The sequence below is a fragment of the Elaeis guineensis genome, chromosome 12, assembly GCF_000442705.2.
Source record: "Elaeis guineensis isolate ETL-2024a chromosome 12, EG11, whole genome shotgun sequence".
Lineage (NCBI taxonomy): Eukaryota > Viridiplantae > Streptophyta > Magnoliopsida > Arecales > Arecaceae > Elaeis > Elaeis guineensis.
In genome coordinates this window covers 89,910,033-89,982,121 of record NC_026004.2, presented here as the reverse complement: position 1 = coordinate 89,982,121, position 72,089 = coordinate 89,910,033, and the positions used below count along the sequence as shown (strand labels likewise).

Genomic DNA, 72,089 nt, shown 5'->3' with positions numbered 1-72,089 from the left:
GAGAGTTCACTAAGATTGCTCAGGATCGACAATCCTTGATGAGTTAAGAGTGGAATCGTTCGGATCCATTGAAAAGAGTTTCAATGATACTATGATAGAGATCATGGTATATCTCGCTATTAGATAGAATTACAATCTTAAAAAACGGATTGAATGGTGGAATGTCAAAGTCTGGCAGCTGCCGGATGATTTATAAGGCATTTTAGTGGATTTTAGAGAGCTCAGAGCTTGGTAGGAGAGACGAATTCAGTTTGCATGGAGTCTGTCTACAAGAGATGGTATGCAAAGCAAATATCCACTTACCTAAAGAGTCTCGAAAAATTTGAGATTTATGGACAAAGGTGGGTACTTGTCGTCTAAAGAGCACGAGCTATTTCTTTCCCTAGGGGCCATGGAGGCATGCCTAGGTTGCTAAAGAATAACGACTTGCACGTCCTGAGTTTGTTGGAGTCACGTAGTGGAGCAAAGCTGGCAATTTATTGCCTAGCGGACAGAAGACTCTAAAATTTCTTTAGCACAGTTCACAGAGGTCAAAGTGGCAACAGTTTGTTGGTTGCTCTGGTGCCTCTAAGTAGAAACATATATAGGGTTGTTATTGAAGTATTGGTGCCATGGTGGATGGAGTATTTCAGATGTATCAGTTGCCCTTCACTCTTGAGGTCTAGATGTCCTTTGGCTCGGACAAAGGGAGTAGATGATGCTTTCTGGGTCCACTGTGGCATTGGCAGCCAAAACTTTGGATAGGACTTCTTGTTCTCTAAGGCAGATGACGGTTGGATCTTCCAAATGATGTTGTGTTGGATTTGGCTTTGAATGACCCATCAAGAAAAGTGAAGAGTTTTGACATCGCACATCGTCTGGAGAGCTGATTGGATGCACACATTTATGGAGGACATGCGCTCGCTTCTTCTTTTGAGGAAGAAATCACCACGGTATGCAGATTGTTCAATGTGATGATTGTTTCTATAGTATTGAACTGCACGATGCTTTGTCGTCCAGTGAAGAATTGACATATGGGCATTGATCGGACCATTTAGTTGAATTGCCATCTCAGGACTGTGTCATAAGAGATACAAGGGAGATGGGTGTCAGATATATGTCCTATAAGCTAATACGGCTGACACATTATAATAAATATAGGATATAATTTTATACTTAAAATATTGATTTGATTAATAAAAAGATAAATTTTATTTTTATTCAAATGTGATGTATTCTTGAATCGTCCATAGAATTAATATTTTCGATATATATTCTCAAGATGTTGAGAATTAAAGGCATAATTATAATTCTTAAATGCTCTCGATCATAATATCATCATTAGGACGGTGATCGATCCAGATAGACCAATGCACAAATCGCTTCCTTCGAAGTAGATGAATCTCTGATTTACAGTGTAGAGACATTGAGTGACGAATATGGATAGTTATTAGAGAACAACTAGTATCGAGCGTGACCATACAAGAGATCATTTAGATTTCTATTCGATCATCAGTGATCATCTCGATGCTGTAGTTGTATGAATGATCTTTTGACCTACGATGGTACGGTTGCTCGCAATATGATTGCTGCAGTTTAACTGATACATAAATATGATCTCGATGAGTCCTTATAGAGGATGTTGGTGATAGTTGGTCCATTATAGAAGTAGGGTGCACATCTAGATGAAATTTATCGATCTTGATAAAAAAGATAGTTCTATGAGATTTGAGAGGCTAAGTTCGAAAGTCTATAGCCACAGCAGTATGATTAATAAAAAAAAATTCATGAGGATCACAATTGAATTTAAGCTAATCAAATCTATCATATGATTAATGACGAGATTTGACAATTTATCTATGATCTGTCATCTAGTTGGGACTCATGACAGAGGGACTGAATCACATGTGAGCTACACTTTGAGATTCTATTTCGGTTCTACTAAATTATCACTATATACTGCTAAGTGTCAATGATGGATTGTAAGAGTTTACTAAGATTGCTCAGGATCGACAATCCTTGATGAGTTAAAAATGAAATCGTTCGGATCCATTGAAAAGAGTTTCAATGATACTATGTTAGAGATCATGATATATCTCGCTATCAGATAGAATTGAATCTGTGGGATCACACAACAAAGAGATTAGATCTGGAATAAGCAATTAGACTTATGAAGTCTCAATTAGGTTTAGAAAAATCCTATTGGATTCAGGATAACCTTACTAGCACATGGTTGAACCTAATTTTCTTTTTACACTTGAATTATTTATTTGATAAGATTAATTTGAGTTAATTATCTGCTAATAATCTAAATAAATTAGATTCATTGGGCTCCAATTGTTGGATGTTTAGGATTTTGGATCATATGCATTAAAAGTTCAAACCCTTAATCAAATTTCTGGATTATTTGCATAGGGCGCCACTTGATTTGATCAAGTTGGGCATGCCCACTTGATTGAGGGTGTAGAGGACCAGCTAAGGGGCATCCCAAATCGCCATGTGGCATGTGAGGGAGTGGGCTAAAGGGCACCAAGTGTTGGCATCTCATAGATCTCCTAAAAAGGGTCAAAAATCTAAAGCTACAAAGATTCCTAATGCAAGTAGGACTTGTATTAAGGAGTTATTTGATTTTGAATAGGATTCAAATCTTTTGTTCATTTAAAGGACCCTTCTCTAAAGCTCTTATGATCAAAATCTCAGAAACCCTATGCCTCTTAAGAGCTCCCCACACCTCCCTTTCTTCTCCCTCTTGATTCCAACACCCAAAAGGGGTTGGGCACCATCATCTCCATGCCCAATGAAGCTTGGGCGGCACTTCTTTGGGGCTGATTTTCAGAGTTTGGTTGCTACATAACCAAGGGAAGGAGAGCAAGAAAAGAAAAGAAAAAAAAGATCAAGAAAAGAATCAAAGAGTTGATTACGATCTAATCTTCATTCAGATTCGCAAGGTGATCATTCTTAGAAAAAAAAGATCAACACCAAAAAGGACTGTTTCAGATTGATCCCGAGTAGATACCTATAGAGGACGAGCATTTATGCATATAAGAAAAAATCTATCTTCTTTCAAATCGAGATTCAAAGAAAAAAATTGCATAACAGATATATGATTCTATCACATATTTAATTCCAGCATAAAATTCAGTATGTATTCAATTTCAATGTATAAAGTAGATCCATACGTTCTTTATTTTATACATACATGATTTAGACTAAAAAATATTTTAATCTTCTATTCTACTGCATAATTTAAAAAAAAAAATTTTGAAATACATATGCATGCCCCTACACGAAATTCCAACAATGGTATCAGAGCCTCGGATTTCATATGCATGAAATTAATGTACATATTTTTGAAAAAAATTTTAAAATCTGATTTTACTTGATATATAGGACGCATAAATATTTAATTTAAATTTAAAATTTATTTTAGATCTAATTTTTAGTTCATATATTCGATATGTAAAGGTATGCATAAATCTAAAATTTATTCTAGATCGATTTCTAGTTCGTATATATGTGATATATAGATGCATGCATAAATCTAAAAATTATTTTAACCTGATTTATAATTCATATATGAGATGTATGATTATATATTTAGGTCTGAAAATTAATTTTAATTTGATTCATGATTTGTATATGAGATATATAATATCATGTTATGATCTGAACTTTTGTTTAGATCTAAATTTTACATATATATATATATATATATATATATATATATATATATATATATATATATATATATATATATAAAAGATATATACTTGTATGTTAAATCTGAAAATTAGTTTCATGATTTAAAATTTATCTTTCATGTAAAGAATGTAGATCTAAAATTTAATTTTAGAATCTAAAATTTATGTTTGTGCATGAAGATTTTGGTCATGGATAAATTAAAAATTAGGTAACATAATTAGATTTCATCTAAAATTTTTGATTTGAATATAATGAATCTAATTCGATTAAGTAATTGATCAAATCGAATCAAATATTGATTAGAATTAGATCAATTAAGTTTTAAGATCATATAATTGTTGTTGATCGAATTGATTAAATTTCATATACAGAATTGATTAATCTAAGAATCTAATTCGACTCGACGGCTAGAGTCTGATTCACTTAAGCTAATCTATTTAGATCAATTAACCTATTAATATCTAAGATAGAAAATTGATAGATGATTATTTAATTAATTTTATTCACTTATCTAGCTAATTTATTGGTGTCTAAAGAAAGCAACTAGAAGACCCTCATCGATCTCCACTTACCTGGCCAATTTGAAAAATTGAGTCTTAAATAAAGTTGCTTGATGGTTTAGTTTAGCTTATATCAATTAGATTGGTCATATAATGACTGACTAGATGAGATCTAAACCTAAACCTCTCCATAAATATTAAGTCTATAGATTATCTACCATTGTAGATGTACGGGCATGATACTGGTGTTGATTATTCTCAGCTGGTTACAGTGATTCAATTGCACTAGAAAAATGCAACCACTCTATTAGCAAAGAGTTGCTCTAGGATAAAGATGGGATTGGGCCCAATAACTGTTAGATGAGGGACCCAACGACGGCTTTGCACCTACTTGTGAACAGTGGGCCAGATTTAACTAAGAAATGTGGTCAATAACTGTTAGGTGAGCCCACATAACTTAGAGACCAAGTTGTTGCAATATGCTTAGAGAAGCATCTGGGCAAAGAGTTGTCTACACATCGATATACATGTTACCAATAACTGTTAGGTGAGGTGCATGACATCGGTGGAACCACAGTATCCACTAAAATTCAGTTATCATATTAGGATTTTCGCTTTCCATCCGAGTGTAGGAATTCAAAAAAATAGTGAGTCTTTGTTTGCTTCTTAAAATTTCTAGAGCAAATATAAATTTAAAGTATAAAAGTCTAACTTAAATCTCTACTCTCATAGTTAAACCATGTTAGCTTCAAACTCTCTAGCTCGCATCCTTGAGTCCAATTATTTGATCAGAATCAATTTTAGAGACGGACTTAGAAACCTCAAGATTGTTCTGACTTCTGAAAAATTAAGCTATATACTTGATCAGAAATCTTTAGTATTATCAAACCGTCCTACTGCTGAGCAAAGAACAGTATATGAAAAGTGGATGGATGAAGACAGTCGGGTTAAGTGCTATGTACTGGCTTCTATGTCAAATGAGTTGTAGAACCAGCATGAACATATGCGCACTGTCAGAACTATGATCACTCACCTACAAGAGTTGTATGGTGAGCAGAGCATTATGGCATATTTTGAAGTATTCAAGAGACTCTTCAATCTGAAGATGCGTGAAAGATAGTCAGTCCATGAGTATTGTATGATAGTGATCAAAGATATTGAGGAGCTTGGAAACCTTGGGCTTAATATGCAAAAAAAATTATAGATGGATTTCATCCTTCAATCCTTTACGAGTTCATATAGTCAATTTATTATAAATTTTTATATAAAGAAACTGGACTGCACTGTAGCCGAATTGGTCAACGTGTTGGTCACTACCGAGGAAACCATGAAGAGTTCAAGGGACACTGTTCTCACTGTGGAGCGAATTTCTTTGTCCAAGAGAAAATCTTGTTGAATGAAGAAGAGTATACCTGTGAAGAAGTAAAAGAAAGCGAGCAAGTCAAAAAAAGACATTTTGAAGAAGGTTGAAGCAAAAGAAAAGTGTTTCCACTATGATACTGAAGGCCATTGGAGGAGAAAATGTCCACTCTATCTGAAGAGCATAAAGACCAGGAAGGATGACAAACCTTCAGAAGATATGCTCGTAATTGAATCTAACCTAACGATTTTTTTTACTTCTAGTTGGATATTGGACTCCGGATCGAGTGCTCATATATGTACTTGAATATAAGATCTAATAGAAAGTAGGAGATTGAGGAAAGATGACATGATCCTTCGAATCGGTAATGGAGTAAAAATTACTGCAGAAGCTGTTAGCACTTATCCTCTTCAATTATCGTCAGGATTCAGATTAGATTTAAAAAATTATTATTTTATTTCTGTAGCTAGTCGAAATTTGATTTTCATATCTGTGCTAGCATAGGATGATTTTGATTTTGATTTTAATTTCAATAAAAATTTTTATTTAATTTATTTATAAAATAAATTGATTATATGTGATCTTTTAATTGATAGTCTTTATCACTTGTTGATATGAATGTAAATTTAAACGAGTAAGTAGTGAGTACCATAGGTCAAAAGAGATCTAGAGACGATATTAACCAGAAGTACTTGTGGCATCATAGACTAGGCCATATTGGAGAGGACAGAATAAACAAACTGAAAAAAAATGAGATCTTTGACTCTTTTGATTCAGAGTCGTACCTAACTTATGAATCTTGTCTTTAAGAAAAAATAATCAAGTTATCCTTTGTGGGATATGAAGAAAGCACCACTGAATTACTTATTCTGGTATACACTGACGTGTGTGGGCCATTTAATATGTAGATTAAAGATGGTTATACCAACTTCATCATCTTTATCGATGATCTGTCATGGTATGGATATATGTATCTGATGAAACATAAGTCTGAAATCTTTGAAAAGTTCAAAAAATTCAGAAATGAAGTAGAAAAATAAACAGACAAATCTGTTAAGATTCTTCAATCTAATCGAGGAGGTGAATATCTTAGTCGAAAATTTTTGAAATATCTTAAGGATAATCGTATAGTCTCTCAATGGATTCTTTTAGAATATCTCAGCTCAATAGGATATCTGAAAGGAGGAATAGGATCCTACTAGATATGGTCAGGTCCATGATGAGCTTCACTGATTTATCCTTATATCTTTAGAGACATATCTTATTAACTGCAATTCATTTATTGAATAAGATTCTATTAAAATTCGTTCCTACCACATATATGAGATATGACTCGGTAAGAAATCGAATCTAGGCTATCTTAAGACTTGAGCATGTCTAACCTACGTCAAAAAATAGATGGCTGATAAATTAGAGAATAAATTTGTAATAGCTCATTTTATTGGATATCCAAAAGAATCAATGGGATACTACTACTTTTTACAAGATCACAATGTGATTGTGAATCAAAATACCATATTTTTAGAAAAATAGTTTATCCAAGATGATGACAATTGGAGGTTAGTTGAGCTTGAAGAGAAGGTCTCTGGTGAGTAAAGAGCTATGGATCCTCAAGAACCCATTATTCATGAGTCAGTAGTTGATTTTTCTTCAAAACCTTATAGATCTAGTCGGATCTCTCAACCTCCTGAAAGGTACATAGGTATACTTACGGAGAAAGTAAAAAAAATATTCCTTATGGGAGATAAAGGTCATGATGATGATCCTAATACCTTTAACGAGACAATGTCTAATATCGATTTTCAAAAATGATTAGATACAATGAAGTCAAAAATTGATTCAATACACTTGAACTAAGTATGGACCTTAGTAGATCCACCTAAGAGTATAGTACCCATTGGGTGTAAATAGATCTACAAAAAAAAAATAAGTACCAATGATAAGATAGATACCTATAAAGCTAGGCTCATGATAAAAGATTATAGTCAACACGAAGGCACTGACTATCAAAAAAATCTTCTCATTCGTAGCCATGCTGAAATCCATCCGCATTCTGTTTGCTGTTGCAGCTTATTATGATTATAAAATCTGACAGATGGATGTGAAAATATTTTTCTGAATGGATATCTTGAGGAAGATATCTATATGCAACAATTTTTGAATTTCATATCTGGTGATGGTGATCATCGAGTCTGTAAGCTGCAAAAATTCATATACGGATTAAAGTAAGCTTGTTGGAGTTGGAACCTTCGTTTTGATGAAGCGATCAAATCATTTGATTTTGTCAAAAATAAAGAGGAACCTTATGTGTATAAGAGGGTCAGCGAAAGTACAATAACATTCCTCGTATTGTAAATGGATGATATTCTCTTTATTGAGAATGATATTTTCATGCTGACCTCGGTCAAAAGATGGTTGTCTAAGAAATTCTCCATGAAAGACTTAGGAGAAGCATCCTATATTTTTGAAATAAATATCTATAAGAATAGATCTAAAATGATACTAGGCCTCTCATAAAAGCTGTACATAGAGAAAGTGTTGAAGTGGTCCCATATGAAAAATTCTAAAAGAGAACTTTTATCTTTTAGACATGATATTCGTCTTTCCAAGATGATATGTTCGACTATATTTGAGAAAGTTCTGTACATCAGTAGGATTTTTTATGCCTCGATTATAGGAAGCCTCATGTATGCCATGCTGTATACTCGATCTAATATTGCACTTACTGTGAGTGTCACAAGTAGGTATCAGTCGAATCTAGATAAGGAGCATGGATAGCTGTGAAGAACATCCTTAAATATTTGAGAAGAACTAAAGATTTGTTCTTGATCTTTGAAGAAGATTTTGAGTTGCAAGTCGAGAGGTATACTAATTCAGACTTCATGTCTGATCTTGATGATAGAAACTCTATGTCAGGATATGTGTTTATATGCAATGATGGCGTAGTCAACTGGAAGAGTTTCAAACAATCCATCATAGCGGATTCAATCACAAAAACTGAATATGTCGCTGCTTCGGATGCTGCAAAGGCTTTTTTATTCGAGTAATTTGTCATGGAGCTTAGGAAAATAATATCGGATGCCATACTACTTTATTGTGACAACAATAAAGCTATAGCACTTGTTAAGGAGCTGAGATCTCATCAAAAATTAAAGTACATCGAGCGGCGGTTTCATATCATACGTGACTATCTTGAAAAAAAATATATCGAGGTGCGAAGAGTACTCCACGGATAATATGGTAAATCCACTAACAAAATAATTGAGCCAGCCAAAGATGAAAGTTTATCTTGAGAAGATAGGACTTAGATTAATGGCTAATTGACTTTAATTCAAGTGGAAGATTGTTAGATGTATGTCCTAGATGTCAATACGGCTGATACATTGTAATAAATTTAGAACATAATTTTATACTTAAAATATTGATTTGATCAATAAAAAGATAAATTTTATTTTTATTCAAGTGTGATGTGTCCTTGAATCATTCATGAAATTAATATTTTCAATACATATTCTCAAGGTATTGAGAATTAGAGGCATGTATATAATTCTTCAATACTTTCGATCATAGTATCATTATTAGGATGATGATCGATTCAGATAAATCAGTTCATAGATCATTTTCTTCGAGATAGATGAGTCTCTAGTTAACAGTGTAGAGACACTGACCGATAAGTATGGATAGTTGTTAAAGAATAATTAATACTGAGCATGACCATACGAGAGATCACTTGGATTTCTATTTGATCATCAATGATCATCTCGATACTGTAATTGTATGAATGATCTTTTGATCTATGATGGCAAGGTTGCTCGCAGTGTAGCTGCTGCAGTTTGACTGACACATAAATATAGTCTCGATGAGTCTTTGTAGTAGATGTTGGTGACAGTTGATCCACTATAGGAGTATGATACGTATCTAGATAGAATCTATCGATCTTAATAGAAAGAGATAGTCATATAGGATTTGAGAGATTAAGTTCGAGAATCTATGGCTACAGCAGTATGATTAATGGAAAAAAGTTTTCATGAGGATCACAATTAAATTTAAGCGAATTGAATCTATTATATAACTGATGATGAGATTTGATGATTTATCGATGACCTGCCATCTAGTCGGGACTCACGATAGAGTGACTGAATTATATGTGAGATATATCTTAAGGTTCTATTTTGGTTTCACTAGGTTGTCACTGTATACTGCTAAGTGTCACTGATGGATTGTGAAAGCTCAATAGGGTTGCTCGGATCGATAATTCTTGATGAGTTAGAGTGAAATTATTCTGATCCATTGAAAAGAGTTTCAATGATACTATGATAGAGATCATATATATCTCACTACTAGATAGAATTGAACCTATGAAATCACACAACAAAAGGATTAGATCTAGAATAAATAATTGTGCTTATGAAGTCTCAATTGGATTTAGAAAAATCTTATTGGATTCAGGATCACCTTGTTAGCACATAGTTGAACTCAATTTTTTCTTTATACTAAAATTATTTATTTGATAAAATTAATTTGAGTTAATTTCTTGCTAATAACCCAATGAATTAGATTTATTGAGCTTCAATTGTTGGGTGCTTATAGTTTTGGATCATATGCATCAAGGGTTCAAATCTTTAATCAAATTCTTTGATTGTTTGCATGGGGCATCACTTGAATTGATCAAGTTTGACAAGCCCACTTGATTGAGGGAGTGGAGGATCAGCTAGGGGGCATCCCAAATCCCCATGTGGCATGTGAGGGAGTGGGCTAAAAGGCGCCAAGCGTTGGCGCCTCATGGATCTTCTATAGGAGGTCAAAAATTTAAAGCTATAAGGATTCCTAATGCAAGTAAGACTTGTATTAAGGAGCTATTTGGTTTTGAATAGGATTCAAATCTTTTACCTATTTAAAGGACTCTTCTCTAAGGCTCTTATGATTAGAATTTTAGAAGTCCCCATACCTCCTAAGAGCTCCCCATGCCTCCCTATCTTCTCTCTCTTGATTCCAATGCCCAAAAAGGATTGGGCATCCATCATCTCCATGCCCCAGGAAGCTTGGGCGACACTTCTTTTGGGCTGATTTTCTGAGCTTGGTTGCTGTATAACCAAGGGAAGAAGGGCAAAAAAAGAAGAAAAGAAAAAGATTAAGAAAAAGATCAAGAAGTTGATCGCGATCCAAGCTTCGTTCAAATTCATAGGATGATCGTTCTTGGAGAAGAAAGATCTACACCAAAAAAGATTATTTCAGACTGATCCTGAGTGGATACTTATAAATATCAGACACTTACGTGGCTAAGAAAGAACCTACCTCCTTTCAGATTTAGATTCGAAGAAAGAAGTTGTGAAACAGATATATGATTCGATCACATATTTAATTTCAGCATAAAATTCAGCATGTGTTCAATTTCAGCATATGAAGTAGATCAATGTGTTTTTTATTTTATGCATGCATGATTTAGATTAAAAGATATTTTAATCTTTTATTCTAAAATTTTTTTTTTAAACATACATGCATGTCCCTACATGAAATTCCAACAAGGGGTGCCGCTTATCGATTCTTGTTTGCAGAGCTAGGGCGAAAGGAAAGCGGGTACTATTGCTATTGTTTTCTTCTTATCCAAGGTTGGTGGTGGGTTGGCATCTTTTTCATCCCTTCTTTCTTTCTATTTTTTGTTTTATTTCCATGGCTTCTCCCCCATAAAAACCAATGGAACAGGGATCTGCAAACTCAGACTCACCTGTTCGAGCTTCCAAGGGTTCCTCTATGGAGGTGCTCGAGAATCTGCAGGCTATAGATATGGTTAGGTCTATTCTAAAGGTTAAGGATCTCAAGCGAATCCGAAGGTAATACGGGATTCCTAAAGGCATAATGCATGAAGCGCCTAATCCTTCTGGTAGAATTGCCTCTTCTTCAGAAGGTAGAGTGGCTCTATATAAGGAGGCCTTCACGGCTGGCCTCAAGCTATCGATTCCTAACATTTTTGCTGAACTATTGAGATGGTATCAGCTTTGTCCTACCTAACTCATCCCCAATGCCTGACGAATGATAGTCGGATTCTTTTGTTTCCTTCTGCACCGAGATGTTTTACTTTAGAAAAAGCATTTCAGATACTTTTTTAAGTGAAAATGCATCCTCGAAGTAGCGGCTGGTGGTACATCTCTCCCCGAAAGGGTGTGATCAATTTTTCTTATCAGCCTTCTTCCATCCACAACTAGAAGGGTTAGTTTTTCTTTACATATTCTTCGGCTCCATGGAGATTTACGACAGCATGGGGGTTCACCAATGAAGTCAGCACTGTTTGAGCTTTCAAGGCTATTCGAAGCAAAGGAGGTGGTGGAGAGGAGTTTGAAATAGATTAAGGTATCCCCATATGCTAAACTCCTTCGTGAGGATCTCTTCCAAAGCTGTATTCTGATGGGCCAGCCCTCGAAAGTGAGTGCCAATGTCTCAAACCCTTTGATTGCAAGGTTGACCAAGCTAACCTTAGCAGTGGCGCAGATGTAATATTTTCTTTAAGGGAGCTATCTGGCCATCCCACAAAGGAGGAGAAAAAGAGGAAGAAGGATGTCCTATCCTCCTCTCCCGAAGCTGCAAAAGCCAAAGTTTCTATCGCCGAGGCTTGGGCCACTATGGCTATGGCTATTGAGCCTGAAGTGACAGAAACCGTAGAACAATTGAGAGAGAAATGATCGAAGTGGGAAGCGGCTTATTCCTTGTTAGTCCCCTCGAGGCCATAGGGGAAGGTGCTTCGACTTATCTAGGCATTTTTCCATCCTCAACTGATTGTTCCACGACACTGATTGAGGTTTATGCAAAGTTGCTGGGAGAGCTAATGTCCCCTATTGAAATGTCAAAAATATGGGTGTAGTCCTCTGGGGAATGTCTTCGATATGTTGTTGAGGTAAGGTTTCAGCTATGTGCCTCCCCTCAGCACGTCTAGTTTTAATCTAGTGTTAGTCTTCCAGGAAGCTTTTATGGTGTGGGACCTGCTTCAGTGGGTTCAGTGTTTGGATGAAAAGGCTCATCAGCTTCGCTCCCACCTTCAAGTGGTTGAGGGGGAGGGAGAGGGGGAGTGAGACAAGGTCAAAGAGGGGTTCGTCATAGAGACGTCCCAAGCCAATACTGCGAAGGCGATTCTAAGAGAGAACAAGGTTTCTTTGGAAGAAGTTGAGAACAATCTTAGAATAAAGATGACCCAACTCCAAGAAAGTGAGGCCAAAGCTGCTCGAGCATGGGACCACACTGGACGGGTCGAGAAAACTGTTGCCCAAGCTAAGCAGGAGGTGATCTAGATGAGGGTGGCTCAATCTCGATTAGTGGATCAGGCTGCATCCATCGAGCATCGTCTCACTGAGGCTACAGTCAAAGGTATAAAGGACTTTAGAAGAAGTGAAGCCTTTCATAAGGAGCTCCTGGTGTCGTGCTAGAAAGCCTTCTTTGCCGATTTTGACCATTACAAAAAGAAGATCGAAGCATGATTTTCAGAGCTTGATCTAGATCTTGCATCAGCTTTAGCTTCCAATTCTTCAAGCAGAAGCTCTGCTGATGCTGGGAATGATGAGGGTGTGAGGGAAGGTGCTGAGTCACATTCTCGATGAATTTTTCTTTCATTTTCATGGTAACTTTCAATGGGATCCATTGTAATCTTGGAAGAAGCCTTTGGAAATAAAATTTTTTTCAGTTTCCTCTCTTTTCCTTCTTGTGGATGCACCCTTGATCCTGAGATTTTCTTGTGTTGAATAGAAATGGAGTTCTATGGAGGAATTTTTGGCTGGCATGCCAAAGGTGAAGAGAGGAAAAACTAAACATGCTAGAATGAGACAAGGAATGGAAGGACAGGGTCCAACTGCTCTTATGCCCTCAGGCAACATTTCTTCGATTGAGCCTTCTTTAGGTATCGTTGGGAATGTGTCGAAGCTGGAGATATAGATGGGCATTCGATCTATTAGGGCTGAAGGATCATCAAATGAAAGGATTGCCACAAATGTTGATCTGGGCCAAGGTGTGAGAGGTTAAATTTTAGTTGCTCCTGATACTCTCAATGGAACTACTTCGACCAAACCTTCTCCATGTGTGATTGGTGGTTCCTTTCTCATTGAGGCAAGGGCTGCTGCTCAGCTTGCTAAAGCGAAGGGGAGAATGCCTGACATATAGCCGCTTTCGGGTGCATCAGGGATGCAGCTTGTTGATGTTGGAGCTCGAGACGAGGCTACTAGGTCGATCACCAAGCTAAGGTCGGGCATGGTTGATGTCGAGGCTGCTTCCTCAAGTAGAGTGGAGGCTGCAATTTAGGGCACCATAGTTGAGCCTTTGGAGGAGGTCAAGGAGGAAATAGATGAGGGAGAGGCAGTTCTTGCGGCGGTTGGGATTGCAGAGGTGACCATGGGTCCCTTCTGCAGGTGGAGAGGGGATCGCTTCCTTGCCCCTTGGCTGCACCTTCTCCTTGGGTGCTTCCTCTCCTAGCTTCCAGGCAGACAGATGGAGAGGAAGAAATAATGATCTTCGATTATTGTTGGTCCTAGAGGATGATCAAAGATCTAATTTCTCCTTGGGATGAAGAGTATCTTATTGGTATGACCGATGAAGAGGTGCTTCTAAGTACGTATCATAGCACCATGATGGTAAGCTTCACCACCTTCGCTTGATGCCTATTTTTGTGCTTGAAGCTGAGCATCTAGTATCTCATAGTAGCATCGACTAGCTAGTCTATCCTAGGCAAAGAAAAACTATCATTTGGATAGACTTTATTTAAATTGATAAAATCAACACATATCGACCATTTGCTGTTTGTCTTTTTGACGAGGACCACATTTGCCAGCCACTCGAGGTAATTCACTTCTTGAATGAAATCGGCTACTAGGAGCTTGTCCACCTCCTATTTCATTGCTTGTTGGCACTCAAGGGTGAAGCTTTGCTTCTTTTGCTACACCGATCGATGTAATGGATCAACGTGCAGATGGTGTACCATAACTTCTGGATCGACTCTCAGCATGCCTTTGGCTAACCAGATGAAGACATCCGCATTGGCCCATAAGAGTCTAGGAGCTTGACATGAGAAGCTTCATCCTATGCAATCCAACCTGCATAATCCTTCTTAGTTTTGACTCATGCAGGGGGATCGAGATGAACCGCTCGGCCAATTCTCCAAACTGCCACCTTCCTCCATCACCAGCACCGAACCTTTCAATTGACAATGCTTCTCTAAGCTTCTTGATTTTGAGAGAGGCAATATAGCAGTGTCTGGCTAGGACTTGATCACCCCAAAGCTTGCCCATACCTTGGGCGGTAGAAAACTTGACCAGCAAGTGGTAAGTTGAGACAATGGCTCGAAGGATATTTAGATCGGGCCTTCCAAGGATAGTGTTGTATGCCAAGGCAACTTTTACAACCAGAAAGTTAAGTATGATCACAGTTTACCTCGAGGTGCCAATCCTAATGTCACGGGCAAGGCCATGACTCCTTCAACAAAGATAAAATTTCTCGAAGAGCCGACCAAAGGAGAGTTGGTCTTTCAAAGTTGGTTAGCAGGTAATTTCATCTTACAAAAAGCATCATAAAATAAGATGTCTGTAGAGCTTCCATTATCTATTAGAATTTTTTTTTACATCATAATTCGTAATAGTCATGAAAATAAATACAGTATCATCATGAGGGATCTGGATGCCTTCAGCATCAACGTTCAAGAAGGAGAGGACATCATCCAACCTTTACCGCTTTTGTGCAAGGGTTCTAACTTGGGCTGCACAGCTATAGGCCTTTCTTGCAAACGAGCTCTCACCTCCAACTATTGGTCCGCCAGTAACTGTATGGATAACTCTGATGATAGGTCTACCTTCCATCGAAGGCTCAGGCATAGGCTGAAGGCCCTGGCTTGAGAGCTTAGCATCCTTCTGGTGGCTGATGAAATTCTACAAGTCTCATCAGATGAGGGCCTCTATCTCCCTCTTGAGCTAAAAATAGTCTTCAATGTTGTGATCGTGATTTTTATGGATATGGCAGCACTTTGACCAATCACACCAAGATTGGGTCTGCTCATTCATCTTACCAAGCCATCGGAGGATGTCCTGGTTCTTTATCTCCATCAAGATCTGCCTTCCAGATGTGTTCAGAGGCATGAAGTCCTCGAACCACTGAGGACTCCAAGGGCAATGGGGAGGACTCTTGTTGGACTTCTGCTTCTTCGGCTGGGGGGCTGCATGGTCCTCCCTAGCCCTTTTTTAATCTGACTTCTCTCTCCGTTTCTCTGTCATCCCTTCCTCATTGGTGATGTACTTATCGACTCGGGTGAAATGCTTGGATAAATCATGGGAAAACTTCTTCAAGAGAGAAAAGTAGAAATTGCCTGCCTTCAACCCTTTCTTAAGGGTCACATCATGACTGAATGGTCCAGATTACAGACTTCCAATATGACCACTTTGAAGTGACTCATGTAACTTCAAAGGAACTCTCTGTCTTCCTGCTTGATTGATAAGAGGGCATCATGCCCTTTCTTGGCTTCTAGCTACTTTGAAACTGAGCAGTGAACTAGTGACCAAACTTCTCAAAAGAATGGATGGAGTTGGGTTGGAGCTGGTGTACCAAACTCAAGCAGCATCCTAGAGAGTGACGGGGAAGGACTTGCACAGCAGCACATCCGAGGTACCTTGCAGCATCATAAGAGCGTTGAAGCTCTCTAGGTGGTCCTAAGGGTCGGTCGTGCCGTCATAGACCCCCATGGATAGTACCTTGAAGCAATGACGGATTGGATCCTCCATGATCCACTTTAAGAAGGGAGGATGAGTGGTGAACAGGGACTCTCCTCCTGGAGCGAGTTGGTGCTATTTGAGGATCTCCAAAAATGATCCACCTCCAGGATCTTCTGATCCAGCTCCTCATGCCGACCAGCCCTCCTACGGGGTCGACGACCTACAAATCCAAATTCTACGAGGGCGAAGAAGGTGAAAGAGAAAAGAAAGGAGCAGATTTGTACTCCTTACCTTGCTTGCCGCCTAAGGAGCAAGGTCGACAATGGCGTGAAGCTCACTCGAGGTTCCGATGGGTAGATTGGATGGCCTGAGGCATTCCTTCCATGCTGATGGGATGAGACTGATCACTCCACTGCAAACTCTTTGAGAGAGGAGTAGGATCTTGATGTACTAGCACCAGATGATCGCTTAGCGCAGGGGCATGTGGATGAGTTGATTGCTGTAAACCTTGCACCGAGGTAGTAAGTACTTGGATCTATAGCAGGAGCTATTGGAATTGTTCAACGATGATGGCTAGGGTGGTCGATGCCTCCAAGATACTGAGATCTAGATGACCTTGATCAGAGTCAGCGAGTTCTACCAGTATGTTTGGAAGAGTGATGGATGTGGTTGCTATGGCCTTCTTGTTGAAGAAAATCCATCACATGGCTTCCATTATGCATGCAAAAATTTTAAAAAATTAATTACACAGTAGAAGAGAAATTTCAAAAACTATTTTTAATATCATTCTAGAACAATTATACAACATAACATTTCATTATTATGCTAGGACAATCTAATGTCAGAACGATATTAAAATTAATCTTTAACTAGATTTAATCTAATCTAGCATGCATAAAGATCATATCTTAATATAAAATCAGATATCATCATATGTATAAGTTTAAGATCTATGCAGAAATAAAAAATCTAATTTTTATCTTTATGAGGATAGATCTTCACCACGATGCAATGATCCGTGGATGTCTTCAAGATCCATTGTGTTAGATGTATGCCCTTGAAGCCAATATGACAGACACATTATAATAATTCTAGAACATATATTTATACTTAAACTATTAAAATAGTCAATTTCTATCCATTCTTATATTATATGTCCAAAAATCATCCAAAGAACTAATAATTTAAAGATACATATTCTAAAGAGTTTAGATTTGAGACATGTATAATTAATTCTTAAATTATTTTTGATCGATGGATCATCATGGAGATGGTGATTGATCAGATTAGATCGATGCACGGATCGCTTTCTTCGGGATAGATGAGTCTCAAGTCTATAGTGTAAAAATACTGAGCGAGAGTGCGGATGGTTGTTAGAGAACATCAACACTGAGTGTGATCATATAAGAGATCACATAGATGTCTACTCACTCGTCAGTGATCTTCTCGATGCTGTAGTAGTATGAATGATTTCTTAACCTGTGATGTCTCGACTGCTCATAGTAAGATTGCTATAGTTTGACTACATATAAATATGACCCCTAACCATATGGGTCCTTGTAGAGGACGTTGGCTGCAATAGGTTCATTGTATGAGTAAAATGCATACTTATAAAGGATCTATCGATCTAATTAAATAAGTAGTCGTCCTATGAGATTTATGAAGCTAAATCAAAATAAGTTTGTGGCTACAGCAAGGTGATTAATGAAAAGAAGTTTTAATAAATTTCACATTTGGACTTGAGCTAATCGAATTTTTAATATGATATATGAACGGATTTGATGAGTTTTCATGATCTCCATTTTATCAGAACTCACAATAGAGGAACTAAATCACACGATAATTATATTTAGAGATTCATTTTTTATTCTACTAAATTGCCACCACATGCTGCTAGGCATCATTAATAGATTGTGAGAACTCACTAGGATCATTTCGGATCAATAATCCTTATTGAGAGTGAGTTAAAATTATTCTAGCCCATTGAAAGATATTTCGATGATACTATGATGGAGATTATGATATATCTCACTACTAGACAGAACAAGAACTCATAGGGTCACACACAAAAAAGATTCTTGACTGATTAGATGAATGAGTTACGATTATAAATCATAATAAAAATTAATTATCAATATGATTGATAATACAAAAATTATAATTAACTAATTCGTTAAGTGTTAGTGAATTATAAGATGATCAATTGACAATTAAATTACTGTTTAGCTCAATTTGATTGAGCTATGTGGATCAAAATAGATCCAATTGAATTAGATTTAATGTGGTTTGATTTGGATTTGATTAGATCAAGCCTAATTAGATTATGAGATAATCCAATTACATAAGGAGATTAATTTCTAGTTTGGCTAAAACTTGTTTGAATCAATTTTCTAATTAGATTAAGATATAATTCAGATTTAATTAAGTTCCTAATTGGACTAAAAATTAGCTTGATTTGAGTGCTACCTAATCCTAAATTGGTTAGGATTAAAAGATATTTAAATCAAATTTAAAATTAGCACCTAAAAGAAATCCTAATTGAATTGGGATTCTCCCTCCATGCACCACCCTTCTTCACACCAAAGAAGGGAATGCCTCCCTTGGACTTTGCACATCCAAAGAGCCACGCAACAGCTTTCACACATCCCTATTTTCCCCATTTCAGATCTGATTTAGTTTGGGTTTGAATCAGTTTGAAATTGATTCAAAACTAAAGTCCTAGTTTGGTTACTTTGGGTCCTTCAATCCTTGCCTTCAACTAACTTATTGGATGCCTACTAAAAGGGTGGATCAAGGGGCATGTAAACAGATAATAGATTAGTTTTTAACGTGAAAACCAGGGAGAGGGTGGGGGCTATTGTTCCTCTTGGGCATTGCATTTCAACAAGTGGGGAAAGAAAGAGAAGGGTTCTTGATTTCTTCCTCATCTTCTCATCTTTTTCCTCCTAGTCTTCTTCTTCCTTGAGAGAGTCTTAAAGATCGTAGAAGATCCTAATCAATCATCAAGAAAGCGATCTCTGCAAGAGAGCTAGCACCCCAAAAAGATCAAAAAATCTTCAATCAAATTAGATCTCATATGGATATCTATAGAGATCGGACACGTGTGTAGCTATATCAAAATCTGAGACATCTTCAGATCCAGATCTGAAGAAAGAGTTCAGCGATTCAGGTATATAATTCAATCACAAAATTATTTTATTCTCTAAAATCAGATACTTTTAATCTTATTTATTATCATATGAACTAGATCTATAAGCATAAGATTTAGATCTATGCATACGTAGGATTAAATCTGATTTAATCTAGTCTTTCGCGGTTTATATTTCAAAATTATTTTGAAATATGCATGCAAAATATCTAAAATCTAATACATTGAAGTTGCACAAGTGTCCGACCTCTATAGATATCCACTCGAGGTTGATCTGATCAAGAGATCCTGATCTCGAGGTGCTAGCTCTTTTACAGAAATCGCTTCTTTGATTATTAAGTTATTTCTCTCTTTTGATTCTCTTCTCAAGAAAATCAAAGAAATATATAGAAGGATCAAAAAATCAGATCTAATATTTTTTTTTTCTTTTTTCTTCTTCAGAAAAAAAAAGATCTAGAGAAAGAGATAAGAGATCAAATCTCTTTTTCTTTCCTTTCGTCTAACTCTTAAACTGAATCTAGAGGTGAAGGAGATAAAGACGACCAACCCTTGGACATCCCACACAAGAAAGAGAGAAGATGGCATGGAATAAGGAGAAAGGGGAGAAGAAATAGGCATCCAACACTTGAACATGTGGAAGAGAAAGAGGGAGAGCATGTGGCATCTAACAACCAAAACCCCATGCGCTATTTCTCTTGTGCATTAAAACATCTATCACGCCCATCTCTCTTTTCATTCTTATACGCTGATCTCTATCTCTTCTTAAGAGGTGCACCCCATCTTATTCCTCTTTTAAAACCAACGCCTATGGTTTGTTAAGAGTCCAAGAGGGCTAGGTCTCTAGAAGATAAGGTGCCGCCCCATTCCTTTGTGCGCCCTCCTTTCTCCATGCCAAAACCCTTTTAGCATGAATATCCTAGGCATGGATCCTAAGGGAAGAGTCCTTCTATGGCTTAAACACCTTTTGTAGATAAAGTCCAAGATGGTTTGTGTTTCTTTTTAAATCAAATACTGATTGAGTCTAAATCTTTTAGACTAATGAAACTCAATCTGAATCAAACTCAGACTAAATTCGATCAAATTAAATCCAAATTTAATTTGACTATGACTCAATCCTAATTATTTGATCAAATCAAATAATTAACAATAATTATACATTAGTCCTCCTTTAACTTACTAACTCTTAGCAAGTCTTTCATTTAACTTTTACAAATTAGTCAAATCATCAATCATATTGATAATTAAATCTTTTTATGATTTGAAATCATGATTCAACTATCCGACTAGTTAGGACGTTTTTTTAGTGTGACCCTATAGATTCTATTCTGTCTGGTAGTGAGATATATTTGGATCTCCATCAAAATATTATTGAAACTTCTTTCAATAGATTGAAACAATTCTAACTCACCAATTGAGAATTATAGATTATCAAAATAATTCTCGATAGTTTCACAATCTACCAATAACATCTAGCAGTACGTAGTGACAATTCAACAGAACAGATAAATCTCTAGATGTAGTTACCGCATGATATAGTTCTTCTATCGTGAGTTCCGACAAGATGGAGGTTATGAAAAACTCGTCAAACCCCATCATCTGTCATATATAAGATTTATTCGACTTGAATTCTTATATAAAAATTATGAAAATATTTTTCTATCATTCACTCTGTCTTGACTAAAGTCTTCTAAATTTAATCTTATAAATCACATAGGACTTCTCTTTATCTACTAAGATTGATCGATTCTATTTAAGTATATACCCTACTCATACAACGAACCTACTGCAGCCAACATACACCTCAAGATTTCGTATAGCTAAGAGACCAAGTTATAGTGCAGTCAAATTATAGCAATCTCATTGTGAATAGCTGAGGTACCGCAGGTCAAAGAACTAATCACACCACTATAACATCGAGAAAATTACTAACGAGTGAGTAGACATCCAAGTAACTTCTCATATGGATCGTGTAGGCTCGAGTGTGGTGCTTCGAAGCCTTGAAAGGTCAAGTGAGGAGCCATGATGTTGGCTCTATGAGTTTAGAATTGGTTTGGATCCTAGGACTAGAACTAATTTGATTCTAGAGTGGAGGTTCGGCCCTCCACAGTCTTAAGACCCAGGGATTGGGGCCTTGAGGGTCTTGAGGCCCAATAGATTTAGGTCTTAAGTGGACTAATCCATGTTTGAACTAGATTTGGATCCAAAAGGGTGAGAGCATGTCAAGTCATGGGTGCACATGAGTTTGGGTTGAGTGCAATCACATTAGGTTAGCCATGAAAATTTTTGCACTAGAATTTGATCTATTTGTATAGATGTACATATATACATGTAATTAGGTCAAATGATGAGGGAATGAAAAGAGCTTTTCTCCCTAACTCTCTCATCTCTGTCCCTCTCTCATGCCCTAACTATCTATCTCCCAAGCCTTAGCCGCCAACTCTAAGGAAGAAGAAGAAACCCTAGATGCCCTAGAGTTTCAAGCTTGGAGTGCCTCCATCAAACTCTAGCCGCCTGCCTTATTTGTCTCCCCTCACTTGTCACCCCCTTCTTAAGTGATTTGCCACTAGTTTCAGATCTCCATGACCCTAAGAAGGATCTTAACAATTGATATCAGAGCCTGATTGAGTATGGAAGGGAAGGAGAAGCCTATGGAGCACAAGATGCTGCACAAGAAAGCTAACAAGAGAAGTCCTAGTCATGCTAGGAATCCCTATTTGCACCCTTCTTGGATCCTTTTCTTGTTGATTCCAGATTTTTCAAACCTTGGTGAGGGCCTCTACATGTGGTAGGAGTTAAGAAAAGGAGCCCCTCAATATCTGATTGCATGGGAAGGAAGAAGAAAGAAAATTCTCTAAGAAAAAAAAAATCTGTACACCCTCTTTTAAGGCATACCTTCTCAAATCTGATCTATTTTTGTTATGATTGTGGTTGGTACCAACTATAAGCAACGGGTTGAAGATGGAGTTTAAGAAGTTTGATGGAAAGCAAAGCTTCTTGGTGTGAAAGGTTAGGGTGGAGGATTTGTTGATCCAACTCGGGTTGAATCTAGTGTTGGAGGAAAGTCCAGAGAAAATGATGGATGGACAGTGGAGTTCCTCGAAAAAGAGGGCATGTTTGACGATTAGGAGCTATTTGGCTGACTCAATTTTGTATGGCACGTTAGAGGAGAGGTCATCCAAGGGTTATGATCGAGGTTGTACACTATATATGTGGAAAAGAACATGTGCAATAAGTTGATGTTGAAGAAGCAATTGTACAGTCTTCGAATGTATGAAGGTGGAGACATTGTGAGTCATATTCAACGGTTTGACCATATGAGCATGAATTTGTTGAACCTTGAGGTGAAGATGAAAGAAGAGGACAAAAGCTTGCTCTTGTTATGCTCGATAGTTTTGTTCCGTTGGTGATGACCCTACTATATAGTAAGGACACGCATTATTATAAATATATAATCTCAGTTCTTAAGACCAATGAGTAGAAGGAACGGATGACAAAGGAGGATGTTTTCCAAGAGGGCCTCATCATAGGAGAGAGGCTCAGATAGGAGCAAGCATAGAGGGTGGTACAAGTTTTGAAAAAGCAGCAAAGAGATAAGGTGCTTCAAGTGTAATGAAACAGGGCACTTTAAGCGGGATTGTCCGCTTTGGAACAAGTGCAAGGGAGAAAGGAAAGGGACTGATTCCTGAGTATCGTTGCTGATTCAGAGGAGGAGGATTTCTTCTTGATGATTTTAGAAGGATACACGATGTGTGGAGGATCCGAAATGGCAACAACAGCGGTGGAGGAGCAGCAAGAGGCCCAATAGAGCAGCATTAGGTAGCTGACCTCATTTTCAGTTTTGCCTTTTGTAGGTGCACCAAAAGGACTCAATCTTCAGCTGGAATGCCATCCAAAGGTGCCTCCACATATGGAGCAAAGTTTGACGTAAGTTCAGGGCCGAAGAGTGCAAGAGAAGGAAAAAAATTTCGGTACCAGTGGTGGTGTCGCACTACATAAATCGATGAGAAATGTGTGACAACCAGAAAGGAATGGCTCTGAGGAGACGGTGTCATATGCATTGATTGCAACGAAAGGGGATCCTAAAACCTATAAGGAGGTTGAGACAAGCTAAGGAGAAGATATGTGGATTCAGAGCATACCAGAAAAAATATAGTCCCTTTACGAAAGCCTAAAGCGGCGGTTAGTGTAGCTATCCAACAGAAGGAAGCCTTCAGCCCAAGGGGAGGTGGATGTCTCAGAGGCCTCCAAGGGAGCTCCAAGACTGAAGGGTTTGGCATTGACGATGGTAAAAGAAAAATGCCCTACAAGCCAATCACATATATGATGCGATAGAATTTTTCTTTGTAAACTTTCAACTCATGTAGTGACATTTTTTATTTGATAATAAAATGAGATACTTTATTTATCATTTTAGCTACATCTTACTGTGTTTAAGATTATAATGAACTCCAAAGATTAGGACAATAATTTTAAAGATATGAATGGGTCATGTGAAATCTAAAATCTTAAAATCTTAATCTTAAATATTTTTGATCGTGGGAGTGTTGAGTCGGAGATCAATATTTCAGAAAGACTAACACATCCTATGTATGCACCATGGAGAGGATGGCGATCTCACTAGCCACTTGTATGGAGACACTAATACAAAGATGTGGATGCTCATTAGGGAATGAGTTCGCTGAATTGACTCACCAACAGAGAACATCTAATGAAAGCCCCTTACTTGCATATTAAAAGATGATTCTCTAAGTAGGATTGTGTAAGTGATCCTTAGATCTGAGATCACTATGAAAACTTATACACATGAACCCATATTTTGTTTTATATCCAGGCATGGCATTAAGATATTTATGCGATGTTCTAGATATGGTGGAGTGTGTATGAAAGTTGTGAGTCGATTAACATGAAATCGATTCTCCTAGCAAGAGGAGATTGCATCCTGTGAATTCTCATCTCTATATAACTTTAAAAAAATCTTTTGGCCAAAAGCAAGATAAAGATTAAGAGTTTTTAATATTTCATCATTAGAGTCATCATTAGTCGATAGAAAATCAATAAGAATATGTGTTTGAGTTTGACATGATTCTATAATCATAAACATATTCAAGATGCAGAGATGATCAAAGGATTGAATTGTACGAAAACTTACTACTGAAGGATATATTTGGTATTTTCATCAAATTTCACATCTTTTGAATAGTCATGATACGTTCTTAGACATCAATTAGAAAGAGTGCTAATTATTGAATTTGGATTAGCTTATTTTGGATCTTAATCAATTAGAAAGAATCTAATCAAATTAAATCAACTTGCATCCAGACCTACTACTGGCTAGATGTGGAACCTAATGGGTCACATACATAAAAAAATTGGCCAAAAACCCTTTTGATATGCTTTTCCAGTAGGGATGTGGCTCCTCTGTTGGCGCTCCCTTTGTTGCTATAAATAGGGGGCGGCAAATGAATTGATCATTCAATTCTTACACCCTTATCCACTCCCTCTCTCCCTCTTTTACAACTTTAGGGTTTAAGACAAATGCTTATTCTTTTAAGACAAGTTGATTCCTAATAGCTCTAAGGGTTTAAGAGGTCCAGAAGAAGATGGTCAGGTCTAGTGAGAGATTTTGAAAGGTCCAAACTCATATCTAGAGGAGGGTCTGATCGACTGATGGCTAATCGAGTTATAGGGGCTAGAACTTTTGAAGCAAGATAAAAGAGCTTTGTCTTTAATCTGATTTTCGTGTGGATCACCATTAGAGGACGGACACTTGGATGCCTCGTAAAAATTGAGATTAGCACTATAAGTATTTTTGTTATCCAAGTTTAATTTAATTATACTTTGATTGTTATAGTCAAGATATTTTGGATTCTAGGGTTTCGATGCACTAGGATATTTTGAATAAAAATTTTAAACACCCAGTACTTCTGCTGTGCCACCGCAACCCAACAGTAGTATCAAAGCCTATCTTGATTTATACAATCAAAACTTGAAATGTTGTCTTGATCATGATCAAACTTGAATTTTTGGTTTGGTTCAAGTCGGATCAATAGTTGAACCCAATTGAACATCCAAACCCTGATATATCTTAGAAACATATTTAGATCCTTGAAGTTATAATCTTGATCATATTAATATATTTTAGAGATATGATTAGTTGTATGATATCATGATTATGATCATAAGATATGATTAGATGCATTGATTTAATGATTTGTTATCATGATTATTATGATACAAGTATAATGGTGCATCGTTATGATTGGATCAATTAGGATGTGCATGAGACCATTAAAGTTCTCATAAAAATCATATTAAGTCATAGTGTTATGAACTAATAGCTGACCAATTTCTTGAATCGATTAATTAATTAGTGTCTAAGAAGTGTTTCAAGTATGGTGGTTCTTTAATTAGTTCCATTCGCTGACATGGCCAATTTATTAGTGTCTAAGAAAAACAACGGAGGGATCCCACCAATCTTAATACTTTTCTGATTAATTAGATTAGTTCGATTTTTGAACGAAGGTTGCTCGGTATTTTTGATCACTACATATGCCTTCATGTCTAGTCAATATCTTATCAAAAATCATAATAGGTTTATTGTAATATCCATAAGACTTGCTATGAAGATTGATGTGGAGTTATCTTGATGTATATTACATGTTTTATGACATATTTGGATATGTTATTTTGTTGTGATATCCACAAAGATAATATTTTTCAGATATGACTGTATGAAAATAAAAGATCTTTAACTAGAAAATACTATAGTTTGTTGTGATATTCACAAGACTATGAGTATTTTTAGAGACAAAAATTATGTTGAGAATTGCATGAGATGTAATTGAGATGTAATTGGATATATTTTTTTATCTTTGAACTCATTGATATTTTTTATGATATCCACAAGGCTTCATTAAGGGATTAGGATCTTAAGCCCACCAAAAAATCAGTTTAGAGTTTTCTCATCTACCATAAAAAGGGCTATGGTATATGATAAAATAGTGAGAGTACTAACTAAAAAAAAAGACTTCATCTAGTTATACAAGTCATCATGAGTGATCTGCTTATACTATTATTCTTAATTTATGTAGATTCAATTCTGTATTATGACTTCTTCATTTTTACTGCATGAAACTATAAATGAAAATAGTTTAACCGATTCGTATAATGTGGACTGGTTGAGGGACTTACGAATTAAATTTACACAAGAGAAATTCTTCGATGATTTGGAATATCTTGACCTCAATTCGATCGATGATGAAAAGAAGGCAAGGATGTCCCCATAGATATTATCTATTATCTTTGTGGTAATTTAGAACATAGGAAGAATAATTATAAGAATTACCTTGCAAGCTTGAAGCAGAGTGCAAGTATTATACCGAAAGGTGTGTATATGATACAGATCTATTTTTTATTGAGTGCATGAGATTCTGATACTTAGATATTGGATATCGTCTGTAGATCGCATATATGTAATTTATTGCAGTGATTACAGAATATTAGAGGTCTGAAAAGAGATGATCTTGAGCTTTATAGCACAAGTAGAGAGTCCATTAGCGTCGAGGTTGTGAAAATCTGTATACTTAATTTGTCTTTGGACGAGATCTTAAAATTAAAAGATTGTTATTACATGCCTAAGATTATTAGAAATATTATTTTTATATCTTTGTTATTAAAATAAGATTATAAAATAAAATTAATAGATAATGGTTGCTCCATTTTTTTTTAATGAATATGATGGCAGTAATTATATTAATAATAATCTTTTAATTCTAGCACTTATTGAAAATATTTTTTATATTGATAAAAATATGAAAAGAAAAAGAGAAGATGTGAATATCATATATCTCTAATATTGCCATCTTGGTCATATTAATGCATAAAAAATAAATAAGTTATACAAAGAAGAATTTTTTGACCCATATAATTATGAATCGTTGAAAACTTATAAATCTTGTCTCATGGGTAAGATTATCAGAGTCCATTCTTTAGACATGGAGATAAGGCAAAAGAGCTGTTAGCCCTAGTATATTCAGATATACGTGGGCCAATGACAACTCAGATCAGAGGAGGATACTTCTATTTCATCACTTTTATGGATGATGTATCAAGGTTCGGATGTATTTATCTTATGAAACATAAATCTGAAACTTTCTATAAGTTCAAGGAGTATCAAAGTATTATTAAGAAACAAACTGAAAAAAGTATTAAGATTCTTCAATCTGATCGAGGAGAAGAATACTTATCTAATGAATTTTCTGATCATCTTAAGGATAAAGGTATTCTCTCTGAATGGATCCCTCTTTATACACCACAGTTAAATGATGTAGCAGAAAAGAGGAATCGCACTTTGATGGATATGGTGTGGTTCATAATGTGCTTCACTGATCTTTCAGTATTATTCTGGAGATATATCCCAGAGACTGCTGCATACATATTGAACAGGATATCTTTAAAGTATATTACTAAGACTCCATATGAGATATAGAAGGAAAGAAAGTCTAATTTTAAATATCTTAAGATTGGGGCTGTTATTCAAGCTAAGAAATCTAGGTCTCATAAAAAACTCAAGCACATCCTCATATGCTTCCATCTCGTTCGAAAAATTATAGAGTGACAAGATATTGTCTTTGAACGAGTAGACACTAAGAACAATATAGCAGATCCATTCACTAAGACCATATCATAACAGCTATTTGATCGTCATCTAGATTGTATAGGATTGAAATACAAAGACGATTGGTTTTAGTGCAAGTAGGAGATTGAAAGAAGAATGCCCTATAAGTCAATCGCATATATGATGCGATGGAACTTTTCTTTATAAACTTTTCACTCATGTAGTGATATTTTTTATTTGATAATAAAATAAGGTACTTGATTCATCATTTTAGCTGCATCTCACTGTGTTTAAGATTATGATAAACTCCAAAGATTAGGACAATGATTTTGGGGATATGAATGGTCATGCCTGTGTGATCTAGAATTCTAAAATCTTAATCTTAAACATTTCTGATCGTGGGAGCGTTGAGTCAGAGATCAATATTCTGGAAAGACTGGCACATCCTATGTATGCTTGATGGAGAGGGTGACTGATCTCACTAGCCACTTGTGTAGAGACACTAATACAAAGATGTGGAAACTCATTAAAAAATGAGTTCACTAAATTGAATCATCGACAGAAAATATCTTATGGAAGCTTTATTTGCATATCAAAAGATAGTTCTCTACGTAAAAGTTATGCAAGTAATCCTTAGATCTGAGATCACCATGGAATCTTGTGCACATGAACCCATATTTTGGTTCATATCCAAGCATGACATTAAGATCTTTACGGAACATGCTGGCTATGGAGTGTGTATGAAGATTGTAAATCGATCAATATAGAATCGATCACTCCTAGTAAGAGGAGATCGCATCCTGTGAAATCTTATCTCTAGATGACTCAAGAAAAATCTTTTAGCCAAAAATAGGATGAAGATTAGGAGTTTCTAATGCTTTATCATTGGAGTCATCATTGGTCGATGAAGAATTAATATGAATATACATTTGAGTTTGACATGATTCCATACTCATAAACATCTTCGGGATGCAGGGATGATCGAAAGATTGAATTACATAGTAATTTACCACTAAAGAATATATTTGATATTTCTATCAAATTTCATATCTTCTAAGTGGTCATGATACGTTTCTAGATGTCAATCTTGACTTGTAGGTTTGATCGAATTAAAGAGTTTAATTCGATTGCCAATTAGAAAGAGTTCTAATTGTTGAACTCAGATTAGCTCATTTTGGACCTTAATCGATTAAAAAGAGTCTAATCAAATTAGGTTAACTTGCATCCAGATCCACTGCTAGCTAGATGTGAAACCCAATGGATCACACACATAAAAAAATTGACCAAGGATCCTTTTGATATACCTTTCCAGTAGGGATGCGGCTCCTCTATTGGCACCCTCTCTGTTGTTATAAATAGGAGTGGCAGATAAATTGATCATTCAATTCTTACATCCCTTATCCACTCCCTCTCTTACAACTCTAGGATTTAGGAAAAAGACTTATTTTTTAAGACAAGCCTATTCCTAATAGCTCTAAGGATTTAAGAGATCAAGAAGAAGATGGTCAGGTCCAGTGAGAGGTTTTGAAAAGTCTAGACTCGAATCTGGAGGAGGGTCTGATCGACTGTGGCTAATCGAGTTCTAGAGACTTGAACTTTTGAAGCAAGGTAAAAAAAAGCACTGTCTTTGATCCGATTTTTATGTAGATCACTATTGAAGGATGGACACTTGGATACCTCATGAAAATTAAAATTAACACTATAGATATTCTTCTTATCCAAATTTAATTTAATTATGCTTTGATTGTTATAGTCAAGAGATTCTAGATTCTAAGGTTTCGATGTGCTAGGATATTTTGAATGAAAATTTTAAACATCCAGTACTTCCGCTGCACCACTGGAACCCAATAAATGGGGTTTGTACTGTGTTGTCAGGGTGCAAGATGATAACAGCTTGGTGCAGATGGACTACATGAAGTTTGCCAAGACTTTAAGACATCAAGATGGAGATTGCAGGCTCAAGTATGGTACTCCCAAGTCTTGGGAGGCCAGATGAGGAGCCATGGTGCTGGCTCCATGAGTCTAGATCTGATTTGGATCCTAGGATGGAGGTTCAAATGCTCCACAATCTTGAGGCTTAGGGATTAGGGCCTTGAGGATCTTGAGGCCCAATAGATTTAGGTGTTGAGTGAGTTACTCCATGTTTGGGCTAGATTTGGATCCAAGAGGGTGAGAGCATGTCAAGTCATGGGTGTACATGGGCTTGGATTGAGTGCAATTATATTAGGTTAGCTATGAGAGTTTTAGGACTAAAATTTGATTTATTTGTATAGGTATATATACATGTAATTAGATCAAATGATGAGAAAATGAAAAGAGCTTTTCTCTCTAACCTCTTCTCTCTCTCTCTCATGCCCTAACTATCCTTCTCACAAACCCTAGCCACCAACTCCAAGGAAGAAGAAGAAACCCTAGATGCCCTAAGGTTTCAAGCTTGGAGCACCTCCATCAAACTCTAGCCACCTACCTTATTTGTCTCCTCTCTCTTACCATCCCCTTCTTGGGTGATTTGCTATTGGTTTCAGGTCTCCACGCCTCTAGGAAGGATCCTAACAAGTCATGTTCGATACTTTTGTTCTCTAACAAACATCTACACTCTCGCTTTAGTATCCCCATACTACAGACTCAAGGCTCGTTTATCCAAAGAAAAACGATCCGTGCACCAATCTAATCAGATCAATCACCATTTCCGTGACGATCCATTGATCGAGAGTAATTTAGAAATTAACCATCAGTGACACATGTCTCAAATTCTCAACTCTTGAGAATATGTATTATCATCTTATTAATTTTCTGGACGACTTATGAACACATACACTATATGAATGAAAATTAACTATCCTAATTAATTAGGTTAAGTATGAAATTATGTCCTAGAAAGAATTAATGTGTCCGTCCTATTGGGTTCTAGAGCATACATCTAATATTCTTCCACTTACATTAAAGCAAATCTGCCATATATCTAGCCCCATCTTCTCAAGATGTGCTTTGATCCTTTACTCGCAAGATAGTTTAATGGGTGGATCCGCCACATTTTTGTTGAGTCTATTCTCTGATTCTCGAAGTCTTATTTCTCAAAATAGTCACGAATAATTAAAAATTATCACTTTTATGTGCTAAAAATTCTGATGAGATCTAGGCTTCTTAGCTAGAGCTATGGCACCTATGTTGTCATAGTACAGTATTGTACTATCTAATGACATTACATCCAGTTCTATAATAAATTTTTTTTAACTAGAAGGCTTCTCTAGTTATCTCATAAACAGCAATATATACGATTTCTAAAATTTATAATAATCGATTATTTGAAACTCTTCCAATTATCGAATCTTTATTGCATAAGAAGACGCATCCTGATGTAGCTCTCTACCATCAACATCAGACATAAAGTCTGAATCCATGAATCCTACTATCCTCAACTTTTCTTTTCTAAAGACCATGAACATATGCTAAGTACTTCTCAAGTACTTAGAAATATTTTCACAACTATCCAGTGCTTTTAGTCTAGATTTAATCGATATTTGCTCGTGACACTCATAGCGATAGTTATATCAGTCTGTATATGTAGTATGACATATACGAGGCTCCCTATAGCTAAAGCATAAGGGATCTAGCTTATGTACTGTATCTCCACAAATGTATTGGAATGCATCTTTTGGAGATATCAATCTCATGCCTAAAGGGTAGAAACCCCTCTTGGAGTTTTCATGTTGAATCCTTTTAGCTCCTCTTCTATGTGCATCGTCTATGAAAAGTCTAGAATCCTCTTAGATCTATCTCATAGACCCTTATAGGATGTTTCCCAAAGGTCTCTTATAGAGAATATATTTAGACAATCAAATTTTTAACCAAAGTCAGTTCAAGAATAAAATTCTAATCAGGAGGATGTCATTCATATATAATACAAGGAACATGACAATACTTTCACTGATCTTCTTATTAACATATGTTTCCTTCTCGTTCTTGATGAGATTAAATAATTTGATACATTGAGTGTTCCAATTCTAAGATGCTTGCTTTAAAAATCTCTACTTTTACATCTCTTCCTTTTGTAGATCTATTTGAAGCCAATAGATACTATACCTGCTGGTGGATCTACTAAGATTCCGATTTGGTTGGAATGCATCGAGTAAACTTTTGACTTCATTGCATTTAACTACTTCTCAAAATTGATGTCTGACTTTGCCTTATAGTAATATTTTGAGATCATCTCCATATTCCCTACCTTCCATGAAGAATATTTTCTCTACATCCTCTATTATAATACTTAAGTATCTTTCAATAGGATAAGAGATTTTATTCGACCTATGAGATGGAGGAGGTACTATATGTACTAGCTCAATATGAATAGGTTCTATAGGTTCTATGGCTCATTACTCTTTAAAGACTTTCTCTTTGAGCTCAATTTTTCTCCTACTATCTTCATCTTGGATAAACTATGTTGCCCAGTTAGACAACTCAATAGGGGGTGAATTGGGTTTTCAAAGATTTCAATCAAGTATGTACTATTTTACAAAACAAACTATGTGAAGTGCTGTGTATGTGCAGTAAATGTAGTGAATGGCAGCGAAAATAAATCAATAAAAGCTAAACAATAATGTAAGGTAAGAAAAAACAAACACACCATACAAATACAAAAGATTTTATAGTGATTCGGTGCAAATCCAGCATCTACGTTCACTCCTCAAGCTTAACTTGAAAACTTTCATTTTAATCCACTAATTATAGTGCGTTTATTTTAATCAGGATCACAAACTAATCCAGTTAATTTTTCGAAATGTTGATCCTATGATTGATTTTAATGATCATAAAATATTGACTAAAAATATTACTAATCATGTTTTCAAGATTGGATACAGTATTTTCTAGATATTCAAATTGAAGAAATTATCCATGGAAGAAATCCTCTCAACATGCCAAGCCAAATCACTTCAAGAAAAAAATTTTCATAAGTTTGGATGGCTCATTATGAAGAAAATAAAATTGAAAGAAGCAAATATCATTTGGAAGCATTAGAGCCAAGAAATTCAAGTTGTAGAGGGCAAAATATGAAAAAAAATGAAGTTGAAAGATTTTAAGTCGACTCCGGGATGTTTCGAGTTGACTCCGACACATTCGTATCAAGTGGCACAGAGCTCGAGTTGACTCTCTCAGAAAAAATAGAGAATAAAATTTTTGAGTGCAGAAATCGAGCTGACTCCTGTAGAAATCGAGCTGACTCCTGTAGAAATCGAGTCGACTCGAGGTCATTTGAAGTCAACTCCAACTCCAATAGTTAGTTTTTTTGAAGTTGTAGATTTATACAAAAACCTTCCAATGGCTAGTTTTCAGTCTCCAATAGCTAGAAACGGCTAATTTGCCCTTTTAAAGAATTTAAAGGCTTCTAAACTCAAGGAAGAGAAAAGATAAAAGGATTAAAAGTAAGAAACTTTTAGATTAGAGTGAGGTCTATTGAATATCCAAAAGAAAGGGAAAAGATAAGGATTAAGCATTGATTTCCAAGGGCTTTCAAAAGCAATCTTCACCATCATTTCCAGCAACCTCTCATGCTTCAAAGAAGAGTGTTCAAGCTTCAAAAAAGCAAATCATTCAGCCACTTCTTCATGTTCAAAAAAGTTTTATTTTTTTATTTTACTTTAAGCTGAAATTTATATCTTGTATTTTATTTTCTTTATAATTTTTTTTGGAAGAAAGAAACTTGAGAATTAGATCCGTCCAAATCTGAAATTGGACTTGTTAGGTTTTGATTGATGAGTCTGTAAAACCAATTGAGTTGATTGTGAATCTGAAAAATAATCTATATAAGATTTTGATTGACGATATTGAAAAAGTAACTGAATTTGTTTGTGAGCCCAAATAAAACAAACACACTATAATCAAGAAGATTATAGTAAAATTTTTAAAGAAAACTTGAGAAATGAACGTAGGTGCGGATGGCATTGAACTACTATAAACCTTTGTATTTTTGTGTTGTGGATGTGCTTTTTGCTTTACTTGTTTTATTACTTATTTAGCTTAGCTTTAAGTCCTTGTAAAGCATCATACATATATCTTAAAGCTGCTGCTATTTGAATCATACACATTACATCTATTTAGATTAGTTTAACTAGAAGTACATAATTGCTTTAGAGTTTAATTTGGTTAAAATTTTAAAAAACTCAATTCATCCTTCCTCTTGGATTGCTATCTTCTGGATAACAATTGGTATCAAAGTAAGTACCCTAATACTTAATTGTTGATCTAACATCTAGAGTGAAAGACAATAGCAACCCAAATAGAATCCTTTTTTAATGAAAGCCATTTTATTGATCGACCTCCATTATTTAATGGATTAAATTATACTTATTGAAAAATATGCATGCATATTTTCATACAAGCATATGATTATAAGTTATGAAAGATTATAATCGATGCCTCACACACCCATGATGCATTGATTGAGCATGATAAAAAAATGATCCAACTAAATGCTAAGGCTATAAATATATTTTATTATTCTTTAGATATTAATGAATTTAATATAATTTCTTTATATATTTTAGCAAAATAATTATAAAAAAATTAGAAACTACTTTTGAGGGAGCAAATCAAAGAGAAACATCAAGCTTCCAAGAAGATAAAGAAGCTCGCTCAACCTATGCCTCATGGCTCATGAGAATGAAAAGAAGAAAAAGAAAAAACAAAAGAAAAAAAAAGCATTGATTAAGGAGAGCAATGCAAAGTAAAGAGAAATGAAGAAGAGGAAGAAAAAATTATAAATCCTTACTTCATGGCCAATGATGATGAGATAAATCTTGAAAATTCTTTTGATTTTACTTTTGATGAATTATTCGAAGCCTTCAATGATTTAATAGATGAATTTAAAAAGTCATGACTAAAAAATAAAGAACTTAAAAAGTCTAATCTATTTTTGACCAAAGAGAAGAATAAAATTTTATTAGAAAAAAAAGATCTTTTAAAAGTAAAAAATTTTTTGATTGAAGATAAAAAAATATTTTTTAAATCTGAAAAATCTTTAATTGAACAAAACAACAAGTTAAAGGAAGAATCTGAAAAATCCAAATTTTCTATTGAAAAAAATTATCGAAAAAAATTTTTTTTGAAAAAAATATGAAATTAAGAAAAAAAATTAAAATATTGAAGCTTATGTACAACTGACTCTCAAAAGCTTCAATCTATTTAAATCAATCAAAAAATTATTTTTAATAAAATTAAAATTAATTACAATTTATAAAAAAACAAAAATTTATTAAAAAAATATTTACTAACACCTTATTTGAAAAACATTCTATCACATGTTTCAAATGCAATAAAGTTGATCACAAAATTTCAGAATGTAATATTCAGACAAAGCAACCAAGTTATGGTCCCAACTTCAAGTAGGGTATGATAACAGAGTTATCCTAAGGATGTCTCTGGGACTTCAGCCTAATGCAGTGAGAGTTTCTAGAGTTACAGGGATCAGCTTGTGTGGCATGACACTACAGATCTGCTGCTCAGATATGTTAAAGCAGGACAAAAAAGAAGGTAGCTGGAGGTAGTCAAGTCCACTATTTTGTATACGGAAAAAAAAAATGATAGGATAAATTCCGTATTGATTTCTAATAATGGATTAGATCGCACCAATATCAATTTTTTTTATTCCAAAGTGAAGATTCGATCACTTACCCAACAACAAGGAACTATTGGTTTTGGTACATTGTTGAATCAAAATAATGAATGTCAATTTTTGATAATTTTGTCAAGCCCTCTTTTGAGCTTTTTACGAGGATTATCCTCCTGGCATGCCTCCTGTAGACCCTCACAAGTATCTTCCATTCAAACAGCAAACCATCTAGAACTTTTGGCATTATTTTGACCCCCCAAAAGGCTGCTTGTTAGTCCATCTGTACTGGTGACTGCACTAGAAACATCTAGCCAACCATATATTCACGATTCAGCAACAGCATGCCTCAATTTTCTCTTTTTTGTTTAACGATACAATTTAATACAACACATTAATAAAGAGCACTAGCTGAAAAACACTGAATAAATAAATTGTACAACTATCTCATGATTTCTGATGGATCATAATGAAGAAAACTGAGTAGCAACCAATGGAAAGCAACTATTACAGCAACGGCAGCAACAGTGGCAGCACATGTACAAAAACAAGGACATCATATATGAAATCAGTGCCAGAGACTTTAGAATATATAAGTCCATGAAATTTAACCTCAGGTACAATTAGCAAAGAATAAAGTGAAGCAAAACTACCTCGAATTGCTCGTTGCACTTCTGAAGACGAGAGAACAACTTTTCAGCAAAACCCTACAGACAAGAAGTGGGAAGCAAAAACAAAAAAAATCACTTATCATGGAATCAACCAAAATCAAATCCGTGAAAAGCAGTATAAGTGATATCCAACCTGTGCATCTTTTAGATAGGTAAGCGGAGAATAGTAACTGGATTTGTTATTTTCTGATGCTATACGCCGTTGCCTTTTCATGCTGCGAATAACACGCTGCAAGTTAGCTTTCTTCTTTTTCTTGCTAGCGGTAGTACCTTTATGATGTGCCTGAAAGGAAGAAAAAAAAGAATGATGGCGACCAGAGATCATTTGTGAAATCATTTGCTGCTTGCAGTTAGTAGTATCATAGTCCCCTAGAACACAAGCTGCTGCGACCATTTTGTAAAAAACTATAATGTGTATATTTCATGTCATGGAAATCAAATCCCAGAAAAAACATGCAAAACCAACATGATTGTAAGTAGCTGTTGGATTGATCTCTACTGTACACAGTTACATGTTTATCTGCATCACTAGGTCAGTGCACCAACTAAATTTCTTTCATGCTTAGCCATGACATAATAATTGTACAACACTGACCTTTGTCAGCTTCACAATTCACAAGGTCATCATCAAGCCGACAACATATAAAAATTAAAACTACTTATGATGACTTAAGAATGAGGGAGACTTTCAAAAAGATGAATGCAACAAAGGACATAATCGTAAAGAACAAATAAGGGCAGCTTGTAAAGAGATGAACGCAACAAAGGACATAATTGTAAAGGACAACATACAAGACCTTGTAAACAGCCTCCTTGCTTATAACAATTTGTGGCTGTTGACTGGTTTCATCATCACTGCTGGAGGCTTCACTATCATCCTCTTCTTCAACCCGTTCATAACCAAGAAGGAATGCAAGAGCAGCTATCATAATCCTGAAGTTACAAAAACTATTAGAAATTGTTGATCAACAATAAATTTGCAAAAGTGAAACTATATACCTTGAAGATGTGTGAAAACATGCATTGCAAATGGCATTGGCTGTCTGATCATCAAACCACACTCTTCGTCTATGAAGATCACAAAGGATAACAAGAGATCTTTTGGCCCTTAATTCTTCCTCTCCCTAAAAAAGGAACACAAACTTGCAGTTGTTAGTCAAGAAGCAGCATCATGAGATTCATAATTGTTGATATGAAATAGCATTTATCAATACCAGATATTACAAGGATTAGCAAAATTTGGGAAAATGAAAGAAATCGTATATCAGGAACATCACATATTGGACAATAATGGACAAGATATGAACAAGAAATATTTCAGACCTGTAGCATTAGAAAAAGTATATTTTGCAATTTGTGATTCTTGGCTTCATTTTTGCGCTTCTGGTTCATTCACCAAATGGTGTGTACGACATGCGAATAGGTTAGTTTTCTTAATGTCCGGTCCCCAAGAATTTGAAGATCCATGAACAATTCAAGAGTTTCCTCAATATCAATGATCCGAATATAAGAACAGAAGACTGCACATGAGTACTATGAAATTCAATAAGCATACTAAACCTCAACTGACTTGAAACAAATCAAGGGACTTGAGAGTGTGGAAGCCGAAACAAAGTCATGCTGGAAAGTCTTAGCCCTTTTTTTTTAACACACTAAACTTTGAACATCAGAATAATGAGAAATCAGAAAAGTTCCCCAATATTTCTACCTATGAAGGCCTTCTATGGTGGCAGTTTCTCCATCTAGAAATTCTTATTAGATTATCTTAGCATCAAGAAAGTCATATAATCAAGGGCTTATCTGTTATTATATTAAACACAGCCCGTGGCATTGCAAGCTCAAATGGAAAAGGTGAGGATAAACATTAGGTTAACAACCATCTTGAAAAGCATTTCAAACTCATGCATAGCAAATGAAGAGATGATATCCCAAATAGTTGAGATAAGCCTATTATCTACTATAATATATGACGCACAAACATTTGAGGCCTAGTTAAGTGTAGGGTTTAATGTTTCATCTAAAACAATATAACCAAAATCAAAATGTTTCAGTTCAACTACAACTGATCCAAAATTGAGGTCCCTTCAAAGTTTCAGGAAAAATTAACATATGGAGTGAAAATCATTCTTCATAAGGGGCAAAAGTGGATGCAAAACTCCTTATTTTGAACTTCCGTCTTAGTTTTGGATTTTGATGGAGCATACCATTTGTCCCTTTTGCCAGACAATTGAAGCTCCCTATTAGTAAGATTTTTCGAAACCCACACCCCCTAGCATTAGCCCCTACATAGTTCCATAACTCAATGTAAGAATAAGTTGTCCACATTGTCTATTAAAAACAGCCCTTTTTTTTTAACAAAGTTCACATTAAAACAGAAAGGAAGAAAGGGAAAAATTAACTTCTTGTACCTTTCTATTGATGAGAAGGATCAGGGCCTGGGCGAGATCGCATCGGAGCGAGGAGGGGAGGGATCAGGCATCGGAGCGGAGCAACTCGGCGATTTGGCGAGGGAAATTGGCGAGCTTGTCCAGGTAGAAGGAGGTGACGTGGGCGAGGAACATGGCGAGGTCACCGAGGTCCTTGGCGACAGTGGGGTCAGAGGAGGGGTTGAGGGAGGACTGATGGCAGAAGAGGTGAAGGGATGACTCGAAGTGGTGGTAGAGGAGGAGGAGCTCCGCCTCGTAGACCTCCGGATCACACTTCATCTTCGACGGCAGCGTCAGGAGGCTTAGCCTCTCCACCGCCCTCCCAACGGTCGAGAGGGACTCTGGGGACAGCAAATGAGCGCTAATTGTCGACATCTCAGAAACCCTATTAATCTCTGAAAAAAGAGAATGAAAAGAAAAGAAAAAGAAGCGAAAAGAAAAAAAAATGATCAATCTATATGGGAAAAGGTCTCACCTTTTACGTCTTTCCTTTGTCTTCGTTGACCTAAAAAAACTGCCAAATCTTTCTTATTTGTACTATACAATATCTTCAAACACAGATCGAACCAAGATTTTTGGAACCAGTACCGACGATCGTATCGACCAGCCGGCAGTACGGTACGTATGATTCCGTACCATATCGGACCGACGCGAATCGACGAAGGCAAAGGACCCAAATCGGGAGAAGAAAAAGAGAGAAAGAGAGAGAGAGAGAGGAAGAAAGAAAAGGAGAGAGGGGAAGGAGTCGAAAGGGCTGCCGGAAGGCCTCCGGCTAGCCGCCATGGCCGCTGGACGGCGCAGTCCATGCGCGCGGCGCCGCGGGCGTGATACAAGGGCGACGCCCCTATTTCACGACTGTTTTTTTTTAAAAAGCTGAAATAGTTGAAGCCAGCAATTGGTTTGCCGGCTTCACTATCCGATTATCGGCTTCACAGTTGCCTTTTAAAAGAAAATTCTAAAGTGAAGCCAGCAAACCGATTGTTGGCTTCTCTGTTCACCTTCATTTTTAAAAAAGGCGACGGACTGGGACTGTCACCCCTGTTCAGCAGCCGCGGCTCCGCACGTCCGTTTCCACCATCCGGTGCCCACAGCGGCTACCGGGCAAACACCGACGACCCTTCTGCCGGCCTCTGATACGTCACTCCCCCCTGAGATCTCTCTCTCTCGCTCTTGTAAAAGTCCTATTGAGCGATAACAGGGTGCGGAAGCGCCTTCCGACGGCTGTAACGGGCCACCACCGGCCTCCGATGGCTGGGGTTTCCCTCCCTCTCTTCCTCTCTCTCTCTCTTTCTCACTTTCTCTCTTTCCCTCTCCCTCCTCCGGTATACCGATTTCACCGACCGAACCGTGACGGTTCCCCGCCAGTCCGATACAGTACAGGGTATACCAGCTAGTTCAGCACGGTATAGAAAACCTTGGTTCAAACACATGGTATCAAAATGTAAAAAGAAGATAAAGAGCCAAACTATTTTAGCTAAAAAAATAAGTATCCTATTACATCAAATGAATGATGATGGTAGTCGCACACAATTCTAAGAAGACAAAAATGAGAAAATCATAATCATTTTGATAAGTTAAAAGAAGTTAAATAAGCCTAATCATCTCAGAAACCTAAAGAAAAAGTAATTATACAAAATAGAGAAACGTGGCCATGTATCAGTAAGTAAATAAATAAATTAATGCATGATGAGTGTTCAAAGCTTTCAACAGAATGCATTTTAAGCCATGAAAAGCATCAAGGAAAAATTACCTAGAAATTTGTAGAATTGGTTAACTTTTGATACACAAGTGATATATGATGCACTCTCCAATCTAGTGATCTTGTTCCCACAGTAGCAAATCAGACATTTCAAGGTTCAGATATTTGCTTTGTACTTTCATTTAATAAACATCAGAACTCATCCTAAATAGATTTGAAGCTAAAATAGAAGCCGGATTAGAAATGTGAAATTACACCCTTCTGAAAATTAATCGATATATCAAAGATAAACATGGTCAAATAAAAAATAAAAGACATTTGAAATAAAAGCACAGATATCTTTAAAAGGGTAAGAACATTCATAAGAGATGATAATTCACTGATTTCCTTAGAGAAAATGACCTACATAATATATTTATTTGGTCCACCACCGCCAAAGTGCTAAATTTCAGACCACCAAGAGAGGCATGTCAAACATGCAAAATAAATGATCTAAAAAGATACTATTTTATGATGATGAGAAAAAACAGCTTCGAACACAATCAGATGTTTAAAAAAAGGAAATAGGAAAAGAAAGGTAACTAGAAGGACACAAATTACAGATATCAATGCAATCAAACAATGTGGTGGGTCAGTCCGTAACATCAAGATGCTATTCAATAACAGAACACTTCAGGACAGTGAAATTTGTTATTCACTGTTCTGAAGGTCTGTCTTTCAAGGATAATAATGATGAACTAATGTCTGGGTTTGCAATGCTGAAGTAATTAGACATTGTATATCAATTGCCAACCACACTTGGTTATCCACTTACCAAGATGAAACCACAAAACTGCCAGCCAACCCCACTTCAGGAAGATCTCTAGTATTTTACTATGTCAATAGTCATTATTGAATCCACAGATGCATATTGTTCACTCGATGGGTTATCACAATCCGAAAAACGTTGGAGCACATACTACAAATCACATATGCTGTGGCTAATATTAACTATTAACAACATCAACCACATGCTTGATGAGTTTTCTACACATCAAAACACCACCATAGCATAAATCTTCTGGAACATAATTGAAATGAGGCGGGAAGTGCAATTTTAGTTCAACAGATGGAGTAGATGCAAAAAGAAAAATATGGGACCAAACTATTTGTTATCCCAGTCCTTCAACTTCTTGCTTCCTTTAGGTTTTGCAATAGACGCATTCATGCCTGCCATTTTAGCATTGTACTTCGCTCGAAGAGGACCATTAGTGGCCCACCTATAATAACAAAGGAAAAGAACATTAGTAGAAAGTCCAGATACTTGTCAAGTATTTCTGAATGAAAGAAGCAATCAACGCCATTAGCTAGGTTTGCAGATGAATTTCACCCCCAAAATGATAGATAATATTGTTTGACGTATGATGTATTAGTGGGATCCACGAAAATGTAGCACATAGAGAAATGATATTTGTTAGTATAGTGTTGCAGAAAGTTGAGATACTTGTCAAGTATTTCTGAATGAAACAAGCAATCAAGGCCATTAACTAAGCTTTGCAATGAATTTCACCCCCAAAATGATAGATAATATTGTTTGACAAAAAATGTATTAGCGGGATCTACAAAAAATGTAGCACATAGAGAAATGATATTTGCTAGTATTGCTTTAGCGATGATTTGTTGACATGAACATGGTGTGCCTATGATTCCATATGGGAATTTTTTTCTGTGTTGTAATCTTATTTCTGCTTTTCTCCTGATATTTGGGCATGAACATTAAGAACGCTACTACTATATGAAAGAAAGGGGGGAACATAGAACTAAGGGACTGATGGCACAATATAAGTCAATAATCTCAAAGAGCCAAAGTGAACTTACGGAGTGTTCCAATCAGTTGTATCCTCACTAACAAGATGAGTCCATTTGGTCCTTCCACTGCGTCCAAAGTGCTTGACTTGCATGACCTTGGGCAGTATGGTCTTGTCCATCTTATCTTCTCCTGTTGGTGCCGAGAAATCACGTTCGTAGATATTATCTGTACCTGCAGTAGCTGCACGTTCATCAGCATCCGACTGGAAGAAGGCACCCTTATGGTAGTACTTCTGCATAAACTTCCACTTCTGCTTGGGTTGGGGGAGTGGTTTCGGATTCCTCCTCTCCCATTCCCGCCGCTCCTCCTCCGTCATGTTCCTCACCTTCTCAATATCCTCCTTCTCCTTCAATCTTGCCTCTCTGTCCTCCCTGTCCCTCTTAATCCTTGCGATCTCTCTAGCCTTCCATGCCTCATACTCCTCAGCCTCATTTACCTCATCATCCGTGTCAACATCAGCAATGTTTGCCTCTGCCTCCAAATTCTTCTGAATTTCTTCATCCTTCCTTATCTCCTCCACCACAATCTGCTTTGTCTCAACCTTTCTTTCCTGTAATTTCCTCTTCTCCAGCTCTTCAAGACGTCTCTCCTCCTCTTCAAGCCTCTCCCTCTCTGCAATGGTATCCCGCTGCGATTTCGGAATAAAGACAGGTTTCACCATGGCAATACCCATTTGCTCCTCCTCTGAGTCTGTTTCATACTCCGATTCCTCCTCCTCCTCCTCTTCAGCTTCTTCCTCCTCTTCTTCTGGGGGAAGGGCGGCCTCTTCCTGCTCCCTCTGAAGTAGCTTCTCTCTTAGTCTCCTTCTCCTCTCCTCGAATGCCTCGTCATCCTCCTCCTCTAACTCCTCCTGCCGGTCCTTCTCCTCTTCAATGGTGGATACTATCTCTGCTTGCCGGATCCGCCTATGATCAGCCCTCACTTCTTCCTTGTTCTCTACCCTGTTCTCCGCCAGACGACGCAGCCTTCGGTCGTCTTTCTGGGCAACATCAGAATCATCGCGAGTCGGAAAGGCCTTCTCAAGGGCAGCCAACCTCGCGGTCCGGATATCGGCATCCTCGTCAGCTTCATCGGCCCATTCTGGGGGCTTTCCAGGCCAGTACCTCTTTACCTTGGTCTGACCAATCTTGCCTCTGAGCTTATCACGGACGGCAATCGCCGCATCACTGATACCCGCCGTCACAGACATGATTGCAAATTATTTTTCCTGCCGCTAACTGTTGCCTATCAATTGCTCTTCAATTGATCAACTAAAACCTCAACTTGATGAACCCTAATATACCAGAATCTATCAAAAATTTCTCCGACCTAAAACAAAGATAAGGTTACACAACTTGCGCGAATAAGAAGTAGAGATTCTTTTTAGATGATGGAACTCATCGAGAGATGTGGAAATTTTTTTGACGGGCGACGAGGGAAGCCGCCGCCCTCCGCCAAACCCTATTAATCTCCGAAAAAAGAGAATGAAAAAGAAAAGAAAAAGAAGCGAAAAGAAGAAAAAAAAATGATCAATCTATGTGGGAAAACGTCTCACCTTTTCCGCCTTTCCTTTGTCTTCGTTGATCTTTACTATGTTTTCCCCGTTTTTTCCTCTGTTCCTACGTCCTCAGGAGTCTCAGTCGGGTGGGCGGCTTGGAGCGGCCGAGAATAGGGAAGCTTAGACGATGGCTAGGGTTCTGAGTTTGGTATTTATATATACTATTTAAATAGAATAAATATAGCATCAATTTGTCCGAACATTGAGCTGTCGTTCCTGGTTAAACATGTGGTACGACCATCCAAAGAAATTCAAATCTCCATCTCCTCTCATTATATGTATATATATGCAATTTTTTGTAAAAAATAAATATTTTTTATAAAATTTTATTGGGTACACGAGAGAAAAGTTCCAAATCCATTTTAAATCAACGGATTTTAATTTTAAATTTCAAAAATATACAAAAATATATTAACTTTTTATTGATATAAATTATTTTATAATTATATGATTAATATAATATTTTGAAAATGATAAATTTATTATTTTATATACACACATACTATACTTGTTGGTTTTGTTAGAGTGTTCGATACAGGTACTTTTCCATCATTTCTGTGAAATAAGAAGCGGCAGCCTCATCGTTTTCCTTGGTGGAAAAATAGAATAACAATGATGACAAAAGCCAGGATTAGAATTATATAATTGAAAGTTATTTTAGTTTCATGCAACCACATCAAAAATGAACAGCTCCGCATCATTCAGAAGGCACAAACAAATCAAGGACCGGATACTTGGCCCTGTTATCTAGTAACTCCAATCCAAAGCCAGGAAATGTTAAATTTCCTAGAACAATCTATAAATACCAAAATATGCACCGGATTCCTGGCTATCTTAGATATTAAGAGGACCTGTACAGCAGGAAAACAAATGATCAATTCTGCCATTCTCTTTTTGCTGACTGGTTACAAAATTTTTAAGAAGATAATATGACACCCAACTAGCTCAGCCAACCCAACTCAAATTGGGGCCATCTATTAGGCATTTTTGGGGCATGTGATATGCAAAATTAAAGAAATATGAATTTTGGTTAAATAGGATGGCATTTTTGGGGCATATGATATAAAAGGATGTCATTTCAATTGATCCAAATAAGATAGAAGTCATCGTTAAGTCGAGTCATTCAATCAATATTTTGAAGATCCGCAGTTTTTTAGAGTTGGCTAATTATTACATAGCTTCCCCCTAGTCAAGGGGAACTTTGGGCAAGATTATGAGAGTTAGGTGTAATACAGTCCATCGGAGATACATTGATCCTTCAGCACCAACATTGCAATCAAGAGCTCATGGCTCGGACAGATCGATCTTCACTTCTATGTATATAAAGTATTGTCCGCTTCAGCCTCTAACACTATGGCACGGGGCTTAATGATTTTATCTTTCAAAAGATGCTTCATAAAAGAGACAAGATAAGGTCCCATCCTATAGCCATATATGTCAAAGTCCTTCTTGACTTATAATCAATATAGGACTAATGATATTCTCCCTTCTACACCACAATAATTTTGTTCAATTAGTCTCCAAAAAGATAAATGAGAATGAATTGATCTGCTATTCACAACTTACAAGCTCATTTGAATTGCTTAGGGGTTTGACTCATCTACATGATGGAGGATTGATTCTCTAAGATGACATCTTCTTTTCCATTCTTTAAGAAAGTTGATGCAGTAGATGATGCTTACAACCTTTTTAGATATGTAAGATTGATGCTTACAACCTTTTTAGATATGTAAGATTTCATGAGATTTCATCGACACTTGAATCAGAGGAGATTAATTTTGTAAATCATTTTAGCTAGACTTGTGAAAGAAGATGGACAGCAAGCTGAAATTCATAAATGACCACTACCACCAAATGAAAGAGTAGATTGAAGTCATTTACGAGTCCACGGAACTTGTTTCAGTGCATAAGAGAAGATTGTGTGGAAGCATGAGATATAACCTTAGCCCATGTAAGATATGTATTGAACAAAGTTGATCAAGTTTTGGAAGTGGCATGTAGAAAACAATGGTGGTGCCATGGGCGAGGACAAGGAAGAAAACATTATAATTATAATTGCCTGGAGGGCGAGGATGATGATGAGAGTAAAGCCTCAAGGATGAGAATGATGTGGACTTGAGCAACGAGAGCTAGGTGATGAGGGCAATGGCAAGCATCCGTGGAGAAAAATGGATATAAGCCGCAAGCTACAAGGAGAAGGCAAGGTGCGGGAGGAGGCATATGCAAGGTAGGAAAGAGTGATGTTAAGCGGAAGGGTTTTTTCACTATAATAAAAGGTCAAAAATTAAAAAATCCAATCGTTAAACAACTTTCTCCAATCTTTAAAGGACTCTAGTCTATATCAGCAACTCTTTGGTTGCAAAATTTGTTTTCCAACTTCAATGTCCCATTTGAGACATGCATCACTCATTATTCACAACTCCAATCTTCTACTCATTATTATCTATTATTTTCTTTTTGCACAATATGACCTCAGCAAAAAAATTTATCGAAAGGTATCATTTAAGTTCTTTGACTCTATATAAATATCTAAGATCTATCTAATACATAGTTGATATGAGGCTAAATATATTCTTGCACAAATCTTTACATACGCCAATATTTAAGTCCTAGCTTTTTATCGGACTAAGATTCTAAATCCATTTAAATCCAATCATAAGTACTGTTGATGCTGAAATCTATCCGTCGGTCGGAGTCTACTGGAGTGGTGTGGCCTCTTCGAAACGAACCTACAATAAAAGTCCTGGCCAGAGCTGACTCCGATAGGGATCTTTCGATGCTCAAGTCAATTTGTAGGCCACAGATGGAAAAGAGCGAGTGTAGGAAAGAATGTCATAACTTGGGGTTCTCCTTTGGGTCCTCTTTTGTAAGTGAGGATGGCGGGCCGTTTTTAAGATATTCGCTGGCTGCTTCTGATGTATCGTGATGAGATTGTCGGCTGTGATCCTTACGATTAAGTGGTTGCACCTGCCTTATCTATTTCAGAGCCAGCTAGAATGTTTTTGAATTTGAGATGGATGCATAGGTAGGATTTGGCTAACTTTGGCAACTTCGGCCCAAAGTATCTCAGAGTGATCCCATGAATGAAGATGCTAGAGCTGGGAGGCAGTTTGGGTTGGTCATGCTATTGCGGGGCTTAATACCAGTTGACGAAGTGTGGATCAAGGACTGAAGTAAAGGTCAGTTGAGGTCGAAGATTAAATTGAGCTGCACATTGAATGGCTTCTTCCTTGCGGCTCTCTGCTGGTTTTGAGGTGATTTGTTTTTCTTCTGGGATCAGGTATGTCTGTCATCTATGGTGTTTCCGCACCAATCTGTCATACTTCACCATAGACTAACTATGTTTTCGCACCAATCTGTCATACTCCTCCATAGGATCTCTGATTAGTCTATGGCGATATATGTTATGAAGGCTAGAGATCGAAGTTCCTTAGAGTCTGATGCTCTACTTGAGTACCCAATGGACTTCAGCATCTGTCTTTCAGTGGCACCTGTCTACCGACTCATGTCTTCAGCTTGAAGTACAGATCAACCTCCAACACATGCCCCTTACTCCTGATTTCAGTATGGGCGAAGGAAGTATATGAGTTCTAAATAATAGAAGATACGGTGTCGCTATAACCGAAGTAACATTTGGAACCTTTGGATGAGTTGAGGAGTCGCATCCATAGATAATCATGAGTGCAAAAGATGGAGTGGCAAGCAATAATCAAGGCGATGTTGTGCTTCATTTTTGACACTGATCATTTATGGGACAATTGACTGTTTCTGCTGACCAATCAGAGTATGCTAGATTTTACTCATCGGACGGCTGGACGGGATTCCATATCCGAGCAGTTTTATTTTTTTATCCATAAATGGGGGTTGGCCTCCCTTATCTTCTCTTTCACACTTTCGGATTCCCTCTAGCCAATTTTTTTTCTTTGAAAGTTCCTCTGATTGTCCTCTTCAGTCTTCCCAGGCCACCGACGACTCTTCTACAGCCTATCGTCCCTACTTGCATAATCACAGATTGGTCCTCTTTTCTTCCTTTGGTTTCCTATCTTTTCAATTTTATAGAACTTTTTCGATGATCGATTCCAGGAGTATTAATGAGAGCTGATCTTCTAAATCATCTTCTTCGGAAGGAACTCCCATCGGTTTGGATGCAGGATGTGACATGGCATCATCCTTTGCACCAGATACCATTGGATCTAGGCTGGGCTCGGAAGACCTAGTTCGTATCCGTGCCTGATACAGAATCTCAATTTCTTTTGAACTTGAGTCTCCTGGGTATGGTGGTAGGACTAGTAATCTCCCTCCCAGTATGATTGATCTATATGAAGAAGCCCTCAAGGTAGAGGTTATGTTACCTTTGCATTCATTTGTTATTGAACTTTTTTGCTTCTTCAATATTTTTCTCTGTTTGGTCATTCCTAATTCCTTTCATTTTATCATTGGCTTCGTCAATTTTTGTTTTTTGATCAGATTTCAACCCACTATTCCACTTTTTCGATATTTTTATATCCTTAAGAGATGTACCGATGATTGGTAGTATGTCTCCCCTCCAAGAAGGCCAAGGTCCTATGGAAAAGGAGCTCCATCCTCGATCTACAACTGGAAAGACCGCTTCTTTTTCATTTCGAGACCCTTTATTAAGAAATGGAGGCCCCCTTACTGGGGTCAGCCGAGGGACTCTTCTCTTCAGGTTTCGAAGCTTCGGGATGAGGACCAAAAATGCTTCGCAACTTTGAAGAAATACTAAATTCCTTCGCTAAAGGAGTTGTTATCGGAGTGAGCTTTTTTTGATGCTGGTCTCAGCCCGTCCAACCCTAAAGGTGATTTACCCATCCTTTTTAGGACGTTAGATGTTTCCTTTCTCCTCCTTTTTCATAAGCATTAATTTGTCTTTCATTGTAGAAATGATATCTGAGGAATTAAAGAAATTGAAGAAGGGTTCCGTAAAGAAGAAGGAGGCACCACTCTCGTCTACCATTGGGATCCAGAAAAAGCCAAAGATTTTGAGTGAGGGGCACAAGAAGAAGGTGTTCGCTCCAACTCCTACTCAGTTGGGAGTTATTTTGGCTCTTTCGATTCAGTCTTGACCCTCGAAACTAACTGCACCTCTTACTTCCCAGGTCAATTCTGTCCTAGTAGGATCGGACTCTGTGGGGGCATCTGTGGAGTGGAGGCAAGGTTCGACGTTGCCATCTTCAGAAAAATTTTTTGATGATTGGAAGACTGCCCACGATGCCTTCTGAAGGATGCTATCTGACTCCGACTTGAAAAAAATTGATGAGGAGAGCCCCGCACGACAGTAAAAGCAGCTAGTTACTTATTTGATCCAGGTGTGTCTCTTCTTTATCTTATTTTTTCTCATCATTTTTTTCTTTTTGAATTGACTTCTTCTCTCTTTGGATGCAGACGGGTCTTTATGCTGCTGCTATTATCAACCAGATAAAGGATCTTGAGGATGAGTTGGCAGAGGCATACAAGAAGCATGAGAGGGCTGAAATTTCTGAGACTCAAGCAAGGACTGGAGTTGCTGAAGCTAGGTCTAAGGCGAAAGCTGTTGAGACTGAAGCCGCTCGCCTACGAGAGGCACTGAAGGAAGCCAAAGCTTCAAAGGTGAAGATGGAGAGCGCCTTGGTTTTCAAGAAGGAAAAATGGTGGGAGGCCTAATCCAAAGCTATCGAGATAGAGAGAAAGGTGGCAGATCAGGCTGCCGAAACAAAGAAAATGGAGGATTGGATTACCGAGGCCGATCGGGTGGTGGTGGCAACCTTCCGAGCTTCTGAAGCTTTTTTTCAGGAGAAGGTCGACTTCGGCCAGAAAACCTTTAATGCTGATCGTGACATCTACTGTCAGAGGATAGTGGCACACTTCTCGAGGTTGGATTTAAGCTTTTTGAAAGATTGAAGAGGACGATCGGAGGAACTTTTGAAGAAAGAAAATTGGCCAAAGAAGGAGGGGAGCTAAGGGGAATCTGGAAGTGTGAAAGAGAAGATAAGAGAGGCCAGCCCCCATTTATGGATGGAAAAATAAAATTGCTCAGATACAAAATCTTATCCGACTATCCGATGAGTGACATCTAGCATACTTTGATAAGTCAGCAAAAACAATCAGTCAACCCATTAATGATCAGTGTCAGAAATAAAGTGCAATACCACCTCGATTATTGCTTGCCGCTTGTTGCCCAGCTATGCAACCCAAGAGGAGAGGATGAATTGGGTTTCTTAAAAAAAAAAATTAAACTTAATTTACAACTATGAAGATTATTTAACAATGAGCAAGATAAGTATGAAGAGTGTAATTTATGCAAGGTGTAGAAGTTGGATGCAAGAATGCAAGAGGATAAAGAAATTTAAAACGAGAGCAAGTAAGTACAACACAAACAAGAAGATTTATAGTGATTCGATGCCAACCTTGCACCTACATCCACTTTCCAAGCTTCTACTTGAGAATTTAAATCCACTAGACTATATTCAACCCGAATATAACGTCGGAACCTCCGACTCTAGCTATCCCAAGCTAGAACACTTATTTTTCAGATACAAGCCAATCCAATACAATCTGATTCAAGGTTCGGATCAATCTTTCTATATTTTGGATTCCTTCCAAAACAAAATAAACAACTCAAAAATAGAGTATAGGAGTTAATCACATAAAAGTATAGATGTAGCTCCTTTAATTAGTAAATAATACTTTAAATATACTTTACACAATTAGAAGAAAGCTTCTTCTGATTTTCTCAAGATAGTTAGAGACTTGAATGAGCTCTTGAGGAGTTGGTGAATTTGAAATAAAAGCTTCTTGACCTTTTTAAGTGGGCTCTTGCTTAGGGTTGAAATGAATGCTTGAAGAACCTTTTTCAAATCTCTCCTTCTCTTTGATTCCCTCCTTTAAGTACCTTTTATAACTTCAAATAATGATGGAAAGTAATCTGGACTGAAATAGAACCGTTAGAGTATATTAAATGAGTATTAAATACAATCGAAACGGATTAAAAACTAGCCGTTACGAAAATTTTTCATCACAAGGGTCGACTCATAGGGTCGACTCATACTCATAGATCGACTCATGGGATCGACCTCTGTGGAAAAGAGCAGAAAATGACTGTTCTGTAATTTTGGCCTGCAGAGCAGCAGAGATCGACTCATGCCAAGGGATCGACTCATGGGGTCGACTCACAAAGTGTGCCAGTCCAAAAATTTTGCGTGCCGTTCAGCTCTTTTAGCCATGAGTCGACTCATGGGGTCGGCTCAAAAATATAAACCTGGTTTTCTTATAAAATATACTTCCAAAAATATGAAAATTATCTCCAATAGATTACACATCTTTTGTTCTTGCTCTTGAAGCTTCCGAATTAGGTCTGATAAAATTATGATTTTGCCTCTGAAATATAATAAATCTTTTTTCAAGTCAAAATCATTAGTAATCCCCTCAAATACTTTATAATCATCAAAATCAATTCAAGGAGCAACAATCTTATCTTTTTTTATGATAACAAAACACTTGAGCAAAAGCATATACAAAGTATTGAACATGAATTTCAAATTTATGAAGATACATTACTTAAATATTATAGTCAAGTATTTGAATGAAATACATCATAAGTAGTTTGAAGATAAATTTGAAATTTGCTAAAAATTTAAAATTTGCTTATAAGTTCATTTGCTTGGAAAAAAAAAGGTGATGATTTTGATTCTTTGACACGTGTCCGTTTGCTTAACAATTTACTTATTACTCATTCTTTATTGCTTATTGCTCAATCTTGATTTATTGCTTATTGCTCAATCTTGATTTTGATTCTCTACTCTTCCTTTTTGACAGCATCAATTAAGATTCTCTACTCTCCTTTTTAAGGACATATTTTCTCTATTTCTCCTTTTTGATGGGATCAATTTTACTTCTTTAGCCCCCTTCTTTGATTGCTTATTTCTCTATTGCTTATTATTTTACTCCCCCTCAATATAGCAAACATTAAAGATATACCAATTTGCTCATTTAGAAGATATTGCAATTAATAGTATTTCACAACATAAATATAAGTTATTTTTTATATCTCATAATTAAAAGCAATTCAATTTGATCACATTCATAAACATTTATTGAAGGTCAAAGTATCTATATATATATTCAAAAAGTGACTAAATACATAGGTGTTTCAATACATATGAGTCAACTTAGAATACAAAATTCATAAATAGAAACTATCCAAGAGTCAATCAGTCAACACATTACATAGCCCACAAGATAGATCCTAGATAAAAATAAAAGAAAGGACATATTACACTGGATCTAATAGATGTCATCGCTGGAAGGATCAGAGTCTGATGAATCAGAGATAGGGTGAGGAGATGTAGGATCATGTCCACGAGCTCGACCTCGACCGCATTTGCCTCGGCCACGGGTAGAGGTGCCAGCACAAGTAGAGGGGTGAGAAGATCTTGAAGCTTGAGAAGCTATGGACTGAGCTACAAGTGAGAGTCTGATGGTGTCCAGAAGATTCAAATCTCTCGAGACAGACTGCATCAGGGCACTGAACTGAGTAGAAGCATGTTCACTAGAGTCCTTGATCTCTCTCCTCAAGAAGTCAAAACCACTCTCTAAAATTTCTCGAAGTCTGGCCGCCTCTGCAGATAGGTCTGAGATCTCTATGATGCTCTCATGCGGCTGTGGATGGGCTAGAGCTAACACTTGTCCCTGCAAGTCAAGTACTCTACCAGTCAGTCTCAATATACAACCCTCAAGCTGCTCAATGCGTACCGACTAATCAGTAATCATCTGAAAAATAGTGAAAATATGAGGGATCAGTGTCTGATTAGATACATCCTGAGATATCGATCTCTATGCAAAGACTGAAGTGGCAAACTACTGAGATAAAATGGAGGCTACACGTTGGGACATCATCTCAATCTGATCATCTACCAATCAGAGCTCTGAAGGATGTGCCCTGCTCTCTGACTGTGGAGCTGAAGTATACCTCCTCACAGACTCTGAAGGGCCAGTCTCATGATCAGATACAAATTGAATATCTGAAGATACTGCTCTGTGATCACGAAGGGGTGAGGATGGTCCTTCCTCCTCTGCTCTATCCTCAGCTCTCTCTTCCACACCTTTTATCCAACCACCATCAGTTTTAGAAAATCTCATACGGTGCAATGTGTGACGGTTGATAGTGTCGGAGTGGGATAGTCTCGCTACAGCCTCCCCCTCAAAACTAACTCCAAACCTCCTAAAAACTAAGGTGAGAGCCATACCAAAAGGCAAGTGTGCCTTGGACCTGTTCAAGGTCTCTCTCATGGCTTCAAACATCAATGTAGGGAGGTTCAGGGGGGTTTGTGTGATCACATGGTACATAATACAGATGTCCCTACTAGAAAGAAGATCGTATCTACCATTTCTAGAAAAAAATAATTTGGTTACCATGTGGTGTAGCAGTCTCATCTCAATAGAAAGAATCTTTGTCTCTAATTTGTTCAGACTTTCAGTGAAGGTTCTCCCTAGAATAATATTTATTCCTTCCTCTTTAATTGGGAGCTCCATGTTGGTATACCCCTCACATGGTAAATGAAGTATCTACCCCAAAAGCACAAGATCTAGGCTAATGTCTACACCCTTCACTGTGGATTTCACTGTTTCATTACTGTACCCCAAATTTAGGTAAAATTCTCTGACAAGATTGATATATGTATTTTCTTTTAAGGAGCAGTAAAATTTCCATCTTTGGTCCTTAATCTTTGATCCAATGGTGAACCTTTCTTTTTCAAAAAATCTGAAATCAATATTTTTTTTGGATTCTACTTTCCTATCAGAGAGGGGTACCTTACTAGGGCTGATTGGTGATCGGGTTGAAGCTGAAGCTGAACCAGGAGCAGGGTTTGAAGCAGAAGTAGTCTCGGTTGCTAGTCTCTTTCGACGCACACTTTCCTCCAACCCGCGAATGGATTTTCTCCTCTGTGGAAGCTTCATCTTGGGAGCCATTTGCACAGGCAGGACTAGCACGGAACTTAGGAGAGCAAATATGAGGAAGAGATGAAGGGTTTTTAGTGGAAAAATAAAGATTTTGGAGAAGTGATGTGCCGATTTGGAGAAGACGGGTAGAGTCTAGGGTAAGCTCGATTCACTCCAAATGAAGAAGGAGAAGGGAAGGAACTTGGTTCCTAAGTGGGCGATTTGGAGTGTGAGAGTCGGTGGGAGAGGAATTTTGAGGGAAATCTTGGATTTGAGGAAGAAGAGAGGGAGACCTTTGGTTCGGTGGAAGGAAGAAGGCGGAGAGTTGGGTCGGCTCAAGGAGAATTTTCAACAAAAAGAGAGCGTCCGAAGGATTTTGTCATAATTACAAGTTTATCCTAGGATCGATTCTAGGGGTCGACTCATGGCACAGAGAAATTCAGAAAAATGATGAAATAATTTTGAAAAAATTTGAAATATTAGGAGAAAGATGTTTATCCAAAAAAAATTGATCATGTGAATGATAGTTTTGAGCTTTTGAGCTCTTAAGAAAAGATGAGAATTGAGCTAAATGAATTTTTGACATTGAGACCTTGAAATCAGAGAGATACTTAAGCTGATGGATCAAGAATTTCTAGTTCTCTCCTAATTTCACAAAATTTATCTTCACTTAAGACCTTGATAAAGATGTCAGCTAATTATTTTTCAGTACAAACATAGTCAAAAATTATGTCTTTATTTTGGACATGTTCTCTTATGAAATGATGTCCGATTTCAATATGTTTTGATCTAGAATGCTGAATTGGATTTTTAGTGAGATTTATTGCACTAATGTTATCACATCTTATGGGGGTTTCATTGAGTTTGATACCAAAATCTTTGAGTTATTGCTTAATCCACAAGATTTGAGCACAACAACTTTCGGCTGCAATGTATTCGACCTCGATCGTAGACAGTGCTACCGAATTTTGTTTCTTGCTAAACTAAGAGATTAGGTTAACTCCAAGAAATTGATAAGTTCTATTAGTATTTTTTCTATCTAATCTACATCCAGCAAAATCGACATCTGAATATCCTATTAAGTCAATTAATGAGTCCTTAGAATACCATAATCCTAGAGTTTGTGTACCATTTAAATATCTAAGGATTCTTTTAACTACATTCAAGTGTGATTCTTTTGGATTTGATTGAAAGCGAGCACATAAACAAACACTAAATATAATATCAGGTCTACTAGCAGTTAAATATAATAGAGAACCAATCATGTCTCTATAAAATTTTAAGTCTACACTTTTACCTTCTTCGTCCTTGTCAAGCTTACATGATGGGCTCATGGATGTGCCAATTGCTTTGGAGTTCTCTATTCCAAATCTTTTGAGTAATTCTTTTGTGTACTTGCTTTGGATGATGGAGATTCTTTCCTTTATTTATTTGATTTGGAGTCCGAGGAAGAATGTAAGTTCTTCCATCATGCTCATCTCGAACTCTCCCTGCATAAGCTTTGCAAAATCTTGACAAAGAGTTTCATTAGTAGACCCAAAAATAATGTCATCAACATATATTTATATAACTAATATATCATCTTGATTTTTTTTAATGAAAAGGATTGTGTCTACATTTTCTCTTAAAAAATTATTATTAAGTAAAAATTTACTTAGCCTTTCATACCAAGCCCTGGGTGCTTGTTTTAAACCATATAGAGCTTTATTTAATTTAAAAATATGATTAGAAAAAGTATGATTTTTAAAATCTGGGGGTTGTTCTATATAAACTTCTTCAGCAATATATCCATTTATAAAAGCACTTTTGACATCCATTTGAAATAACTTAAAATTCATAAAGCAAACATATGCAAGTAGAAGTCTAATTGCTTCTAATCTAGCAACAGGTGCAAAGGTCTTATCAAAATCAATTTCTTCTTCTTGATTATAACCTTTTGCAACCAATCTTGCTTTATTTCTTATTACATTTCTATGTTCATTCAATTTATTCCTATATATCCATTTTATGCCAATTATTGAATAATTTTTAGGTCTTGATACTAAAGTTCATATATTATTTCTTTCAAATTGATTAAGTTCTTCTTGCATTGTATTAATCCAATTATAATCTTTTTCAGCTTTGTCTATGATTTTAGGTTCAAGATGAGAGACAAAAGCAAAATGATTGAATGCATCTCTAAGTGAGGAACGAGTTCTTACATTATGTGTAGGATCACCAATGATTAGTTTCTTGGGATGATTGTGATCATACCTCCATTCTTTGGGTAGATCATTTATATCTTGAGATTATTCTTGTTGTTCTTCACCTTCTTCATCCTATTTATCTTCATGTTCTTCATCATCTTGAATGGTTGAATCTTTTAGAGTGATCTCCTTCATCTCTTCTATAAGAGGATCTGCATCATCAATACCTTCATTCTTTCTTGAAGGAAGATCGTTAGTTTCATCAAAGACAACATGTATTGACTCCTCTACTACTAAGGTTCTTTTGTTGAAAACTCTAAAGGCTTTACTAGAAGAGAATAACCAAGAAAAATTACTTCATCGAATTTTGCATCAAAATTTTCTAGTCTTTTTTTACCATTGTTTAACACAAAATATCGACAACCAAAAATATGAAAATATGCAATGTTTGATTTTCTTCCTTTCCAAAGCTCATAGGAAATTTTTTTTAAAATTTATCTAATTAAAGCATAGTTTAATATGTAACATGCCGTGTTAATTGCTTTCGTCCAAAAGTATCTTGGAAGGATGCTTTCACATAGCATGGTACGGGCCATTTCTTCAAGAGTTCTATTTTTTCTTTATGCTATCCCATTTTGTTGGGATGTCCTAGGTGCCGAAAAGTTGTGGCCAATTCTTTTTTCATCACAAAACTTTTCAAAATCCTGATTTTTAAATTTGGTTCCATGATCACTTTGAATATTTTGAATTGAAAAATTTTTCTTATTTGTGACTTTTCGATAAAATTTAGAGAAAATATGAAAAGTTTCATCCTTATGTGCCAAAAAGAAGACCCATGTAAAATGAGAGAAATCATCAATAATTATAAAACCATATCATTTTCTACCTAGACTAGTAGTTCTAGTAGGTCCAAATAAATTTATGTGCAATAGTTCTAATGGCCTAGAAGTTGAAACAATATTTTTAGATTTGAATAAAACTCTTATTTATTTACCTAGTTGACATGCATCACAAATTCTATCCTTTTCAAAGTTCAATTTGGGTAAACCGATAATCAATTCTTTCTTAATGAGTTTTGAAAGTGAATGTATGCTAATATGTACAAGTCTACGATGCCAAAGCCAACTAGTCTCATTAATCTGGACATTCAAGGCTACTAGGCATTGCATGTTTATTTTGGATAGATCATTCAAATCTATTATATAAATATTACCATGTCTATGCCCAACAAATTTAATGCCTTCATTAATAGGACTAGTTACTATGCAAACAGAAGATTCAAAAATAACTTTGTATCCTTTATCACAAAATTGACTGATACTTAATAAATTATATTTTAAATCATCTACTAATAAAATATTTTCAATATACTTAGAGGGAGTGATACCAATATTACCTATACCGATGATCTTTCCTTTGCCATTGTCTCCAAAGGTGACCATCATTCTATTCTTAGCATCAAGTGTGAAGAATTAGGATTCATCACTAGTCATGTATCTCGAGCATCCACTATCAAGATATCATTTTTGGTTTGCTCCTTGGGATGCTAGACACACCTACAGGCAAAAGTCAAGTTTTTACTTTAGGTACCCAAGCTTTCTTGGATCCTTTTTGGTTAGTCACAATAGTTCTTTTTGGAACCCATATTTTCTTTACGTTAGAATTTATGGATTTATTAGAGAAACAAGTGTATGACTTGTGTCCTACTCTACCATATTTGAAGCAAGTAATGTTTGAAAACTTGTTGCTTGAAGAGTTTACATAGATATTTTTTAGAAACTTTTGTTTCTTTAAGGGGTTATAGCCAAGACCAGCTTTATCATAAACGGTCTTTTGATTTTCAAGTATCATATTAAGTTTATTTGAACTTAAGCTGAATTTTTCAACCATTGATTTTAGCTTGGCAATCTCATCTTTTAAGTTCAGATTTTTTTGAGACAGGATTGATTTTTCATTAGAAATACTCTCATTTTGTTTTAGTAAGTATTGATTCTTTAATTTTAACTCTTTATTCTTTATCCCTAGCTTCTTTAGTTCATCAATTAAATCATAAAAAGCTTCATGAAGTTCTTCAAAGGTAAAGTCAATAGAAGTTTCAGAACTTACCTCATTTTCATGTGCCATAAGGCACAACTTGGCTTGTTCATTTGAATCTTCTTCTTCGAAGCTTAACTTATTACTTCCACTCCATGTAGCCATCATGGCCTTCTTCTTGTACTTCTTGGGATCCTTCTTCAGTTATGGGCATTCAGACTTAAAGTATCCCAGTTTTTTGTATTCATAGCAAATAAGGGGTTGCTCCTTATCTTTCTCTTTGCTGTGTTCCCCTTTTATGGGTGGCCTCTTCCTCATCCCTTGTTTCCTTTTCCTCAAAAACTTCTTAAACCTTATAGTAATGAGAGTCATTTCTTCATCCTGCTCTTCATTTTTTGTATCATCAGTTTCTTCATCAAGTTGAGCCATGAATTTGAGGGCGATTGTCCACTTCTTTTTGACTTCTTCTTCTTGATGTTGTTTCATACTCAGCTCATGTGTCATCAGTGATCCTAGAAGCTCTTTCAAGGGTAGGATGTTCAGATCTTTGGCTTCTTGGATAGGCGTCACTTTGGCTTCTCAAGTTCTTGATAAGGACCTAAGAATCTTTCTCACGAGATCACTGTTAGAATAAGACTTATCAAGACTTTTTAGATCATTTATAATATCAGTAAAATGAGTAAACATTTCAGTAATAGATTCATCATGCTCCATTTTAAAAAGTTCATATTTATGCACAAGCATGTTAATTTTAGATTCCTTCTGATTAGTTCCTTCATGAGTTACTTCTAATCTATCTCATATTTTCTTAGCAGACATGCATGTTGAAATATGATTGAATTCATTAGCATCTAGAGTACAATACAAAATATTCATGGCTTTAGCATTTAGTTGAGCCATTTTCTTATCAACCTCATCTCATTTTTTTTCGGGTTTGATTGATTCCATACCATCAATTAATTTAGTGGGTGTGTGTGGTCCGTTTACTATGATACTCCACATATCATAGTCAAGTGCTTGAATAAAGATTTTCATCCGAGCTTTCTAATAAGTATAGTTTGACCCATTGAAAAGTGAAGGTCGGTTTGTGGACTGCCCCTCGGCTAGAGAAGTGCCAACTTGAGTTGCCATAGATCTTTAGCTCTTTGATGGTTAAATCAAAGTAGGGCTAGAGCACTGAGCTCTGATACCACTTGTTGCCTAGCTATGCAACCCAAGAGGGGGGGTGAATTGGGCTTCTTAAAAAAAAATTTAAACTTAACTTACAACTATGAAGATTATTTAACAATGAGCAAGATAAGTATGGAGAGTATAATTTATGCAAGGTATAGAAGTTGGATGCAAGAATGCAAGAGGATAAAGAAATTTAAAAGGAGAGCAAATAAGCACAACACAAACAAGAAGATTTATAATGGTTCGTGCCAACCTTGCACCTACATCTACTCTCCAAGCTCCTACTTGAGAATTTAAATCCACAAGACTGTATTCAACCCGAATACAATGTCGGAACCTCCGACTCTAGCTATCCCAAGCTAGAACACTTATTTCTCGGGTACAAACCAACCCAATACAATCTGATTCAAGGTTCGGATCAATCTTTCCACATTTTAGATTCCTTCCAAAATAAAATAAATAACTCAAAAATAGAGTATAGGAGTTAATCACATAAAAGTACAAATGTAGCTCCTTTAATGAGCAAATAATGCTTTAAATACACTTTACACAATTAGAAGGAAGTTCTTTCTGATTTTTTCAAGGTAGTTGAAGACTTGAATGAGCTCTTGAGGAGTTGGTGAACTTGAAATAAAAGCTTCTTGACCTTTTTAAGTGGGCTCTTGCTTAGGATTGAAATGAATGCTTGAAGAACCTTTTTCAAATCTCTTTCTTTCTCTTTGATTCCCTCCTTTAAGTACCTTTTATAACTTCAAATAATGGTAGAGAGTAATCTGGGCTGAAATAGAGCCGTTAGAGCACATTAAATGAGCATTAAATACAATCAAAACGGATTAAAAACTAGCTGTTGCAGAAATTTTTCATCACAGAAATCGACTCATAGGGTCGACTCATGCTCATGGGTTGACTCATGGGGTCAACCTCTGTGGAAAAGAGCAGAAAATGACTGTTCTGTAATTTTGGCCTGCAGAGTAGCAGAGGTCGACTCATAGGATCGACTCATGCCAAGGGGTCGACTCATGGGGTCGACTCACAGAGTGTGCCAGCCCAAAAATTTTGCATGTCGTTCAGTCCTTTTAGCCATGAGTCGACTTATGGGGTCGACTCAAAAATATAAATCTGATTTTCTTACAAAATATACTTTCAAAAATATTGAAATTATCTTCAATAGATTACACATCTTTTATTCTTACTCTTGAGGCTTCCGAATCAGGTCTGATAAAATTACGATTTTGCCTTTGAAATATAATAAATCTTTTTTCAAGCCAAAATCATTAGTAATCTCCTCAAATGCTTTATAATCATCAAAATTAATTCAAGGAGCAACATCACTCCATCTTCTGCACTCATGATTGCCTACGAATGCAACTCCTTAACTCACCCAAAGGTTACAAATGTCACTTCGATTATAGCGATGCCATGTCTTCAGCTATTCAGAACTCACATACTCTCTGCGTCCATACAGGACTCGAGAGTAAAGGGCATATGTTGGGGGTTGATCTATACTTCAGGCCGAAGACATGAGTTGGTAGATAGGTGCCACTGAAAGACAAATGTCAAGGCCCGTTGGGTGTTCAAGTGGAGCATCAGACTCTAAGAAACTTCGGTCTCTAGCCTCAATAACATATATCGCCATAGACTAGCCGGAGATCCTATGGAGGAGCATGACAGATTGGTGCGGAAACACCATAGATGATGGATGTACTCGATCCTAAAAGGAAATGAATCTCTTCAGAACCAGCAAAGAGCCAAAAGGAAGAAGCCATTCAATGTATAGCCCGATCCAAGCTTCAACCCCGATGGATCTTTACTTTAGTCCCTGACCCACACTTCACCAATCGATTTTAAGCCCCACAATAGCATAACCAATCCAAACCACCTCCCAGCTCTAGCATCTCCGTTTATGGGACCACTTTGAGATACTCTAGGCTGAAGCTAGCGGGAGTCGAAGTTGCCAAAGTTAGCCAAATCTCGCCTGTGCATTTGTCTCAAATTCAAAAGTATCCCAACTGGCTTCAAAATAGATAATGCAGGTGACCCAATCGCTAGGATTACGGTCAACAATCTCACCACAATATGCCAGAATCGGCCAGCGAATATCCTAAAAATGGTCTGCCATCCTCGCTTACAAAAGAGGACCCAAAGGGGACACCCAAGGTACGGCATTCTTTCCTACACTCACTCCTTCCCATCTGTGGCTTGGAAACTGACTTGAGTGTTGGAGGATCCCCATCGGAGTCAGTCCGATCAAGACTTTTCTTGTAGGTTCTTTTTGAAAAAATCATACCACCACTCCAGTAGACTTCGATCGAAGGACAAATTTCAGCATCAACAAGTACCATAATCCAAATGAGCTCATGCTATAATATCTTCTAATCCATTGGGCCATGGATCGAATCTACTTTCATACCATTTGTAACAATGCAGAACTTCATTCAAAAAGATTAAATAGAAATTATCATTTAGATTTCTTAATTAGGGATCCAAGGTCTATCCTTATATAGATATTAAACATATGACATACGACAACATGAATCCTCACACGATTTCATTCTAACCATTTCCATTCTCTTTGCTTCTTGATTGTATATTTTGCATGTGCAATATTATATTTTCTCGATAATAGGAATATTAGAATTCCTTTTGCATGTAATTTTAATATTTTTCTTTTAAGATTCAACGATATGAGATGAGGTTTGTCGGAACTCTTCTTTCTATAGCTGTCTATGAGTGATGTCATGGAGCATCAGTTATATGCACATAAAGACTTCTCCTACCTCATTCTGCATCATTGCGCAGGAGGACTAATATCATTAATTTCAAGATTTAGTGCAATATGAGATATTATTGTGTTGCCAAGCTCACGACAATTAGCTCAACAAACTTTTCATATGCACTTCATGTTGGGTTTCGGGTCACGCAACAGAAGACTAAATTTCAAAATTTTTATGAAATCCGATAAACCCGAAATCAAAATCTTAGGATCTCCCTTGGTGTATTCAATCAAACATATATGCCTATAAGTGAGGTTTAGAAATGAAACTTTAGGTCGGTGAAGAATGGAAGAAGTCAGTATCCTTTCTTTTTCACGAGGCACCCAAACATTCGCTCTCCAATAGGTGATCCACATGAAATCAGGATCAAAAAAATGCTCCGATAGAATCTTATCTTATCAAATTCTCCTTCCGAGAACTATCTTGCCTTGCTAGGACCAATTCCAAGCACTCCTTCACCAATTCTCTCTTAAATAGCCTAAATCCCTCTCTTAGCCTTTCAAAAAGATCTTCCTAAATCCTTGTCCTAATGGAAGACTCTTTGTCTTGAAGTCTAAGACCTTGTCTTAAAGAAGACCCCTTGTCTTAAAACTACAAGATCTTGTCTTAACAAGGGAAGGAAGAAACTTTATCGAACTTCTGATTGATTTTTATCCAAACTAAGGAGGGATATTTATAACATATGAATAGATGCTAATATGTCTATTCATAAAAGCCTTAAATCTGGTTATTAACGTATCAAATACGTCCTTTATCAGAAGGACCATTGTTACGCGTTATGAATTCATACGACGTTTAAGCGTCGTATGACTTCTTTTCAATAATCGAACTTCCTTATGATTGTTTGATCAGATCAAATCTGATCCTAGCCATCCAAATCTCATGCCATAATCTGATTAAGGTCTTGGATTTAATTTAAAACTCTGGGAGAGAATTGATACGTGAAAATTTACAAAGAATTTTCAGTCTTCTAGAATTGGCACCACCAAGACCCCATCTTGGCCCTCCAAATCTATTTTGACTTGGTCAAATCACTCAACCAAAGATGGAGATTAAATCTTGACCCTCTAATCCTTATCCCAAAAAGGTGATTAACATGCAGAAGGACTCTTAGTCCATCTGCACACCAAAAATAATTGCCGTGCGCCAAAACCATGCACCAAACATTATCCACTTTATCTCCATGCCATTTAGGTATTTTAATCCCATTAAAATTCTTCAAAAATGGTGTGCAACAAGATAAAGGAAAGAGGTTAGTTGGCATCAAAAATTAAGATTAGATCCTTCCATAAGAAGGACTCTAATCCTCTCACACGTAACAAGTCCTCATGCACTAAAACCAAAATGCATGATATGATTTCCATGCCTCATAATCCATAGATTTTAATCTCATTAAAATCTCATAAAATTAGGGATTAAACCTCATCAAATAAGGATTAAAATAGCATAAAAATTCAAAATAAAATCCTTTTGTAGAATGACTTCTTGTATGTGCATATTTCTTGCACCAAACAATGTGGTGCCTTACACCAAGAGTCCTACCAACTTGGGACTCTTGATAAATGATGTTAAAATCATGAAAAAATTCTCAATTAAGATTGATTAAAATAGGCACTAATCAAATTAAGTCTTACTTAATTTTGGTTGACTTATTGATAAGATTTCAAATCCAAATAGATTAGGTTAGGAGCTTGGATTAGCCAACAAGTGCTACCTTGTCAATTAGGCACCCAATCCGGATCCAATATCCCATGATTAAATCAAATAAAATCTTTGACTAATTTTTTGATGTGTGTGACCCTTTAGGTTTCACATCTAGCCAGCAGTAGGTCTAGATTTATGTTGACTCGAATTGATTAGAGTCTATCTAACCGAATTAGGTCAAATCGATGCATATCCAAGTGGTCAAATTAGAACCCTTTCTAATTGACCCATGAATTAAACTCTTTAATTCATGAAAATCTACAAGACATGATTGATGTCTAGCAATGTATCATGCCTATCCAAAAGATATAAATTTTTTTAATAGAAATACCAAAAATATCCTTCAGTGATAAGTTACCGTACAATTCAATCATTCGATCATCCAGCATCCCAAATATGATTATGGATATGAAACCAAGTCAAATCTAATTTCATATTCATATTTTTTTCGATCATAAGATGATGATTCAATTAATAAAATATTAAAAATTCTTTCTAGTTTTTATTCTGCTTTGATCAAAGTCTTCTAAAATCATCTCTCGATCAGAATAAGTAGGATGCGATCTCCTTTTACTAGGAGTGATCGATTTCATGTTGACCTACTCATAACCTCCATACATAATCCACCATATCTAGAACACTCCGTACATGACTAAGTCATGAATGAGTATGAACCAAAATTATGGTTTTATATGCACAAGATATTATGGTGGTCTCAGGTCTAAGGACCACATGCACAACCCCCATTAGAGAAGCATCTCTTGACATTAGAATTCCATAAGATGTTTCTTATGTTGGATCAATTCAGTGAACTTATTCTCTAATGAGCACCCACATTCTTGTGTTAATGTCTCATACAAATAGCTTATGAGATCAGCTACCCTCTCTATCGAGCATATATAAGATGTGCTAGTTCTTTTGGAACATCAATCTCCGACTCAATATCCCTCTAACTAGAAATATTCTAGATCAGAGTTTTCGGGATTTAGGTCTCATAGGTATGATCTCATCATAACCCTAAAATTATTATCCTGATCTATGGGATTCATCATGATCTCAATTAAAAACATAAGATGCAGCACATGATGAAACAAAAAAAAATATTTTTTATTAATATAAAATATCATTTACATAAGTTTGAAAGATTACAAAAAAAAATCCTTATATACATAAGTCGATTGGCTTGTAGGACATATTCCTTTCAATCTTCCACTTGCACTAAAGCTAATCGCTCTTATATTTTAACCCCATACAATCGAGGTGGCGATCGAACTGCTGCTATGGTAGAGCCTTAGTAAACGGGTCTGCTATATTATTCTTTGTATTTACTCGTTCAATGACTACATCTTATCTTTCGACAATCTCACAAATGAGATGGAAGTGTCTTAGAATATGCTTGAATTTATGATGAGACCTTGGTTCTTTTGCTTGAGCAATAGCTCCAGTATTGTCACAATAAAGTGGTACTGAATTCTCAATCTCAGGAATAACATTCAATTTGGTGATGAATTTCTTCATGCAGACAGCTTTCTTGGCGGCTTCACTTGCAGCAATGTATTCTGCCTCAGTGGTTGAGTCAGCTACAGTCTGTGGTATGAAACTCTTCTAGCTCACTGCTTCACCATTCAGAGTAAAAATATATCCTGAAGTAAATTTGCTATCATCAGGATAAACTAGAATTAGAATATCCTTCTAGTTTTAGATCAGATCTCTCATAAACTAGAAAAATATCCTTAGTTCTTCTCAAATACTTAAGAATATTCTTCACTATTTTTCAATGATCCTTTCCTGGATCAGCCTGAAAATGACTAACAATGCCTAAAGCACATGCAACATCAGGCCTGGTATATAGCATTGCATACATGATTGATCCTACTGCCGAAGCATAGGGAACAGAACTCATTTTTTCCTCTCTTCAAGTGTCTTAGGAGATATTTTCTCAGAGAGATGTATGCCTTGACTCATGGGTAAGTAAGCTCTCTTACTCCCATCCATGCTGAACCTTTTCAGCACAAGGTCTATGTACCTTAACTGGGATAAGCCTAGCATCCTTTTAGATCTATTCCTATAGATCTTTATACCAAGTATAAAGGATGCTTCACCCAAGTCTTTCATAAAAAAACTTAGATGATAGCCATAATTTGATCAATTATAATATTGGGATATCATTTCTAATAAGAAGTATGTCATTCACATACAAAACTAAGAAGACAATGGCACTCTCACTAGTCTTCTTATATACACAAGGTTCATCCACATTTTTGATGAAGCCATATTCTCTGACTGTTACATCAAAATGGATGTTCCAACTTCTCGAAGCCTGTTTTAATCCATAAATAGATTTCTTAAGCTTACATACTTGATTTGATCTACCACTTGAGACAAATCCTTCTGGTTGGGACATATAGACCTCTTTCTCAAGATAACCATTAAGAAAAGCGGTCTTTATATCCATTTGTCAGATATCATAATCATGGTATGCAGCTATAACAAGCATAATCCAAATTGATTTGAGCATGAAAATAGGTGAAAATATTTCATCATAATCGATGCCCTATTTTTGTCTGAAACTCTTAGCCACCAATCTGGCTTTGTAGGTTTCTACTTGACCATCTGCTCCAATCTTTTTCTTATAGACCCATTTACACCTGATAGGGATAACACTCTCTGATAGATCAACTAAAGTCCATACTTGGTTGGTGTACATAGAATCTATTTCAGATTTCATAGTCTCTTGCTATTTATCTGAGTCTCTACTCATGACAGCTTCCGTATAGGTCAGAGGTTCATCATTTTTCATGATGTGGGCTTCATTATTCTCAATAACAAACCTATACCTTAAAGGTGCATTTTGCACTCTATTTAACCTACGGAGAGGAGGTGTAACTTGTGGTTGTATCTTATCACTAGGTACTTTTAGTTGAGAAATATTTTATACTTCACTTTGAACTTCTTCAAGTTCAATATTTCTCTCACCGCTTCTTTCTAGGATAAATCTTTTTCCATGAAAGTAGCATGTCTACTGATAAATATCTTTTATTTAGTAGGATGATAAAAGAGGTATCCCATACTCTCTTTAAGATATCCTACAAATAGATATTTATCTGCCCTAGCACTTAGCTTATATTCAAAATTTCTTTTGACATATGCTGGACAGCCCCATATCTTAAGATACTTAAGATTAAGCTTCTTACCTCTCCATAACTCATGTGGAGTACTAGGTACAGATTTTGAAGGTATCCTATTTAAAATATATATGGCAGTTTCTAGGACATACCCCCAGAAAAAAATAGATAAATCTGTAAGACACATCATGGACCGCACCATATCTAATAAAGTGTGATTTCTCCTTTCAGCTATACCATTCAACTGTGGTGCATAAGGAGGGATCCATTCAGAGAGTATTTTTTTTTCTTTAAGATGGTTCAAGAATTCACCAGAAAGATATTCTCCTCCTCGATCTGATCAAAGAATTTTAATATACTTTCCAGTTTGTTTCTCAACCATACTTTGATACTCTTTAAATTTATCAAAAGCTTCAATTTTATGTTTCATAAGATACACATATTCAAATCTAGATAAATCATCAGTGAACGTTATAAAATAAGAGTATTCTCCTTTGGCTTCAGTTGTTATGGGATCACATACATCTGTATGTACAAGTCCTAATAACTCATTTGCCCTTTCTTCATATCCACTAAATGGAGTTTTAATCATTTTTTCTATAAGACAAGATTCACAAGTCTCTAATAATTCATAATCGTAAGGTTTAAAAATTTTTTCTTTGTATAACTTGTTAATTCTTGTCTCACTAATGTGACCAAATTAGCAATACCAAAGTAAAGTATTATTTATGTATTCTCTCTTACGTTTCTTATTTTTATCAACATGAAAAATATTGTCATTAAGAAAAAGAATCAGAAGATCATTATTAACACTACCATCACAGATATGCTCATTAGAAAAAGAAATAGAGCATCTAGTGCCCTTTCCATTTATTTTAAAATCTCATTGTAATAACAACAATACAGAAATAATATTTCTAATGATCTTAGGTATATAATAACAATTCTCCAACTCTAAGATCTTTCCAGAAGATAACTTCAATATATAAGTCCCCACGACTTCTGCTTGAATAGACTCTCCTCCAGCATCATTGAGCTCGAAGTCACCCTCCTTCAAAACTCTAAGATTCTGCGGCCCCAGCAATGACTTGCATATATGAGAACCACAGGTGGTATCCAATACCCAAGAGTCTGAATTAGAAAAACTTAATGATAGAATTGTATGTATCTCATACATATCTTTTAGTGCATTACTTGCACCAGTCTTTATAGATGCAAGGTAAACCTTGCAATTTTTTTTCCAGTGTCCTGCCTTGCCGCAGTGAAAGCAGGTACCCTTCTCAGAAGCTTTCTTTCCCTTCTTCCTTTTCATGACACCACCTTTAGGGTTCAGCTTCCTTTTTGAACCCTTCATGCCTGATTTTTTCTTAGAGGACTTATCTATAAGAAGAACTGGAGTCTTATCCTTTTTAATATGGCTCTCTGCTGTTTTGAGCATATTCAACAGCTCAGGCAATGAAGCACTCAATTTGTTCATATGAAAATTAACCATAAACTGAGAAAATAATTCTGGGAGTGATTGCAGGATCAAATCCTGACTCAATTCTCCATCCATCATAAAACCTAATTGACTCAATCTGATGATCAAGTCTATGACCTTAAGGACATGGTCTTGCACAGATGATCCTTCTATCATTCGAGCATGGAATAATTGCTTGGATATCTCATTCCTTACAGTTCTACTCTGCTATCCATACAACTCTTTTAGATTGAGGAGTATGGAGTGAGTATCCATGCTCTCATACAGTCTTTGTAGATCATTACTCATAGAGGCAAGTATGATGCATTTAACAGTAAGAGAATCATTTTGCCACATCTTGTATGTGGCTACTCCATCCTCGGTAGCATCATCTCCTAACAGTCCTGGGTTTGGGGTGTCACGGATGTAGAAAATCTTCTCTTGTGTGAGTACGATTTTGAAATTCCTCAATCAGTTCACGTAATTTGGATCGGTCAACTTATTGGCATCCAAGATGCCTCTCATTGATAATGAAGATATAATTTTTAATCTACAATAAATAAAGAACATAACATAAATGACCGACTTATGAAGACATACACAATTAAACAAGGTCTTGTATCTAATTGTGTCTCCCACTATTTTATCGGACACCATAGCCCTCACTATGATGAACGGGATATTGTAGAGTTATCCAAGTGGGTTGAGATTCTAATTCTTCGTAAGAGTCTTGTGGTTACACAACAAACTCTAACGAGTTCATAGGTAAAAAACTCTTTTCAATTGTAACTCATGCAATTCTCAACTCTATCCTGACCTCTAAAACATTAATAGTCTTGTAGTTGCACAACAAACTATAATGTTCTAGTTAAGTATGACCTTCATTTCTATACAGTCAAAATTGAATATAACTGTTCTTATGGTAACACAACAAAGCAGTATATCCAAAATTACTGTAAGCATCTTGTATGCACCAAGGCTACATTATATCGTCCTTACAGTAAGCCTTGTGGTTACACGACAAACTTGCTATGGTTCTTGATATAATATTGACCTAGCATGAAGGAAGACCCCTTAGTAGTATTTTTTAACATTAAGCAATCCAAATTCAAGATTCAAATTAATACAATTGGCCAGAAAAGTGTAAAAATAAGTTTGATGGGAGTCCCCCGTTACTTTTTAAGACACCAATAAAGTTGGCCAGGCTAGCGAATGGAACCAATTAAATAACCACCATACTTGAAACACTCCTAGACACCAAAAGATTAATCGTTTCAAGAATCCACAAGCTTAATTGTTGTTATTACTGCTGACTTAATATAATTTTTACAAGGGCTTGGACTAGTCTCATGCACATTCTAATAAAGAAGCATATAGTATATAATAAAGATGATAAACTACATACTTCAAACAATCAGATTATAACTATTCGAGTATTAGGCTACTAAGAGTTCAATTTTAACATATCATATATGTTCTACATAACCATCTCATGAATATAGCATATGATCAATGAATCATAAAACATTATGTATAAAATATAATATTTATTATTTCATCATTTTAAGACAACCATCTACTACATAGCGGACATCCACACTATGCCGTGCAACCTTACAGAATGATGAATAACAAATCTGATTATCAATAAATATCACATCTGACTAAATCGATCAAAGAAGGCTCTGATATCACTGTTGGATTTTCGATCACGTAATGAAAGACTGAATTTCAAAATTTTTATGAAATCTGATAAATTCGAAATCCAAAATCCTAGATCTCCCTTGATATATTCAATCAAACATATATGCCTATAAGTGAGGTTTAAAATGAAACCTTAGGTCGGTGAAGAATGAAAGAAGCTGGTATCTTTTTTTTCCACGAGATGCCCAAATGTTCACCCTCCAACAGGTGATCCACACGAAATCAGGATAAAAAAAAATACTCTAGCAGAACCTTGCCTTATCAAATTCTCCTCTCAAGAACTATCTTGCCTTGCTAGGACAATTCCCAGCACTCCTTCAGCAATTCTCTCTTAAATGGCCTAAACCCCTCTCTTAGCCTTTCAAAAGAATCTTTCTAAATCCTTGTCCTAATGGAAGACTTTTTGTCTTGAAGTCTAAGATCTCATCTTAAAGAAGACCCTTATCTTAAAACTACAAGACCTTGTCTTAACAAGGGAAGGAAGAAATTTATCGAACTTCTGATTGATTTTTATCTAGACCAGGGGGTATTTATAACATACGAATAGACGCTAATATGTCTATTCATAAAAGCCTTGAATTGATTATTAATATATCAAATACATCTTTTAATCAAAAGGACCGCTGTTACGCATTATGAATTCATATGATGTTTAAGCGTCTTATGACTTCTTTTCAATAACAGACTTCCTTATGATTGTTTGACCAGATCAAACCTGATCCTAGCCATCCAAATTCCGTACCATAATCTAATTAAGGCCTTGGATTTAATTTAAAATCCTGAGAGAGAATTGATACGTGAAAAGTTACAAAGAATTTTCAGTCTTTAGAATTGGCGCCACCAAGACCCCATCTTGGCCCTCCAAATGTATTTTGACTTGGTCAAATCACTCAATCAAAGTGAAGATTAAATCTTGGCCTCTAATTCTTATCCTAAAAAGGTGATTAACATGCAGAAGGACTTTAGCCCATCTGCACACCAAGAACAATTGCCGTGCGCCAAAACCATGCGCCAAATATGATCCACTTTATCTCCACACCATTTAGGTATTTTAATCTCATTAAAATTCTTCAAAAATGATATGCAATAAGATAAAGGAAAGAGGTTAGTTGGCATCAAAAATTAGGATTAGATCCTTCCATGAGAAGGACTCTAATCCTCTCACACGTAACAAGTCCTCATGCACTAAAACTAAAATGCATGATCTGATTTCCACACCCTATAAGCCATAGATTTTAATCTCATTAAAATCTAATAAAATTAAGTATTAAACCTCATCAAATAAGGATTAAAATAGCTTAGAAATTTGGAGTAAAATCCCTTTGAAGAAGGACTTATTATACGTGCACATTTCTTGCACCAAACAATGTGGCGCCTTACACCAAGAGTCCTACCAACTTGGGACTCTTGATAAATGACATTAAAATCATAAAAAAATTCCAATTAAGGCTGATTAAAATAGGAACTAACCAAATTAAGTCTCACTTTATTTTGGTTGACTTATTGGCAAGATTTCAAACCCAAATAGATTAGGTTAGGAGCTTGGGTTAGCCAACAAGTGCTAGCTTGTCAATTAGGCACCCAATCCGGATCCAATATCCATGATTAAATCAAATAAAATCCTTGACTGATTTTTTGATGTGTGTAACCTTTGATTCCACATCTAGCCATAGTAGGTCTGGATTTATCTTGATCCGAATTGATTAGAATCCATCTAACCGAATTAGGTCAAACGATGCATATCCAAGTTGTCAAATTAGAACCCTTTCTAATTGACCCATGAATTAAACTTTTAATTAATGAAAACATACAAGACATGATTGACGTCTAGCAATGTGTCATGCCTATCTGAAAGATATAAAATTTTTGATAGAAATATCAAAATACTCTTTAGTGGCAAGTTACCGTGTAATTCAATCATTCGATCATCCAGCATCTAAATATGATTATGGATATGGAACCAAGTCAAATCTAATTTCATATTTATATTTCTTTCGATCATAAGATGATGATTGATTAATAAAATATTAATTTTTTTTCTAATTTCATTCTGTTTTGATCAAATCTTCTTGAATCATCTCTCGATCGGAATAAGTAGGATGCAACCTCCTTTTACTAGGAGTGATCGATTTCATGTTGACCTATTCATAACTTTATACATAATCTATCATATCTAGAACATCTCGTACATGATTTAGTCATGAATGAGTATGAATCAAAAAATAATTTT

The 72,089-nt window shown here is 36.2% G+C and overlaps 2 protein-coding genes across 4 annotated transcripts; both read right to left on the bottom strand.

The window, feature by feature from the left end:
* Nucleotides 1-37,169: 37,169 nt before the first annotated feature.
* On the bottom strand, nucleotides 37,170-43,919 carry LOC105061331 (uncharacterized). Of its 3 annotated transcripts, XR_012135870.1 has the most exons (5): nucleotides 43,762-43,919; nucleotides 42,236-43,535; nucleotides 41,524-41,637; nucleotides 37,253-37,377; nucleotides 37,170-37,186 (listed from the first exon to the last, which is right to left on the bottom strand). XR_012135870.1 is itself a non-coding variant. In XM_019846056.3 (3 exons), the coding sequence occupies exons 2-3, from the start codon at nucleotides 43,414-43,416 to the stop codon at nucleotides 41,523-41,525; spliced, it is 1,296 nt and encodes a 431-aa protein (XP_019701615.1). In that variant the 5' UTR covers nucleotides 43,417-43,535; nucleotides 43,762-43,919; the 3' UTR covers nucleotides 41,228-41,522. The 3 variants fall into 3 exon arrangements, 2 of the variants coding, with proteins under 2 accessions (XP_019701615.1, XP_019701616.1); XM_019846056.3 differs by lacking the exons at nucleotides 37,170-37,186; nucleotides 37,253-37,377 and having other exon boundaries at nucleotides 41,228-41,637; XM_019846057.3 differs by lacking the exons at nucleotides 37,170-37,186; nucleotides 37,253-37,377 and having other exon boundaries at nucleotides 41,228-41,637; nucleotides 42,236-43,500; nucleotides 43,762-43,912.
* On the bottom strand, nucleotides 37,384-40,423 carry LOC140852889 (uncharacterized). Its single transcript, XM_073246780.1, has one exon. The coding sequence runs from the start codon at nucleotides 39,052-39,054 to the stop codon at nucleotides 38,725-38,727; it is 330 nt and encodes a 109-aa protein (XP_073102881.1). The 5' UTR covers nucleotides 39,055-40,423; the 3' UTR covers nucleotides 37,384-38,724.
* Nucleotides 43,920-72,089: the final 28,170 nt, after the last annotated feature.

Bases quoted from the DNA above. Each gene is read 5' to 3' on its own strand.
- LOC140852889 (XM_073246780.1), bottom strand. From the start codon at position 39,054: ATGTCGACAATTAGCGCTCATTTGCTGTCCCCAGAGTCCCTCTCGACC.
- LOC105061331 (XM_019846056.3), bottom strand. From the start codon at position 43,416: ATGTCTGTGACGGCGGGTATCAGTGATGCGGCGATTGCCGTCCGTGAT. The intron at 41,638-42,235 runs GTAAGTTCACTT...TTGTTATTATAG, and splicing joins ACAACTGATTGGAACACTCC to GTGGGCCACTAATGGTCCTC.